Genomic DNA, 71,753 nt, shown 5'->3' with positions numbered 1-71,753 from the left:
GCGGGGAATCAGATATGGGGAATCAGAGGCAGGGAATCAGATATGGGGAATCAGAGGCTGGGAATCAGAGGGGGGGAAACAGAGGCGGGGAATAAGATATGGGGAATCAGAGGTGGGGAATCAGGGGCGGGGAATCAGTGGCAGGGAATCAGAGGCGGGGAATCAGAGGCGGGGAATCAGAGGCAGGGAATCAGACACGGGGAATCAGAGGTGGGGAATCAGAGATGGGGAATCAGAGGCAGGGAATCAGAGGCAGGGAATCAGACGCGGGGAATCAGAGGCGGGGAATCAGAGCTGGGGAATCAGAGGCGGGGAATCAGAGGCAGGGAATAAGACGCGGGGAATCAGAGGCGGGGAATCAGAGCTGGGGAATCAGAGGTGGGGAATCAGAGTCAGGGAATCAGAGGCAGGGAATCGGATGTGCGGAATCAGAAATGGGGAATCAGAAGTGGGGAATCAGAGGCGGTGAATCAGAGATGGGGAATCAGAGGCGGGGAATCTGAGGCAGGAAATCAGACACGGGGATTCAGAGGCTGGGAATCAGACGGGGGGAATCAAAGGCGGGGAATCAGAGCTGGTGAATCAGAGGCAGGGAATCAGAGTTGGGGATTCAGAGGCGGGGAATCATATATGGGGAAACAGAGGCGGGGTATCAGAGGCGGGCAAACAGAGGCGGGGAATTAGATATGGGGAATCAGAGGTGGGGAATCAGAGGTGGTGAATCAGAGATGGGGAATCACAGGCGGGGAATCAGAGGCAGGGAATAGAACGCGGGGAATCAGAGGCAGGGAATCAGAGCTGGGGAATCAGAGGCGGGGAATCAGATATGGGGAAACAGAGGCGGGGAATCAGAGGCGGGGAAACAGAGGCGGGGAATCAGACATGGGGAATCGGATGCGGGGAATCAGAGGCGGGGAATCAGAGCTGGGGAATCAGAGGCGGGGAATCAGAGTTGGGGCATCAGAGGTGGGGAATTAGATATGGGGAAACAGAGGCGGGGAATCAGAGGCGGGGAAACAGAGGCGGGGAATCAGATATGGGGAATCAGAGGTGGGGACTCAGAGGCAGGGAATCAGAGGCGGGGAATCAGAGGCGGGTAAACATAGGCGGGGAATCAGAGGTGGGGAATCAGAGGCGGGGAATCAGAGGCGGGGAATCAGAGGCGGGGAATCAGAGGCGTGGAATCAGATGCGGTGAATCAGTGGCGGAGAATCAGAGGCGGGGTATTAGACGAGGTGAATCGGAGATGGGGAATCAGAGGCAGGGAATCAGAGGCGGGGAATCAGAGGCGGGGAATCAGAGGCCGGGAATCAGATATGGGGAAACAGAGGCGGGGAATCCGAGGCGGGGAAACAGAGGCGGGGAATCAGATATGGGGAATCAGAGGTGGGGAATCAGAGGTTGGGAATCAGAGGCAGGGAATCAGAGGCTTGGAATCAGATGCAGGGAATCAGATGCGGGGAATCAGAGGCGGGGAATCAGAGCTGGGGAATCAGAGGTGGGGAATCAGATTTGGGGAATCAGAGGCGGGGAATTAGATATTGGGAAACAGAGGCGGGGAATCAGAGGCGGGGAAACCCAGGCGGGGAATCAGATATGGGGAATCAGAGGTGGGGAATCAGAGCTAAGGAATCAGATGCGCGGAATCAGAGATGGGGAATCAGAGGCAGGGAATCAGAATCAGAAGCAGGGAATCAGAGGCCGGGAATCAGAGGCCGGAATCAGATGCTGGGAATCAGAGGCCTGGAATCAGAGGCGGGGAATCAGAGGCAGGGAATCAGATGCGGGGAATCAGAGGCGGGGAATCAGAGCTGGGGAATCAGAGGCGGGGTATTAGAGTTGGAGAATCAGAGGCGGGGAATCAGATATGGGGAAACAGAGGTGGGGAATCAGAGGCGGGGAAACAGAGGCAGGGAATCAGATATGGGGAATCAGAGGTGGGGAATCAGAGATGGGGAATCAGAGGCGGTGAATCAGAGATGGGGAATCAGAGGCGGGGAATCAGAGGCAGGAAATCAGACACGGGGATTCAGAGGCTGGGAATCAGATGGGGGGAATCAAAGGCGGGGAATCAGAGCTGGGGAATCAGAGGCAGGGAATCAGAGGCGGGGAATCAGATATGTGGAATCAGAGGCTGGGATTCAGAGGCGGGGAATCAGAGGCAGGGAATCAGACACGGGGAATCAGTGGTGGGGAATCAGAGATGGGGAATCAGAGGCGGGGAATCAGAGGCAGGGAATCAGACGCGGGGAATCTGAGGTGGGGAATCAGAGCTGGGGAATCAGAGGTGGGGAATCAGAGTTGGGGAATCAGAGGCAGGGAATCGGATGTGCGGAATCAGAGATGGGGAATCAGATGTGGGGAAGCAGAGGAACAGGGATGGGGAATCAGAGGCGGGGAATCAGAGGCAGGAAATCAGACACGGGGATTCAGAGGCTGGGAATCAGACGGGGGGAATCAAAGGCGGGGAATCAGAGCTGGGGAATCAGAGGCAGGGAATCAGAGTTGGGGATTCAGAGACAGGGAATCAGATATGGGGAAACAGAGGCGGGGAATCAGAGGCGGGCAAACAGAGGCGGGGTATTAGATATGGGGAATCAGAGGTGGAGAATCAGAGGTGGTGAATCAGTGATGGGGAATCACAGGCTGGGAATCAGAGGCAGGGAATAGAACGCAGGGAATCAGACGCAGGGAATCAGAGCTGGGGAATCAGAGGCGGGGAATCATAGTTGGGAATCAGAGGCGGGGAATCAGATATGGGGAAACAGAGGCGGGGAATCAGAGGCGGGGAAACAGAGGCGGGGAATCAGATATGGGGAATCGGATGCGGGGAATCAGAGGCGGGGAATCAGAGCTGGGGAATCAGAGGCGGGGAATCAGAGTTGGGGCATCAGAGGTGGGGAATTAGATATAGGGAAACAGAGGCGGGGAATCAGAGGCGGGGAAACAGAGGCGGGGAATCAGATATGGGGAATCAGAGGTGGGGAATCAGAGGCAGGGAATCAGATGTGCGGAATCAGAGATGGGGAATCAGAGGCAGGGAATCAGAATCAGAAGCGGGGAATCAGAGGCCGGGAATCAGAGGCCGGGAATCAGATGCTGGGAATAAGAGGCCGGGAATCAGAGGTGGGGAATCAGAGTCCGGGAATCAGAGATGGGGATTCAGAGGCGGGGAATGAGATATGGAGAATCAGAGGCGGGGAATCAGAGGCCGGGAAACAGAGGTGGGGAATCAGATATCGGGAATCAGAGGTGGCGAATCAAAGGCGGTGAATCAAAGATGGGGAATCAGAGGCGGGGAATCAGAGGCAGGGAATCAGATGCGGGGAATCAGAGGCGGGGAATCAGAGCTGGCGAATCAGAGGCGGGGAATCAGAGGTGGGCAATCAGAGGCGGGGAATCAGATATGGGGAATCAGAGGCGGGGAATCAGAGGCGGGGAAACAGAGGCGGGGAATCAAATATAGGGAATCAGAGGTGGGGAATCAGAGGTTGTGAATCAGAGATGGGGAATCAAGGCGGGGAATCAGAGGCAGGGAATCAGACACGGGGAATCAGAGGCGGGGATTCAGAGCTGGGGAATCAGAGGCGGGGAATCAGAGTTGGGGAATCAGAGGCAGGGAATCAGATATGGGGAATCAGAGGCGGGGAATCAGAGGCGGGGAAACAGAGGCGGGGAATCAGATATGGGGAATCAGAGGTGGGGAATCAGGGGCAGGGATTAAGTGTCAGGGAATCAGAGGCGGGGAATCAGAGGCGGGGAATCAGAGGCAGGGAATCAGACACGGGGAATCAGAGGCGGGGAATCAGAGATGGGGAATCAGAGGCGGGGAATCAGAGTTGGGGAATCAGAGGCGGGGATTCAGAGATGGGGAAATAGAGGCGGGGAATCAGATATGGGGAATCAGAGGTGTGGAATCAGAGGTTTGGAATCAGAGGAAGGGAATCAGAGTCGGGGAAACAGAGGCGGGGAATCAGATATGTGGAATCAGAGGTGGCGAATCAAAGGCGGTGAAACAGAGATGGGGAATCAGGGCAGGGAATCAGAGGCAGGGAATCGGATGTGCGGAATCAGAAATGGGGAATCAGAAGTGGGGAATCAGAGGCGGTGAATCAGAGATGGGGAATCAGAGGCGGGGAATCTGAGGCAGGAAATCAGACACGGGGATTCAGAGGCTGGGAATCAGACGGGGGGAATCAAAGGCGGGGAATCAGAGCTGGTGAATCAGAGGCAGGGAATCAGAGTTGGGGATTCAGAGGCGGGGAATCATATATGGGGAAACAGAGGCGGGTTATCAGAGGCGGGCAAACAGAGGCGGGGAATTAGATATGGGGAATCAGAGGTGGGGAATCAGAGGTGGTGAATCAGAGATGGGGAATCACAGGCGGGGAATCAGAGGCAGGGAATAGAACGCGGGGAATCAGAGGCAGGGAATCAGAGCTGGGGAATCAGAGGCGGGGAATCAGATATGGGGAAACAGAGGCGGGGAATCAGAGGCGGGGAAACAGAGGCGGGGAATCAGACATGGGGAATCGGATGCGGGGAATCAGAGGCGGGGAATCAGAGCTGGGGAATCAGAGGCGGGGAATCAGAGTTGGGGCATCAGAGGTGGGGAATTAGATATGGGGAAACAGAGGCGGGGAATCAGAGGCGGGGAAACAGAGGCGGGGAATCAGATATGGGGAATCAGAGGTGGGGACTCAGAGGCAGGGAATCAGAGGCGGGGAATCAGAGGCGGGTAAACATAGGCGGGGAATCAGAGGCGGGGAATCAGAGGCGGGGAATCAGAGGCGGGGAATCAGAGGCGGGGAATCAGAGGCGTGGAATCAGATGCGGTGAATCAGTGGCGGAGAATCAGAGGCGGGGTATTAGACGAGGGGAATCGGAGATGGGGAATCAGAGGCAGGGAATCAGAGGCGGGGAATCAGAGGCGGGGAATCAGAGGCCGGGAATCAGATATGGGGAAACAGAGGCGGGGAATCCGAGGCGGGGAAACAGAGGCGGGGAATCAGATATGGGGAATCAGAGGTGGGGAATCAGAGGTTGGGAATCAGAGGCAGGGAATCAGAGGCTTGGAATCAGATGCAGGGAATCAGATGCGGGGAATCAGAGGCGGGGAATCAGAGCTGGGGAATCAGAGGTGGGGAATCAGATTTGGGGAATCAGAGGCGGGGAATTAGATATTGGGAAACAGAGGCGGGGAATCAGAGGCGGGGAAACCCAGGCGGGGAATCAGATATGGGGAATCAGAGGTGGGGAATCAGAGCTAAGGAATCAGATGCGCGGAATCAGAGATGGGGAATCAGAGGCAGGGAATCAGAATCAGAAGCAGGGAATCAGAGGCCGGGAATCAGAGGCCGGAATCAGATGCTGGGAATCAGAGGCCTGGAATCAGAGGCGGGGAATCAGAGGCAGGGAATCAGATGCGGGGAATCAGAGGCGGGGAATCAGAGCTGGGGAATCAGAGGCGGGGTATTAGAGTTGGGGAATCAGAGGCGGGGAATCAGATATGGGGAAACAGAGGTGGGGAATCAGAGGCGGGGAAACAGAGGCAGGGAATCAGATATGGGGAATCAGAGGTGGGGAATCAGAGATGGGGAATCAGAGGCGGTGAATCAGAGATGGGGAATCAGAGGCGGGGAATCAGAGGCAGGAAATCAGACACGGGGATTCAGAGGCTGGGAATCAGACGGGGGTAATCAAAGGCGGGGAATCAGAGCTGGGGAATCAGAGGCAGGGAATCAGAGGCGGGGAATCAGATATGTGGAATCAGAGGCTGGGATTCAGAGGCGGGGAATCAGAGGCAGGGAATCAGACACGGGGAATCAGTGGTGGGGAATCAGAGATGGGGAATCAGAGGCGGGGAATCAGAGGCAGGGAATCAGACGCGGGGAATCTGAGGCGGGGAATCAGAGCTGGGGAATCAGAGGTGGGGAATCAGAGTTGGGGAATCAGAGGCAGGGAATCGGATGTGCGGAATCAGAGATGGGGAATCAGATGTGGGGAATCAGAGGAACAGGGATGGGGAATCAGAGGCGGGGAATCAGAGGCAGGAAATCAGACACGGGGATTCAGAGGCTGGGAATCAGACGGGGGGAATCAAAGGCGGGGAATCAGAGCTGGGGAATCAGAGGCAGGGAATCAGAGTTGGGGATTCAGAGACAGGGAATCAGATATGGGGAAACAGAGGCGGGGAATCAGAGGTGGGCAAACAGAGGCGGGGTATTAGATATGGGGAATCAGAGGTGGAGAATCAGAGGTGGTGAATCAGTGATGGGGAATCACAGGCTGGGAATCAGAGGCAGGGAATAGAACGCAGGGAATCAGACGCAGGGAATCAGAGCTGGGGAATCAGAGGCGGGGAATCATAGTTGGGAATCAGAGGCGGGGAATCAGATATGGGGAAACAGAGGCGGGGAATCAGAGGCGGGGAAACAGAGGCGGGGAATCAGATATGGGGAATCGGATGCGGGGAATCAGAGGCGGGGAATCAGAGCTGGGGAATCAGAGGCGGGGAATCAGAGTTGGGGCATCAGAGGTGGGGAATTAGATATAGGGAAACAGAGGCGGGGAATCAGAGGCGGGGAAACAGAGGCGGGGAATCAGATATGGGGAATCAGAGGTGGGGAATCAGAGGCAGGGAATCAGATGTGCGGAATCAGAGATGGGGAATCAGAGGCAGGGAATCAGAATCAGAAGCGGGGAATCAGAGGCCGGGAATCAGAGGCCGGGAATCAGATGCTGGGAATAAGAGGCCGGGAATCAGAGGTGGGGAATCAGAGTCCGGGAATCAGAGATGGGGATTCAGAGGCGGGGAATGAGATATGGAGAATCAGAGGCGGGGAATCAGAGGCCGGGAAACAGAGGTGGGGAATCAGATATCGGGAATCAGAGGTGGCGAATCAAAGGCGGTGAATCAAAGATGGGGAATCAGAGGCGGGGAATCAGAGGCAGGGAATCAGATGCGGGGAATCAGAGGCGGGGAATCAGAGCTGGCGAATCAGAGGCGGGGAATCAGAGGTGGGCAATCAGAGGCGGGGAATCAGATATGGGGAATCAGAGGCGGGGAATCAGAGGCGGGGAAACAGAGGCGGGGAATCAAATATAGGGAATCAGAGGTGGGGAATCAGAGGTTGTGAATCAGAGATGGGGAATCAAGGCGGGGAATCAGAGGCAGGGAATCAGACACGGGGAATCAGAGGCGGGGATTCAGAGCTGGGGAATCAGAGGCGGGGAATCAGAGTTGGGGAATCAGAGGCAGGGAATCAGATATGGGGAATCAGAGGCGGGGAATCAGAGGCGGGGAAACAGAGGCGGGGAATCAGATATGGGGAATCAGAGGTGGGGAATCAGGGGCAGGGATTCAGTGTCAGGGAATCAGAGGCGGGGAATCAGAGGCGGGGAATCAGAGGCAGGGAATCAGACACGGGGAATCAGAGGCGGGGAATCAGAGATGGGGAATCAGAGGCGGGGAATCAGAGTTGGGGAATCAGAGGCGGGGATTCAGATATGGGGAAATAGAGGCGGGGAATCAGATATGGGGAATCAGAGGTGTGGAATCAGAGGTTTGGAATCAGAGGAAGGGAATCAGAGTCGGGGAAACAGAGGCGGGGAATCAGATATGTGGAATCAGAGGTGGCGAATCAAAGGCGGTGAAACAGAGATGGGGAATCAGGGCAGGGAATCAGAGGCAGGGAATCAAACACGGGGAATCAGAGCTGGGGAATCAGAGGCGGGGAATCAGAGTTGGGAATCAGAGGCGGGGAATCAGAGGCGGGGAAACAGAGGCGGGGAATCAGATATGGGGAATCAGAGGTGGGGAATCAGAGGTTGGGAATCAGAGGCAGGGAATCGGAGATGGGGAATCAGAGGCAGGGAATCAGAGGCGGGGAATCAGAGGCGGGGAATCAGAGGCCGGGAATCAGATATGGGGAATCAGAGGTGGGGAATCAGAGGTTGGGAATCAGAGGCAGGGAATCAGAGGCTTGGAATCAGATGCAGGGAATCAGATGCGGGGAATCAGAGGCGGGGAATCAGAGCTGGGGAATCAGAGGTGGGGAATCAGATTTGGGGAATCAGAGGTGGGGACTTAGATATTGGGAAACAGAGGCGGGGAATCAGAGGCGGGGAAACAGAGGCGGGGAATCAGATATGGGGAATCAGAGGTGGGGAATCAGAGGCAGGGAATAAGATGTGCGGAATCAGAGATGGGGAATCAGAGGCAGGGAATCAGATGTGGGGAATCAGAGGCGGGGAATCAGAGCTGGGGAATCAGAGGCGGGGTATTAGAGTTGGGGAATCAGAGGCGGGGAATCAGATATGGGGAAACAGAGGTGGGGAATCAGAGGCGGGGAAACAGAGGCAGGGAATCAGATATGGGGAATCAGAGGTGGGGAATCAGAGATGGGGAATCAGAGGCGGTGAATCAGAGATGGGGAATCAGAGGCGGGGAATCAGAGGCAGGAAATCAGACACGGGGATTCAGAGGCTGGGAATCAGACGGGGGGAATCAAAGGCGGGGAATCAGAGCTGGGGAATCAGAGGCAGGGAATCAGAGGCGGGGAATCAGATATGTGGAATCAGAGGCTGGGATTCAGAGGCGGGGAATCAGAGGCAGGGAATCAGACACGGGGAATCAGTGGTGGGGAATCAGAGATGGGGAATCAGAGGCGGGGAATCAGAGGCAGGGAATCAGACGCGGGGAATCTGAGGCGGGGAATCAGAGCTGGGGAATCAGAAGTGGGGAATCAGAGTTGGGGAATCAGAGGCAGGGAATCGGATGTGCGGAATCAGAGATGGGGAATCAGATGTGGGGAATCAGAGGAACAGGGATGGGGAATCAGAGGCGGGGAATCAGAGGCAGGAAATCAGACACGGGGATTCAGAGGCTGGGAATCAGACGGGGGGAATCAAAGGCGGGGAATCAGAGCTGGGGAATCAGAGGCAGGGAATCAGAGTTGGGGATTCAGAGACAGGGAATCAGATATGGGGAAACAGAGGCGGGGAATCAGAGGCGGGCAAACAGAGGCGGGGTATTAGATATGGGGAATCAGAGGTGGAGAATCAGAGGTGGTGAATCAGTGATGGGGAATCACAGGCTGGGAATCAGAGGCAGGGAATAGAACGCAGGGAATCAGACGCAGGGAATCAGAGCTGGGGAATCAGAGGCGGGGAATCATAGTTGGGAATCAGAGGCGGGGAATCAGATATGGGGAAACAGAGGCGGGGAATCAGAGGCGGGGAAACAGAGGCGGGGAATCAGATATGGGGAATCGGATGCGGGGAATCAGAGGCGGGGAATCAGAGCTGGGGAATCAGAGGCGGGGAATCAGAGTTGGGGCATCAGAGGTGGGGAATTAGATATAGGGAAACAGAGGCGGGGAATCAGAGGCGGGGAAACAGAGGCGGGGAATCAGATATGGGGAATCAGAGGTGGGGAATCAGAGGCAGGGAATCAGATGTGCGGAATCAGAGATGGGGAATCAGAGGCAGGGAATCAGAATCAGAAGCGGGGAATCAGAGGCCGGGAATCAGAGGCCGGGAATCAGATGCTGGGAATAAGAGGCCGGGAATCAGAGGTGGGGAATCAGAGTCCGGGAATCAGAGATGGAGATTCAGAGGCGGGTAATGAGATATGGAGAATCAGAGGCGGGGAATCAGAGGCCGGGAAACAGAGGTGGGGAATCAGATATCGGGAATCAGAGGTGGCGAATCAAAGGCGGTGAATCAAAGATGGGGAATCAGAGGCGGGGAATCAGAGGCAGGGAATCAGATGCGGGGAATCAGAGGCGGGGAATCAGAGCTGGCGAATCAGAGGCGGGGAATCAGAGGTGGGCAATCAGAGGTGGGGAATCAGATATGGGGAATCAGAGGCCGGGAATCAGAGGCGGGGAAACAGAGGCGGGGAATCAAATATAGGGAATCAGAGGTGGGGAATCAGAGGTTGTGAATCAGAGATGGGGAATCAAGGCGGGGAATCAGAGGCAGGGAATCAGACACGGGGAATCAGAGGCGGGGATTCAGAGCTGGGGAATCAGAGGCGGGGAATCAGAGTTGGGGAATCAGAGGCAGGGAATCAGATATGGGGAATCAGAGGCGGGGAATCAGAGGCGGGGAAACAGAGGCGGGGAATCAGATATGGGGAATCAGAGGTGGGGAATCAGGGGCAGGGATTCAGTGTCAGGGAATCAGAGGCGGGGAATCAGAGGCGGGGAATCAGAGGCAGGGAATCAGACACGGGGAATCAGAGGCGGGGAATCAGAGATGGGGAATCAGAGGCGGGGAATCAGAGTTGGGGAATCAGAGGCGGGGATTCAGATATGGGGAAATAGAGGCGGGGAATCAGATATGGGGAATCAGAGGTGTGGAATCAGAGGTTTGGAATCAGAGGAAGGGAATCAGAGTCGGGGAAACAGAGGCGGGGAATCAGATATGTGGAATCAGAGGTGGCGAATCAAAGGCGGTGAAACAGAGATGGGGAATCAGGGCAGGGAATCAGAGGCAGGGAATCAAACACGGGGAATCAGAGCTGGGGAATCAGAGGCGGGGAATCAGAGTTGGGAATCAGAGGCGGGGAATCAGAGGCGGGGAAACAGAGGCGGGGAATCAGATATGGGGAATCAGAGGTGGGGAATCAGAGGTTGGGAATCAGAGGCAGGGAATCGGAGATGGGGAATCAGAGGCAGGGAATCAGAGGCGGGGAATCAGAGGTGGGGAATCAGAGGCCGGGAATCAGATATGGGGAAACTGAGGCGGGGAATCCGAGGCGGGGAAACAGAGGCGGGGAATCATATATGGGGAATCAGAGGTGGGGAATCAGAGGTTGGGAATCAGAGGCAGGGAATCAGAGGCTTGGAATCAGATGCAGGGAATCAGATGCGGGGAATCAGAGGCGGGGAATCAGAGCTGGGGAATCAGAGGTGGGGAATCAGATTTGGGGAATCAGAGGTGGGGACTTAGATATTGGGAAACAGAGGCGGGGAATCAGAGGCGGGGAAACAGAGGCGGGGAATCAGATATGGGGAATCAGAGGTGGGGAATCAGAGGCAGGGAATAAGATGTGCGGAATCAGAGATGGGGAATCAGAGGCAGGGAATCAGAATCAGAAGCAGGGAATCAGAGGCCGGGAATCAGAGGCCGGAATCAGATGATGGGAATCAGAGGCCTGGAATCAGAGGCTGGGAATCAAAGGCAGGGAATCAGATTCGGGGAATCAGAGGCGGGGAATCAGAGCTGGGGAATCAGAGGCGGGGTATTAGAGTTGGGGAATCAGAGGCGGGGAATCAGATATGGGGAAACAGAGGTAGGGAATCAGAGGCGGGGAAACAGAGGCAGGGAATCAGATATGGGGAATCAGAGGCGGGGAATCAGAGGTGGGGAATCATAGGCAGGGAATCGGATGTGCGGAATCAGAGATGGGGAATCAGAGGCCGGGAATCAGAGGTGGTGAATCAGAGATGGGGAATCAGAGGCGGGGAATCAGAGGCAGGGTATCAGACGCGGGGAATCAGAGGTGGGCAATCAGAGGCGGGGAATCAGATATGGGGAATCAGAGGCGGGGAATCAGAGGCGGGGAAACAGAGGCGGGGAATCAGATATGGGGAATCAGAGGTGGGGCATCAGAGGTTGTGAATCACAGATGGGGAATCAGAGGCGGGGAATCAGAGGCAGGGAATCAGACGCGGGGAATCAGAGGCGGGGATTCAGAGCTGGGGAATCAGAAGCGGGGAATCAGAGTTGGGGAATCAGATGCGGGGAATCAGATATGGGGAATCAGAGGCAGGGAATCAGAGGCGGGGAATCAGAGGCAGGGAATCAGACGCGGGGAATCTGAGGCGGGAAATCAGAGCTGGGGAATCAGAGGTGGGGAATCAGAGTTGGGGAATCAGAGGCAGGGAATTGGATGTGCGGAATCAGAGATGGGGAATCAGAGGTGGGGAATCAGAGGCGGTGAATCAGAGATGGGGAATCAGAGGCGGGGAATCAGAGGCAGGAAATCAGACACGGGGATTCAGAGGCTGGGAATCAGACGGGGGGAATCAAAGGCGGGGAATCAGAGCTGGGGAATCTGAGGCAGGGAATCAGAGTTGGGGATTCAGAGGCGGGGAATCAGATATGGGGAAACAGAGGCGGGGAATCAGAGGCGGGCAAACAGAGGCGGGGAATTAGATATGGGGAATCAGAGGTAGGGAATCAGAGGTGGTGAATCAGTGATGGGGAATCACAGGCGGGGAATCAGAGGCAGGGAATAGAACGCGGGGAATCAGAGGCAGGGAATCAGAGCTGGGGAATCAGAGGCGGGGAATCATAGTTGGGAATCAGAGGCGGGAATCAGATATGGGGAAACAGATGCGGGGAATCAGAGGCGGGGAAACAGAGGCGGGGAATCAGATATGGGGAATCGGATGCAGGGAATCAGAGGCGGGGAATCAGAGCTGGGGAATCAGAGGCGGGGAATCAGAGTTGGGGCATCAGAGGTGGGGAATTAGATATAGGGAAACAGAGGCGGGGAATCAGAGCTGGGGAATCAGAGGCGGGGAATCAGAGTTGGGGAATCAGAGGCAGGGAATCAGATATGGGGTATCAGAGGCGGGGAATCAGAGGCGGGGAAACAGAGGCGGGGAATCAGATATGGGGAATCAGAGGTGGGGAATCAGGGGCAGGGATTCAGTGTCAGGGAATCAGAGGCGGGGAATCAGAGGCGGGGAATCAGAGGCAGGGAATCAGACACGGGGAATCAGAGGCGGGGAATCAGAGATGGGGAATCAGAGGCGGGGAATCAGAGTTGGGGAAACAGAGGCGGGGATTCAGATATGGGGAAATAGAGGCGGGGAATCAGATATGGGGAATCAGAGGTGTGGAATCAGAGGTTTGGAATCAGAGGAAGGGAATCAGAGTCGGGGAAACAGAGGCGGGGAATCAGATATGTGGAATCAGAGGTGGCGAATCAAAGGCGGTGAAACAGAGATGGGGAATCAGGGCAGGGAATCAGAGGCAGGGAATCAAACACGGGGAATCAGAGCTGGGGAATCAGAGGCGGGGAATCAGAGTTGGGAATCAGAGGCGGGGAATCAGAGGCGGGGAAACAGAGGCGGGGAATCAGATATGGGGAATCAGAGGTGGGGAATCAGAGGTTGGGAATCAGAGGCAGGGAATCGGAGATGGGGAATCAGAGGCAGGGAATCAGAGGCGGGGAATCAGAGGCGGGGAATCAGAGGCCGGGAATCAGATATGGGGAAACTGAGGCGGGGAATCCGAGGTGGGGAAACAGAGGCGGGGAATCAGATATGGGGAATCAGAGGTGGGGAATCAGAGGTTGGGAATCAGAGGCAGGGAATCAGAGGCTTGGAATCAGATGCAGGGAATCAGATGCGGGGAATCAGAGGCGGGGAATCAGAGCTGGGGAATCAGAGGTGGGGAATCAGATTTGGGGAATCAGAGGTGGGGACTTAGATATTGGGAAACAGAGGCGGGGAATCAGAGGCGGGGAAACAGAGGCGGGGAATCAGATATGGGGAATCAGAGGTGGGGAATCAGAGGCAGGGAATAAGATGTGCGGAATCAGAGATGGGGAATCAGAGGCAGGGAATCAGATGCGGGGAATCAGAGGCGGGGAATCAGAGCTGGGGAATCAGAGGCGGGGTATTAGAGTTGGGGAATCAGAGGCGGGGAATCAGATATGGGGAAACAGAGGTGGGGAATCAGAGGCGGGGAAACAGAGGCAGGGAATCAGATATGGGGAATCAGAGGTGGGTAATCAGAGATGGGGAATCAGAGGCGGTGAATCAGAGATGGGGAATCAGAGGCGGGGAATCAGAGGCAGGAAATCAGACACGGGGATTCAGAGGCTGGGAATCAGACGGGGGGAATCAAAGGCGGGGAATCAGAGCTGGGGAATCAGAGGCAGGGAATCAGAGGCGGGGAATCAGATATGTGGAATCAGAGGCTGGGATTCAGAGGCGGGGAATCAGAGGCAGGGAATCAGACACGGGGAATCAGTGGTGGGGAATCAGAGATGGGGAATCAGAGGCGGGGAATCAGAGGCAGGGAATCAGACGCGGGGAATCTGAGGCGGGGAATCAGAGCTGGGGAATCAGAGGTGGGGAATCAGAGTTGGGGAATCAGAGGCAGGGAATCGGATGTGCGGAATCAGAGATGGGGAATCAGATGTGGGGAATCAGAGGAACAGGGATGGGGAATCAGAGGCGGGGAATCAGAGGCAGGAAATCAGACACGGGGATTCAGAGGCTGGGAATCAGACGGGGGGAATCAAAGGCGGGGAATCAGAGCTGGGGAATCAGAGGCAGGGAATCAGAGTTGGGGATTCAGAGACAGGGAATCAGATATGGGGAAACAGAGGCGGGGAATCAGAGGCGGGCAAACAGAGGCGGGGTATTAGATATGGGGAATCAGAGGTGGAGAATCAGAGGTGGTGAATCAGTGATGGGGAATCACAGGCTGGGAATCAGAGGCAGGGAATAGAACGCAGGGAATCAGACGCAGGGAATCAGAGCTGGGGAATCAGAGGCGGGGAATCATAGTTGGGAATCAGAGGCGGGGAATCAGATATGGGGAAACAGAGGCGGGGAATCAGAGGCGGGGAAACAGAGGCGGGGAATCAGATATGGGGAATCGGATGCGGGGAATCAGAGGCGGGGAATCAGAGCTGGGGAATCAGAGGCGGGGAATCAGAGTTGGGGCATCAGAGGTGGGGAATTAGATATAGGGAAACAGAGGCGGGGAATCAGAGGCGGGGAAACAGAGGCGGGGAATCAGATATGGGGAATCAGAGGTGGGGAATCAGAGGCAGGGAATCAGATGTGCGGAATCAGAGATGGGGAATCAGAGGCAGGGAATCAGAATCAGAAGCGGGGAATCAGAGGCCGGGAATCAGAGGCCGGGAATCAGATGCTGGGAATAAGAGGCCGGGAATCAGAGGTGGGGAATCAGAGTCCGGGAATCAGAGATGGGGATTCAGAGGCGGGGAATGAGATATGGAGAATCAGAGGCGGGGAATCAGAGGCCGGGAAACAGAGGTGGGGAATCAGATATCGGGAATCAGAGGTGGCGAATCAAAGGCGGTGAATCAAAGATGGGGAATCAGAGGCAGGGAATCAGATGCGGGGAATCAGAGGCGGGGAATCAGAGCTGGCGAATCAGAGGCGGGGAATCAGAGGTGGGCAATCAGAGGCGGGGAATCAGATATGGGGAATCAGAGGCGGGGAATCAGAGGCGGGGAAACAGAGGCGGGGAATCAAATATAGGGAATCAGAGGTGGGGAATCAGAGGTTGTGAATCAGAGATGGGGAATCAAGGCGGGGAATCAGAGGCAGGGAATCAGACACGGGGAATCAGAGGCGGGGATTCAGAGCTGGGGAATCAGAGGCGGGGAATCAGAGTTGGGGAATCAGAGGCAGGGAATCAGATATGGGGAATCAGAGGCGGGGAATCAGAGGCGGGGAAACAGAGGCGGGGAATCAGATATGGGGAATCAGAGGTGGGGAATCAGGGGCAGGGATTCAGTGTCAGGGAATCAGAGGCGGGGAATCAGAGGCGGGGAATCAGAGGCAGGGAATCAGACACGGGGAATCAGAGGCGGGGAATCAGAGATGGGGAATCAGAGGCGGGGAATCAGAGTTGGGGAATCAGAGGCGGGGATTCAGATATGGGGAAATAGAGGCGGGGAATCAGATATGGGGAATCAGAGGTGTGGAATCAGAGGTTTGGAATCAGAGGAAGGGAATCAGAGTCGGGGAAACAGAGGCGGGGAATCAGATATGTGGAATCAGAGGTGGCGAATCAAAGGCGGTGAAACAGAGATGGGGAATCAGGGCAGGGAATCAGAGGCAGGGAATCAAACACGGGGAATCAGAGCTGGGGAATCAGAGGCGGGGAATCAGAGTTGGGAATCAGAGGCGGGGAATCAGAGGCGGGGAAACAGAGGCGGGGAATCAGATATGGGGAATCAGAGGTGGGGAATCAGAGGTTGGGAATCAGAGGCAGGGAATCGGAGATGGGGAATCAGAGGCAGGGAATCAGAGGCGGGGAATCAGAGGCGGGGAATCAGAGGCCGGGAATCAGATATGGGGAAACTGAGGCGGGGAATCCGAGGCGGGGAAACAGAGGCGGGGAATCAGATATGGGGAATCAGAGGTGGGGAATCAGAGGTTGGGAATCAGAGGCAGGGAATCAGAGGCTTGGAATCAGATGCAGGGAATCAGATGCGGGGAATCAGAGGCGGGGAATCAGAGCTGGGGAATCAGAGGTGGGGAATCAGATTTGGGGAATCAGAGGTGGGGACTTAGATATTGGGAAACAGAGGCAGGGAATCAGAGGCGGGGAAACAGAGGCGGGGAATCAGATATGGGGAATCAGAGGTGGGGAATCAGAGGCAGGGAATAAGATGTGCGGAATCAGAGATGGGGAATCAGAGGCAGGGAATCAGAATCAGAAGCAGGGAATCAGAGGCCGGGAATCAGAGGCCGGAATCAGATGATGGGAATCAGAGGCCTGGAATCAGAGGCGGGGAATCAAAGGCAGGGAATCAGATTCGGGGAATCAGAGGCGGGGAATCAGAGCTGGGGAATCAGAGGCGGGGTATTAGAGTTGGGGAATCAGAGGCGGGGAATCAGATATGGGGAAACAGAGGTAGGGAATCAGAGGCGGGGAAACAGAGGCAGGGAATCAGATATGGGGAATCAGAGGCGGGGAATCAGAGGTGGGGAATCATAGGCAGGGAATCGGATGTGCGGAATCAGAGATGGGGAATCAGAGGCCGGGAATCAGAGGTGGTGAATCAGAGATGGGGAATCAGAGGCGGGGAATCAGAGGCAGGGTATCAGACGCGGGGAATCAGAGGTGGGCAATCAGAGGCGGGGAATCAGATATGGGGAATCAGAGGCGGGGAATCAGAGGCGGGGAAACAGAGGCGGGGAATCAGATATGGGGAATCAGAGGTGGGGCATCAGAGGTTGTGAATCACAGATGGGGAATCAGAGGCGGGGAATCAGAGGCAGGGAATCAGACGCGGGGAATCAGAGGCGGGGATTCAGAGCTGGGGAATCAGAAGCGGGGAATCAGAGTTGGGGAATCAGAGGCGGGGAATCAGATATGGGGAATCAGAGGCAGGGAATCAGAGGCGGGGAATCAGAGGCAGGGAATCAGACGCGGGGAATCTGAGGCGGGAAATCAGAGCTGGGGAATCAGAGGTGGGGAATCAGAGTTGGGGAATCAGAGGCAGGGAATTGGATGTGCGGAATCAGAGATGGGGAATCAGAGGTGGGGAATCAGAGGCGGTGAATCAGAGATGGGGAATCAGAGGCGGGGAATCAGAGGCAGGAAAGCAGACACGGGGATTCAGAGGCTGGGAATCAGACGGGGGGAATCAAAGGCGGGGAATCAGAGCTGGGGAATCTGAGGCAGGGAATCAGAGTTGGGGATTTAGAGGCGGAGAATCAGATATGGGGAAACAGAGGCGGGGAATCAGAGGCGGGCAAACAGAGGCGGGGAATTAGATATGGGGAATCAGAGGAAGGGAATCAGAGGTGGTGAATCAGTGATGGGGAATCACAGGCGGGGAATCAGAGGCAGGGAATAGAACGCGGGGAATCAGAGGCAGGGAATCAGAGCTGGGGAATCAGAGGCGGGGAATCATAGTTGGGAATCAGAGGCGGGAATCAGATATGGGGAAACAGAGGCGGGGAATCAGAGGCGGGGAAACAGAGGCGGGGAATCAGATATGGGGAATCGGATGCAGGGAATCAGAGGCGGGGAATCAGAGCTGGGGAATCAGAGGCGGGGAATCAGAGTTGGGGCATCAGAGGTGGGGAATTAGATATAGGGAAACAGAGGCGGGGAATCAGAGGCGGGGAAACAGAGGCGGGGAATCAGATATGGGGAATAAGAGGTGGGGAATCAGAGGCAGGGAATCAGATGTGCGGAATCAGAGATGGGGAATCAGAGGCAGGGAATCAGAATCAGAAGCAGGGAATCAGAGGCCGGGAATCAGAGGCCGGAATCAGATGATGGGAATCAGAGGCCTGGAATCAGAGGCGGGGAATCAAAGGCAGGGAATCAGATTCGGGGAATCAGAGGCGGGGAATCAGAGCTGGGGAATCAGAGGCGGGGTATTAGAGTTGGGGAATCAGAGGCGGGGAATCAGATATGGGGAAACAGAGGTAGGGAATCAGAGGCGGGGAAACAGAGGCAGGGAATCAGATATGGGGAATCAGAGGCGGGGAATCAGAGGTGGGGAATCATAGGCAGGGAATCGGATGTGCGGAATCAGAGATGGGGAATCAGAGGCCGGGAATCAGAGGTGGTGAATCAGAGATGGGGAATCAGAGGCGGGGAATCAGAGGCAGGGTATCAGACGCGGGGAATCAGAGGTGGGCAATCAGAGGCGGGGAATCAGATATGGGGAATCAGAGGCGGGGAATCAGAGGCGGGGAAACAGAGGCGGGGAATCAGATATGGGGAATCAGAGGTGGGGCATCAGAGGTTGTGAATCACAGATGGGGAATCAGAGGCGGGGAATCAGAGGCAGGGAATCAGACGCGGGGAATCAGAGGCGGGGATTCAGAGCTGGGGAATCAGAAGCGGGGAATCAGAGTTGGGGAATCAGAGGCGGGGAATCAGATATGGGGAATCAGAGGCAGGGAATCAGAGGCGGGGAATCAGAGGCAGGGAATCAGACGCGGGGAATCTGAGGCGGGAAATCAGAGCTGGGGAATCAGAGGTGGGGAATCAGAGTTGGGGAATCAGAGGCAGGGAATTGGATGTGCGGAATCAGAGATGGGGAATCAGAGGTGGGGAATCAGAGGCGGTGAATCAGAGATGGGGAATCAGAGGCGGGGAATCAGAGGCAGGAAATCAGACACGGGGATTCAGAGGCTGGGAATCAGACGGGGGGAATCAAAGGCGGGGAATCAGAGCTGGGGAATCTGAGGCAGGGAATCAGAGTTGGGGATTCAGAGGCGGAGAATCAGATATGGGGAAACAGAGGCGGGGAATCAGAGGCGGGCAAACAGAGGCGGGGAATTAGATATGGGGAATCAGAGGAAGGGAATCAGAGGTGGTGAATCAGTGATGGGGAATCACAGGCGGGGAATCAGAGGCAGGGAATAGAACGCGGGGAATCAGAGGCAGGGAATCAGAGCTGGGGAATCAGAGGCGGGGAATCATAGTTGGGAATCAGAGGCGGGAATCAGATATGGGGAAACAGAGGCGGGGAATCAGAGGCGGGGAAACAGAGGCGGGGAATCAGATATGGGGAATCGGATGCAGGGAATCAGAGGCGGGGAATCAGAGCTGGGGAATCAGAGGCGGGGAATCAGAGTTGGGGCATCAGAGGTGGGGAATTAGATATAGGGAAACAGAGGCGGGGAATCAGAGGCGGGGAAACAGAGGCGGGGAATCAGATATGGGGAATAAGAGGTGGGGAATCAGAGGCAGGGAATCAGATGTGCGGAATCAGAGATGGGGAATCAGAGGCAGGGAATCAGAAGCGGGGAATCAGAGGCCGGGAATCAGAGGCCGGGAATCAGATGCTGGGAATAAGAGGCCGGGAATCAGAGGAGGGGAATCAGAGTCCGGGAATCAGAGATGGGGATTCAGAGGCGGGGAATGAGATATGGAGAATCAGAGGCGGGGAATCAGAGGCGGGGAAACAGAGGTGGGGAATCAGATAAATGGAATCAGAGGTGGCGAATCAAAGGCGGTGAATCAGAGATGGGGAATCAGAGGCGGGGAATCAGAGGCAGGGAATCAGATGCGGGGAATCAGAGGCGGGGATTCAGAGCTGGGGAATCAGAGGCTGGGAATCAGAGTTGGGGAATCAGAGGCAGGGAATCAGATATGGGGAATCAGAGGCGGGGAATCAGAGGCCGGGAATCAGATATGGGGAAACAGAGGCGGGGAATCCGAGGCGGGGAAACAGAGGCGGGGAATCAGATATGGGGAATCAGAGGTGGGGAATCAGAGGTTGGGAATCAGAGGCAGGGAATCAGAGGCGGGGAATCAGATATGGGGAATCAGAGGTGGGGAATCAGAGGCAGGGAATCAGATGTGCGGAATCAGAGATGGGGAATCAGAGGCAGGGAATCAGAATCAGAAGCAGGGAATCAGAGGCCAGGAATCAGAGGCCGGAATCAGATGCTGGGAATCAGAGGCCTGGAATCAGAGGCGGGGAATAAGAGGCAGGGAATCAGATGCGGGGAATCATAGGTGGGGAATCAGAGCTGGGGAATCAGAGGCGGGGTATTAGAGTTGGGGAATCAGAGGCGGGGAATCAGATATGGGGAAACAGAGGTGGGGAAACAGAGGCGGGGAAACAGAGGCAGGGAATCAGATATGGGGAATCAGAGGTGGGGCATCAGAGGTTGTGAATCACAGATGGGGAATCAGAGGCGGGGAATCAGAGGCAGGGAATCAGACGCGGGGAATCAGAGGCGGGGTTTCAGAGCTGGGGAATCAGAAGCGGGGAATCAGAGTTGGGGAATCAGAGGCGGGGAATCAGATATGGGGAATCAGAGGCAGGGAATCAGAGGCGGGGAATCAGAGGCAGGGAATCAGACGCGGGGAATCTGAGGCGGGGAATCAGAGCTGGGGAATCAGAGGTGGGGAATCAGAGTTGGGGAATCAGAGGCAGGGAATTGGATGTGCGGAATCAGAGAGGGGGAATCAGAGGTGGGGAATCAGAGGCGGTGAATCAGAGATGGGGAATCAGAAGCGGGGAATCAGAGGCAGGAAATCAGACACGGGGATTCAGAGGCTGGGAATCAGACGGGGGGAATCAAAGGCGGGGAATCAGAGCTGGGGAATCTGAGGCAGGGATTCAGAGTTGGGGATTCAGAGGCGGGGAATCAGATATGGGGAAACAGAGGCGGGGAATCAGAGGCGGGCAAACAGAGGCGGGGAATTAGATATGGGGAATCAGAGGTAGGGAATCAGAGGTGGTGAATCAGTGATGGGGAATCACAGGCGGGGAATCAGAGGCAGGGAATAGAACGCGGGGAATCAGAGGCAGGGAATCAGAGCTGGGGAATCAGAGGAGGGGATTCATAGTTGGGAATCAGAGGCGGGAATCAGATATGGGGAAACAGAGGCGGGGAATCAGAGGCGGTGAAACAGAGGCGGGGAATCAGATATGGGGAATCGGATGCAGGGAATCAGAGGCGGGGAATCAGAGCTGGGGAATCAGAGGCGGGGAATCAGAGTTGGGGCATCAGAGGTGGGGAATTAGATATAGGGAAACAGAGGCGGGGAATCAGAGGCGGGGAAACAGAGGCGGGGAATCAGATATGGGGAATCAGAGGTGGGGAATCAGAGGCAGGGAATCAGATGTGCGGAATCAGAGATGGGGAATAAGAGGCAGGGAATCAGAATCAGAAGCGGGGAATCAGAGGCCGGGAATCAGAGGCTGGGAATCAGATGCTGGGAATAAGAGGCCGGGAATCAGAGGTGGGGAATCAGATATGGGGAATCAGAGGTGGCGAATCAAAGGCGGTGAATCAGAGATGGGGAATCAGAGGCGGGGAATCAGAGGCAGGGAATCAGATGCGGGGAATCAGAGGAGGGGAATCAGAGCTGGCGAATCAGAGGCTGGGAATCAGAGGTGGGCAATCAGAGGCGGGGAATCAGATATGGGGAATCAGAGGCGGGGAATCAGAGGCGGGGAAACAGAGGCGGGGAATCAAATATAGGGAATCAGAGGTGGGGAATCAGAGGTTGTGAATCAGAGATGGGGAATCAAGGCGGGGAATCAGAGGCAGGGAATCAGACGCGGGGAATCAGAGGCGGGGATTCAGAGCTGGGGAATCAGAGGCGGGGAATCAGAGTTGGGGAATCAGAGGCAGGGAATCAGATATGGGGAATCAGAGGCGGGGAATCAGAGGCGGGGAAACAGAGGCCGGGAATCAGATGTGGGGAATCAGAGGTGGGGAATCAGGGGCAGGGAATCAGTGGCAGGGAATCAGAGGCGGGGAATCAGAGGCGGGGAATCAAAGGCAGGGAATCAGACACGGGGAATCAGAGGCGGGGAATCAGAGATGGGGAATCAGAGGCGGGGAATCAGAGGCAGGGAATCGGATGCCGGGAATCAGAGTCGGGGAATCAGAGCTGGGGAATCAGAGGCGGGGAATCAGAGTTGGGGAATCAGAGGCGGGGAATCAGATATGGGGAAATAGAGGCGGGGAATCAGATATGGGGAATCAGAGGTGTGGAATCAGAGGTTGGGAATCAGAGGCAGGGAATCAGAGTCGGGGAAACAGAGGCGGGGAATCAGATATGGGGAATCAGAGGTGGCGAATCAAAGGCGGTGAAACAGAGATGGGGAATCAGGGCAGGGAATCAGAGGCAGGGAATCAAACACGGGGAATCAGAGCTGGGGAATCAGAGGCGGGGAATCAGAGTTGGGAATCAGAGGCGGGGAATCAGAGGCGGGGAAACAGAGGCGGGGAATCAGATATGGGGAATCAGAGGTGGGGAATCCGAGGTTGGGAATCAGAGGCAGGGAATCAGAGGCGGAAAATCAGAGGCGGGGAATCAGAGGAAGGGAATCAGATGTGCGGAATCGGAGATGGGGAATCAGAGGCAGGGAATCAGAGGCGGGGAATCAGAGGCGGGGAATCAGAGGCCGGGAATCAGATATGGGGAAACAGAGGCGTGGAATCCGAGGCGGGGAAACAGAGGCGGGGAATCAGATATGGGGAATCAGAGGTGGGGAATCAGAGGTTGGGAATCAGAGGCAGGGAATCAGAGGCTTGGAATCAGATGCAGGGAATCAGATGCGGGGAATCAGAGGCGGGGAATCAGAGCTGGGGAATCAGAGGTGGGGAATCAGATTTGGGGAATCAGAGGCGGGGACTTAGATATTGGGAAACAGAGGCGGGGAATCAGAGGCGGGGAAACCCAGGTGGGGAATCAGATATGGGGAATCAGAGGTGGGGAATCAGAGGCAAGGAATCAGATGCGCGGAATCAGAGATGGGGAATCAGAGGCAGGGAATCAGAATCAGAAGCAGGGAATCAGAGGCCGGGAATCAAAGGCCGGAATCAGATGCTGGGAATCAGAGGCCTGGAATCAGAGGCGGGGAATCAGAGGCAGGGAATCAGATGCGGGGAATCAGAGGCGGGGAATCAGAGCTGGGGAATCAGAGGCGGGGATTCAGAGTTGGGGAATCAGAGGCGGGGAATCAGAGGCGGGGAAACAGAGGCGGGGAATCAGATATGGGGAATCAGAGGTGGGGAATCAGAGGTTGGGAATCAGAAGCAGGGAATCAGAGGCGGGGAATCAGAGGCGGGGAATCAGAGGCAGGGAATCCGATGTGCTGAATCAGAAATGGGGAATCAGAGGCAGGGAATCAGAGGCGGGGAATCAGAGGCGGAGAATCAGAGGCCGGGAATCAGATATGGGGAAACAGAGGCGGGGAATCAGAGGCGGGGAAACAGAGGCGGGGAATCAGATATGGGGAATCAGAGGTGGGGAATCAGAGGTTGGGAATCAGAGGCAGGGAATCAGAGGCTGGGAATCAGATGCAGGGAATCAGATGCGGGAAATCAGAGCTGGGGAATCAGAGCTGGGGAATCAGAGGTGGGGAATCAGAGTTGGGGAATCAGAGTCGGGGACTTAGATATGGGGAAACAGAGGCGGGTAATCAGAGGCGGGGAAACAGACGCGGGGAATCAGAGGCGGGGATTCAGAGCTGGGGAATCAGAGGCGGGGAATCAGAGTTGGGGAATCAGAGGCGGGGAATCAGATATGGGGAATCAGAGGCGGGGAATCAGAGGCGGGGAAACAGAGGCAGGGAATCAGATATGGGGAATCAGAGGTGGGGTATCAGGGGCAGGGAATCAGTGGCAGGGAATCAGAGGCGGGGAATCAGAGGCGGGGAATCAGAGGCAGGGAATCAGACACGGGGAATCAGATATGGGGAAACAGAGGCGGGGAATCAGAGGCGGGCAAACAGAGGCGGGGAATTAGATATGGGGAATCAGAGGTGGGGAATCAGAGGTGGTGAATCAGAGATGGGGAATCACAGGCGGGGAATCAGAGGCAGGGAATAGAACGCGGGGAATCAGAGCTGGGGAATCAGAGGCGGGGAATCATAGTTGGGAATCAGAGGCGGGGAATCAGATATGGGGAATCAGAGGCGGGGAATCAAAGGCGGGGAAACAGAGGCGGGGAATCAGATATGGGGAATCGGATGCGGGGAATCAGAGGCGGGGAATCAGAGCTGGGGAATCAGAGGCGGGGTATCAGAGTTGGGGCATCTGAGGTGGGGAATTAGATATGGGGAAACAGAGGCGGGAAATCAGAGACGGGGAAACAGAGGCGAGGAATCAGATATGGGGAATCAGAGGTGGGGAATCAGAGGCAGGGAATCAGATGTGCGGAATCAGAGATGGGGAATCAGAGGCAGGGAATCAGAATCTGAAGCGGGGAATCAGAGGCCGGGAATCAGAGGCCGGGATTCAGATGCCGGGAATAAGAGGCCGGGAATCAGAGGTGGGGAATCAGAGTCCGGGAATCAGAGATTGGGATTCAGAGGCGGGGAATGATATATGGGGAATCAGAGGCGGGGAATCAGAGGCGGGGTAACAGAGGTGGGGAATCAGATATGGGGAATCAGAGGTGGCGAATCAAAGGCGGTGAATCAGAGATGGGGAATCAGAGGCGGGGAATCAGAGGCAGGGAATCAAACACGGGGAATCAGAGGCGGGGAATCAGAGCTGGGGAATCAGAGGCGGGGAATCAGAGTTGGGGAATCTGAGGCGGGGAATCAGATATGGGGAAACAGGGGCGGGGAATCAGAGGCAGGGAAACAGAGGCGGGGAATCAGATATGGGGAATCAGGGGTGGGGAATCAGAGGTTGGGAATCAGAGGCAGGGAATCAGAGGCGTGGAAACAGAGGCGGGGATTCAGATATGGGGAATCAGAGGTGGGGAATCAGGGGCGTGGAATCAGAGGCAGGGAATTAGATGTGGTGAATCAGAGATTGGGAATCAGAGGCAGGGAATCAGAATCAGAAGCGGGGTATCAGTGGCCGGGAATCAGAGGAAGGTAATCAGAGGCAGGGGATCAAACACGGGGAATCAGAGGCTGGGAATCAGAGCTGGGGAATCAGAGGCGGGGAATCAGAGCTGGGGAATCACAGGCGGGGAATCAGAGATGGGGAATCAAGGGGGGAATCAGAGGCAGGGAATCAGATGCGGGGAATCAGAGGCGGGGAATCATAGCTGGCGAATCAGAGGCGGGGAATCAGAGGTGGGCAATCAGAGGATGGGAATCAGATATGGGGAATCAGAGGCAGGGAATCAGAGCTGGGGAATCACAGGCGGGGAATCAGAGTTGGGGAGTCAGAGGCGGGGAATCAGAGGCGGTGAATCAGAGATGGGGAATCAGAGGTGGGGAATCAGAGGCGGTGAATCAGAGATGGGGAATCAGAGGCGGGGAATCTGAGGCAGGAAATCAGACACGGGGATTCAGAGGCTGGGAATCAGACGGGGGGAATCAAAGGCGGGGAATCAGAGCTGGTGAATCAGAGGCAGGGAATCAGAGTTGGGGATTCAGAGGCGGGGAATAAGATATGGGGAAACAGAGGCGGGGAATCAGACGCGGGCAAACAGAGGCGGGGAATTAGATATGGGGAATCAGAGGTGGGGAATCAGAGGTGGTGAATCAGAGATGGGGAATCACAGGCGGGGAATCAGAGGCAGGGAATAGAACGCGGGGAATCAGAGGCAGGGAATCAGAGCTGGGGAATCAGAGGCGGGGCATCAGATATGGGGAAACAGAGGCGGGGAAACAGAGGCGGGGAATCAGACATGGGGAATCGGATGCGGGGAATCAGAGGCGGGGAATCAGAGCTGGGGAATCAGAGGCGGGGAATCAGAGTTGGGGCATCAGAGGTGGGGAATTAGATATGGGGAAACAGAGGCGGGGAATCAGATGTGCGGAATCAGAGATGGGGAATCAGAGGCAGGGAATCAGAGTTGGGGAATCAGAGGCGGGGAATCAGATATGGGGAATCAGAGACAGGGAATCAGAGGCAGGAAAACAGGCGGGGAATCAGATATGGGGAATCAGAGGTGGGCAATCAGGGGCAGGGAATCAGTGGCAGGGAATCAGGCGCGGGGAATCAGAGTCGGGGAATCAGAGGCAGGGAATCAGACACGGGGAATCAGAGGCGGGGAATCAGAGATGGGGAATCAGAGGTGGGGAATCAGAGGCAGGGAATCGGATGCCGGGAATCAGAGGCGGGAAATCAGAGCTGGGGAATCAGAGGCGGGGAATCAGAGTTGGGGAATCAGAGGCGGCGAAGCAGATATGGGATAATAGAGGCGGGGAATCAGATATGGGGAATCAGAGGTGGGGAATCAGGGGCGAGGAATCAGTGGCAGGGAATCAGAGGCGGGTAATCAGAGGCGGGGAATCAGAGGCAGGGAATCAGAAACGGGGAATCAGAGGTGGGGAATCAGAGATGGGGAATCAGAGGCGGGGAATCAGAGGCGGTGAATCAGAGATGGGGAATCAGAGGCGGGGAATCAGAGGCAGGAAATCAGACACGGGGATTCAGAGGCTGGGAATCAGACGGGGGGAATCAAAGGCGGGGAATCAGAGCTGGTGAATCAGAGGCAGGGAATCAGAGTTGGGGATTCAGAGGCGGGCAATCAGATATGTGGAAACAGAGGAGGGTAATCAGAGGCGGGCAAACAGAGGCGGGGAATTAGATATGGGGAATCAGAGGTGGGGAATCAGAGGTGGTGAATCAGAGATGGGGAATCACAGGCGGGGAATCAGAGGCAGGGAATGGAACGCGGGGAATCAGAGGCAGGGAATCAGAGCTGGGGAATCAGAGGCGGGGAATCAGATATGGGGAAACAGCGGTGAAACAGAGGCGGGGAAACAGAGGCGGGGAATCAGACATGGGGAATCGGATGCAGGGAATCAGAGGTGGGGAATCAGAGCTGGGGAATCAGAGGCGGGGAATCAGAGTTGGGGCATCAGAGGTGGGGAATTAGATATGGGGAAACAGAGGCGGGGAATCAGAGGCGGGGAAACAGAGGCGGGGATTCAGATATGGGGAATCAGAGGTGGGGAATCAGAGGCAGGGAATCAGATGTGCGGAATCAGAGATGGGGAATCAGAGGCAGGGAATCAGAATCAGAAGCGGGGAATTAGAGGCCGGGAATCAGAGGCCGGGAATCGGATGCTGGGAATAAGAGGCCGGGAATCAGAGGTGGGGAATCAGAGTCCGGGAATCAGAGATTGGGATTCAGAGGCGGGGAATGAGATATGGAGAATCAGAGGCGGGGAATCAGAGGCGGGGAAACAGAGGTGTGGAATCAGATATGGGGAATCAGAGGTGGCGAATCAAAGGCGGTGATTTAGAGATGGGGAATCAGAGGCGGGGAATCAGAGGCAGGGAATCAGATGCGGGGAATCAGAGGCGGGGAATCAGAGCTGGCGAATCAGAGGCGGGGAATCAGAGGTGGGCAATCAGAGCCGGGGAATCAGATATGGGGAATCAGAGGCGGGGAATCAGAGGCGGGGAAACAGAGGCGGGGAATCAGATATGGGGAATCAGAGGTGGGGAATCAGAGGTTGTAAATCAGAGATGGGGAATCAAGGCGGGGAATCAGAGGCAGGGAATCAGACGCGGGGAATAAGAGGCGGGGATTCAGAGCTGGGGAATCAGAGGCGGGGAATCAGAGTTGGGGAATCAGAGGCAGGGAATCAGATATGGGGAACCAGAGGCGGGGAATCAGAGGCGGGGAAACAGAGGCGGGGAATCAGATATGGGGAATCAGAAGTGGGGAATCAGCGGCAGGGAATCAGTGGCAGGGAATCAGAGGCGGGGAATCAGAGGCGGGGAATCAGAGGCAGGGAATCAGACACGGGGAATCAGAGGCGGGGAATCAGAGATGGGGAATCAGAGGCGGGGAATCAGAGGCAGGGAATCGGACGCCGGGAATCAGAGGCGGGGAATCAGAGCTGGGGAATCAGAGGCGGGGAATCAGAGTTGGGGAATCAGAGGCGGGGAATCAGATATGGGGAAATAGAGGAGGGGAATCAGATATGGGGAATGAGAGGTGTGGAATCAGAGGTTGGGAATCAGAGGCAGGGAATCAGAGGCGGGGAAACAGAGGCGGGGAATCAGATATGGGGAATCAGAGGTGGCGAATCAAAGGCGGTGAAACAGAGATGGGGAATCAGGGCAGGGAATCAGAGGCAGGGAATCAGAGCTGGGGAAACAGAGGCGGGGAATCAGATATGGGGAATCAGAGGTGGGGAATCAGGGGCGGGGAATCAGTGGCAGGGAATCAGAGCTGGGGGATCAGAGGTGGGGAATCAGATATGGGGAATCAGAGGTGGGGAATCAGGGGCGGGGAATCAGTGGCAGGGAATCAGAGGCCGGGAATAAAAGGCGGGGAATCAGAGCTGGGGAATCAGAGGCCGGGAATCAGAGGCAGGGAAACAGAGGCGGGGAATCAGATATGGGGAATCAGAGGTGGGGAATTAGAGGTTGCGAATAAGAGGCAGGGAATCAGAGGCGGGGAATCAGAGGCGGGGAATCAGAGGCAGGGTATCGGATGTGCGGAATCAGAGATGGGGAATCAGAGGTGGGGATTCAGAGGTGGTGAATCAGAGAAGGGGAATCAGAGGCAGGGAATCAGACGCAGGGAATCAGAGGCGTGGAATCATAGCTGGCGAATTAGAGGAGGGGAATTAAAGTTGGGGAATCAGAGGCGGGGAATCAGATATGGGGAAACAGAGGCGGGGATTCAGAGGCGGGGAAACAGAGGCGGGGAATCATAGGCGGGGAATCAGAGATGGGGAATCAGAGGCGGGGAATCAGAGGCAGGGAATCGGATGCCGGAAATCAGAGGCGGGAAATCAGAGCTGGGGAATCAGAGGCGGGGAATCAGAGCTGGGGAATCAGAGGCGGCGAAGCAGATATGGGGAAAATGAGGCGGGGAATCAGATATGGGGAATCAGAGGCGGGGAATCAGATATGGGGAATCAGAGGCTGGGAATCAGAGCGGGGGAAACAGAGGCGAGGAATAAGATATGGGGAATCAGAGGTGGGGAATCAGTGGTGGGGAATCAGTGGCAGGGAATCAGAGGCGGGGAATCAGAGGCGGGGATTCAGAGGCAGGGAATCAGACACGGGGAATCAGAGGTGGGGAATCAGAGATGGGGAATCAGAGGCGGGGAATCAGAGGCAGGGAATCAGACGCGGGGAATCAGAGGCGGGGAATCAGAGCTGGGGAATCAGAGGTGGGGAATCAGAGTCGGGGAATCAGAGGCAGGGAATCGGATGTGCGGAATCAGAGATGGGGAATCAGAGGTGGGGAATCAGAGGCGGGGAATCAGAGGCAGGAAATCAGACAAGGGGATTCAGAGGCTGGGAATCAGACGGGGGGAATCAAAGGCGGGGAATCAGAGCTGGTGAATAAGAGGCAGGGAATAAGAGTTGGGGATTCAGAGGCGGGGAATCAGATATGGGGAAACAGAGGCGGGGAATCAGAGGCGGGCAAACAGAGGCGGGGAATTAGATATGGGGAATCAGAGGTGGGGAATCAGAGGTGGTGAATCAGAGATGGGGAATCACAGGCGGGGAATCAGAGGCAGGGAATAGAACGCGGGGAATCAGAGGCAGGGAATCAGAGCTGGGGAATCAGAGGCGGGGAAGCAGATATGGGGAAACAGAGGCGGGGAATGAGAGGCGGGGAAACAGAGGCAGGGAATCAGACATGTGGAATCGGATGCGGGGAATCAGAGGTGGGGAATCAGAGCTGGGGAATCAGAGGCGGGGAATCAGAGTTGGGGCATCAGAGGTGGGGAATTAGATATGGGGAAACAGAGGCGGGGAATCAGAGGCGGGGAAACAGAGGCGGGGAATCAGATATGGGGAATCAGAGGTGGGGAATCAGAGGCAGGGAATCAGATGTGCGGAATCAGAGATGGGGAATCAGAGGCAGGGAATCAGAATCAGATGCGGGGAATTTGAGGCCGGGAATCAGAGGCCGGGAATCAGATGCTGGGAATAAGAGGCCGGGAATCAGAGGTGGGGAATCAGAGTCCGGGAATCAGAGATGGGGATTCATAGGCGGGGAATGAGATATGGAGAATCAGAGGCGGGGAATCAGAGGCGGGGAAACAGAGGTGGGGAATCAGATATGGGGAATCAGAGGTGGCGAATCAAAGGCGGTGAATCAGAGATGGGGATTCAGAGGCGGGGAATGAGATATGGAGAATCAGAGGCGGGGAATCCGAGGCGGGGAAACAGAGGCAGGGAATCAGATATGGGGAATCAGAGGCGAGGAATCAGAGGTGGGGAATCATAGGCAGGGAATCGGATGTGCGGAATCAGAGATGGGAGAATCAGAGGCCGGGAATCAGAGGTGGTGAACCAGAGATGGGGAATCAGAGGCGGTGAATCAGAGGCAGGGAATCAGACGCGGGGAATCAGAGGTGGGCAATCAGAGGCGGGGAATCAGATATGGGGAATCAGAGGCGGGGAATCAGAGGCGGGGAAACAGAGGCGGGGAATCAGATATGGGGAATCAGAGGTGGGGCATCAGAGGTTGTGAATCACAGATGGGGAATCAGAGGCGGGGAATCAGAGGCAGGGAATCAGACGCGGGGAATCAGAGGCGGGGATTCAGAGCTGGGGAATCAGAGGCGGGGAATCAGAGTTGGGGAATCAGAGGCGGGGAATCAGATATGGGGAATCAGAGGCAGGGAATCAGAGGCAGGAAAACAGAGGCGGGGAATCAGATATGGGGAATCAGAGGTGGGGAATCAGGGGCAGGGAATCAGTGGCAGGGAATCAGACGCGGGGAATCAGAGTCGGGGAATCAGAGGCAGGGAATCAGACACGGGGAATCAGAGGCGGGGAATCAGAGATGGGGAATCAGAGGCGGGGAATCAGAGGCAGGGAATCGGATTCCGGGAATCAGAGGCGGGAAATCAGAGCTGGGGAATCAGAGGCGGGGAATCAGAGTTGGGGAATCAGAGGCGGCGAAGCAGATATGGGGAAATAGAGGCGGGGAATCAGATATGGGGAATCAGAGGCAGGGAATCAGATATGGGGAATCAGAGGCTGGGAATCAGAGGGGGGGAAACAGAGGCGGGGAATAAGATATGGGGAATCAGAGGTGGGGAATCAGGGGCGGGGAATCAGTGGCAGGGAATCGGAGGCGGGGAATCAGAGGCGGGGAATCAGAGGCAGGGAATCAGACACGGGGAATCAGAGGTGGGGAACCAGAGATGGTGAATCAGAGGCAGGGAATCAGAGGCAGGGAATCAGACGCGGGGAATCAGAGGCGGGGAATCAGAGCTGGGGAATCAGAGGCAGGGAATCAGAGGCAGGGAATCAGATGCGGGGAATCAGAGGCGGGGAATCAGAGCTAGGGAATCAGAGGTGGGGAATCAGAGTCAGGGAATCAGAGGCAGGGAATCGGATGTGCGGAATCAGAAATGGGGAATCAGAGGTGGGGAATCAGGGGCGGGGAATCAGTGGCAGGGAATCAGAGGCCGGGAATAAAAGGCGGGGAATCAGAGCTGGGGAATCAGAGGCCGGGAATCAGAGGCAGGGAAACAGAGGCGGGGAATCAGATATGGGGAATCAGAGGTGGGGAATTAGAGGTGGGGAATCAGATATGGGGAATCAGAGGTGGGGAATCAGGGGCGGGGAATCAGTGGCAGGGAATCAGAGTCCGGGAATAAAAGGCGGGGAATCAAAGCTGGGGAATCAGAGGCCGGGAATCAGAGGCAGGGAAACAGAGGCGGGGAATCAGATATGGGGAATCAGAGGTGGGGAATTAGAGGTTGCGAATAAGAGGCAGGGAATCAGAGGCGGGGAATCAGAGGCGGGGAATCAGAGGCAGGGAATCGGATGTGCGGAATCAGAGATGGGGAATCAGAGGTGGGGAATCATAGCTGGCGAATTAGAGCAGGGGAATTAAAGTTGGGGAATCAGAGGCGGGGAATCAGATATGGGGAAACAGAGGCGGGGAATCAGAGGCGGGGAAACAGAGGCGGGGAATCATAGGCGGGGAATCAGAGATGGGGAATCAGAGGCGGGGAATCAGAGGCGGGCAAACAGAGGCGGGGAATTAGATATGGGGAATCAGAGGTGGGGAATCAGAGGTGGTGAATCAGAGATGGGGAATCACAGGCGGGGAATCAGAGGCAGGGAATAGAACGCGAGGAATCAGAGGCAGGGAATCAGAGCTGGGAATCAGAGGCGGGGAATCAGATATGGGGAAACAGAGGCGGGGAATCAGAGGCGGGGAAACAGAGGCAGGGAATCAGACATGGGGAATCGGATGCGGGGAAACCAGAGGTGGGGAATCAGAGCTGGGGAATCAGAGGCGGGGAATCAGAGTTGGGGAATCAGAGGCGGCGAAGCAGATATGGGGAAAATGAGGCGGGGAATCAGATATGGGGAATCAGAGGCGGGGAATCAGATATGGGGAATCAGTGGTGGGGAATCAGTGGCAGGGAATCAGAGGCGGGGAATCAGAGGCGGGGAATCAGAGGCGGGGATTCAGAGGCAGGGAATCAGACACGGGGAATCAGAGGTGGGGAATCAGAGATGGGGAATCAGAGGCGGGGAATCAGAGGCAGGGAATCAGATGCGGGGAATCAGAGGCGGGGAATCAGAGCTGGGGAATCAGAGGTGGGGAATCAGAGTCGGGGAATCAGAGGCAGGGAATCGGATGTGCGGAATCAGAGATGGGGAATCAGAGGTGGGGAATCAGAGGCGGTGAATCAGAGATGGGGAATCAGAGGCGGGGAATCAGAGGCAGGAAATCAGACACGGGGATTCAGAGGCTGGGAATCAGACGGGGGGAATCAAAGGCGGGGAATCAGAGCTGGTGAATCAGAGGCAGGGAATAAGAGTTGGGGATTCAGAGGCGGGGAATCAGATATGGGGAAACAGAGGCGGGGAATCAGAGGCGGGCAAACAGAGGCGGGGAATTAGATATGGGGAATCAGAGGTGGAGAATCAGAGGTGGTGAATCAGAGATGGGGAATCACAGGCGGGGAATCAGAGGCAGGGAATAGAACGCGAGGAATCAGAGGCAGGGAATCAGAGCTGGGGAATCAGAGGCGGGGAATCAGATATGGGGAAACAGAGGCGGGGAATCAGAGGCGGGGAAACAGAGGCAGGGAATCAGACATGGGGAATCGGATGCGGGGAATCAGATGTGCGGAATCAGAGATGGGGAATCAGAGGCAGGGAATCAGAATCAGAAGCGGGGAATTAGAGGCCGGGAATCAGAGGCCGGGAATCAGATGCTGGGAATAAGAGGCCGGGAATCAGAGGTGGGGAATCAGAGTCCGGGAATCAGAGATGGGGATTCAGAGGCGGGGAATGAGATATGGAGAATCAGAGGCGGGGAATCAGAGGCGGGGAAACAGAGGTGGGGAATCAGATATGGGGAATCAGAGGTGGCGAATCAAAGGCGGTGAATCAGAGATGGGGAAACAGAGGCGGGGAATCAGAGGCGTGGAAACAGAGGTGGGGAATCACATATGGGGAATCAGAGGCGGGGAAACAGAGGCAGGGAAGCAGATATGGGGAATCAGAGGCGAGGAATCAGAGGTGGGGAATCATAGGCAGGGAATCGGATGTGCGGAATCAGAGATGGGGAATCAGAGGCCGGGAATCAGAGGTGGTGAACCAGAGATGGGGAATCAGAGGCGGTGAATCAGAGGCAGGGAATCAGACGCGGGGAATCAGAGGTGGGCAATCAGAGGCGGGGAATCAGATATGGGGAATCAGAGGCGGGGAATCAGAGGCGGGGAAACAGAGGCGGGGAATCAGATATGGGGAATCAGAGGTGGGGCATCAGAGGTTGTGAATCACAGATGGGGAATCAGAGGCGGGGAATCAGAGGCAGGGAATCAGACGCGGGGAATCAGAGGCGGGGATTCAGAGCTGGGGAATCAGAGGTGGGGAATCAGAGTTGGGGAATCAGAGGCGGGGAATCAGATATGGGGAATCAGAGGCAGGGAATCAGAGGCAGGAAAACAGAGGCGGGGAATCAGATATTGGGAATCAGAGGTGGGGAATCAGGGGCAGGGAATCAGTGGCAGGGAATCAGACGCGGGGAATCAGAGTCGGGGAATCAGAGGCAGGGAATCAGACACGGGGAATCAGAGGCGGGGAATCAGAGATGGGGAATCAGAGGCGGGGAATCAGAGGCAGGGAATCGGATTCCGGGAATCAGAGGCGGGAAATCAGAGCTGGGGAATCAGAGGCGGGGAATCAGAGTTGGGGAATCAGAGGCGGCGAAGCAGATATGGGGAAATAGAGGCGGGGAATCAGATATGGGGAATCAGAGGCAGGGAATCAGATATGGGGAATCAGAGGCTGGGAATCAGAGGGGGGGAAACAGAGGCGGGGAATAAGATTTGGGGAATCAGAGGTGGGGAATCAGGGGCGGGGAATCAGTGGCAGGGAATCAGAGGCGGGGAATCAGAGGCGGGGAATCAGAGGCAGGGAATCAGACACGGGGAATCAGAGGTGGGGAATCAGAGATGGGGAATCAGAGGCAGGGAATCAGAGGCAGGGAATCAGACGCAGGGAATCAGAGGCGGGGAATCAGAGCTGGGGAATCAGAGGCGGGGAATCAGAGGCAGGGAATCAGACGCGGGGAATCAGAGGCGGGGAATCAGAGCTGGGGAATCAGAGGTGGGGAATCAGAGTCAGGGAATCAGAGGCAGGGAATCGGATGTGCGGAATCAGAAATGGGGAATCAGAGGTGGGGAATCATAGGCAGGGAATCGGATGTGCGGAATCAGAGATGGGGAATCAGAGGCCGGGAATCAGAGGTGGTGAACCAGAGATGGGGAATCAGAGGCGGTGAATCAGAGGCAGGGAATCAGACGCGGGGAATCAGAGGTGGGCAATCAGAGGCGGGGAATCAGATATGGGGAATCAGAGGCGGGGAATCAGAGGCGGGGAAACAGAGGCGGGGAATCAGATATGGGGAATCAGAGGTGGGGCATCAGAGGTTGTGAATCACAGATGGGGAATCAGAGGCGGGGAATCAGAGGCAGGGAATCAGACGCGGGGAATCAGAGGCGGGGATTCAGAGCTGGGGAATCAGAGGCGGGGAATCAGAGTTGGGGAATCAGAGGCGGGGAATCAGATATGGGGAATCAGAGGCAGGGAATCAGAGGCAGGAAAACAGAGGCGGGGAATCAGATATTGGGAATCAGAGGTGGGGAATCAGGGGCAGGGAATCAGTGGCAGGGAATCAGACGCGGGGAATCAGAGTCGGGGAATCAGAGGCAGGGAATCAGACACGGGGAATCAGAGGCGGGGAATCAGAGATGGGGAATCAGAGGCGGGGAATCAGAGGCAGGGAATCGGATTCCGGGAATCAGAGGCGGGAAATCAGAGCTGGGGAATCAGAGGCGGGGAATCAGAGTTGGGGAATCAGAGGCGGCGAAGCAGATATGGGGAAATAGAGGCGGGGAATCAGATATGGGGAATCAGAGGCAGGGAATCAGATATGGGGAATCAGAGGCTGGGAATCAGAGGGGGGGAAACAGAGGCGGGGAATAAGATATGGGGAATCAGAGGTGGGGAATCAGGGGCGGGGAATCAGTGGCAGGGAATCAGAGGCGGGGAATCAGAGGCGGGGAATCAGAGGCAGGGAATCAGACACGGGGAATCAGAGGTGGGGAATCAGAGATGGGGAATCAGAGGCAGGGAATCAGAGGCAGGGAATCAGACGCGGGGAATCAGAGGCGGGGAATCAGAGCTGGGGAATCAGAGGCGAGGAATCAGAGGCAGGGAATCAGACGCGGGGAATCAGAGGCGGGGAATCAGAGCTGGGGAATCAGAGGTGGGGAATCAGAGTCAGGGAATCAGAGGCAGGGAATCGGATGTGCGGAATCAGAAATGGGGAATCAGAGGTGGGGAATCAGAGGCGGTGAATCAGAGATGGGGAATCAGAGGCGGGGAATCTGAGGCAGGAAATCAGACACGGGGATTCAGAGGCTGGGAATCAGACGGGGGGAATCAAAGGCGGGGAATCAGAGCTGGTGAATCAGAGGCAGGGAATCAGAGTTGGGGATTCAGAGGCGGGGAATCATATATGGGGAAACTAAGGCGGGGAATCAGAGGCGGGCAAACAGAGGCGGGGAATTAGATATGGGGAATCAGAGGTGGGGAATCAGAGGTGGTGAATCAGAGAAGGGGAATCACAGGCGGGGAATCAGAGGCAGGGAATAGAACGCGGGGAATCAGAGGCAGGGAATCAGAGCTGGGGAATCAGAGGCGGGGAATCAGATATGGTGAAACAGAGGCGGGGAATCAGAGGCGGGGAAACAGAGGCGGGGAATCAGACATGGGGAATCGGATGCGGGGAATCAGAGGCGGGTAATCAGAGCTGGGGAATCAGAGACGGGGAATCAGAGTTGGGGCATCAGAGGTGGGGAATTAGATATGGGGAAACAGAGGCGGGGAATCAGAGGCGGGGAAACAGAGGCGGGGAATCAGATATGGGGAATCAGAGGTGGGGACTCAGAGGCAGGGAATCAGATGTGCGGAATCAGAGATGGGGAATCAGAGGCAGGGTATCAGAATCAGAAGCGGGGAATCAGAGGCCGGGAATCAGAGGCCGGGAATCAGATGCTGGGAATAAGAGGCCGGGAATCAGAGGTGGGGAATCAGAGTCCGGGAATCAGAGATGGGGATTCAGAGGCGGGGAATGAGATATGGAGAATCAGAGGCGGGGAATCAGAGGCGGGGAAACAGAGGTGGGGATTCAGATATGGGGAATCAGAGGTGGCGAATCAAAGGCGGTGAATCAGACGCGGGGAATCAGAGGCGGGAAATCAGAGCTGGGGAATCAGAGGCGGGGAATCAGAGTTGGGGAATCAGAGGCGGCGAAGCAGATATGGGGAAATAGAGGCGGGGAATCAGATATGGGGAATCAGAGGTGGGGAATCAGGGGCGGGAAATCAGTGGCAGGGAATCAGAGGCGGGGAATCAGAGGCGGGGAATCAGAGGCAGGGAATCAGACACGGGGAATCAGAGGTGGGGAATCAGAGATGGGGAATCAGAGGCGGGGAATCAGAGGCAGGGAATCAGACGCGGGGAATCAGAGGCGGGGAATCAGAGCTGGGGAATCAGAGGCGGGGAATCAGAGGCAGGGAATCAGACGCGGGGTATCAGAGGCGGGGAGTCAGAGCTGGGGAATCAGAGGTGGGGAATCAGAGTCGGGGAATCAGAGGCAGGGAATCGGATGTGCGGAATCAGAAATGGGGAATCAGAGGTGGGGAATCAGAGGCGGTGAATCAGAGATGGGGAATCAGAGGCGGGGAATCTGAGGCAGGAAATCAGACACGGGGATTCAGAGGCTGGGAATCAGACGGGGGGAATCAAAGGCGGGGAATCAGAGCTGGTGAATCAGAGGCAGGGAATCAGAGTTGGGGATTCAGAGGCTGGGAATAAGATATGGGGAAACAGAGGCGGGGAATCAGACGCGGGCAAACAGAGGCGGGGAATTAGATATGGGGAATCAGAGGTGGGGAATCAGAGGTGGTGAATCAGAGATGGGGAATCACAGGCGGGGAATCAGAGGCAGGGAATAGAACGCGGGGAATCAGAGGCAGGGAATCAGAGCTGGGGAATCAGAGGCGGGGAATCAGATATGGGGAAACAGAGGCGGGGAATCAGAGGCGGGGAAACAGAGGCGGGGAATCAGACATGGGGAATCGGATGCGGGGAATCAGAGGCGGGGAATCAGAGCTGGGGAATCAGAGGCTGGGAATTAGAGTTGGGGCATCAGAGGTGGGGAATTAGATATGGGGAAACAGAGGCGGGGAATCAGAGGCGAGGAAACAGAGGCGGGGAATCAGATGTGCGGAATCAGAGATGGGGAATCAGAGGCAGGGAATCAGATGTGCGGAATCAGAGATGGGGAATCAGAGGCAGGGTATCAGAATCAGAAGCGGGGAATCAGAGGCCGGGAATCAGAGGCCGGGAATCAGATGCTGGGAATAAGAGGCCGGGAATCAGAGGTGGGGAATCAGAGTCCGGGAATCAGAGATGGGGATTCAGAGGCGGGGAATGAGATATGGAGAATCAGAGGCGGGGAATCAGAGGCGGGGAAACAGAGGTGGGGATTCAGATATGGGGAATCAGATATGGGGAATCAGAGGCAGGGAATCAGATATGGGGAATCAGAGGCTGGGAATCAGAGGGGGGGAAACAGAGGCGGGGAATAAGATATGGGGAATCAGAGGTGGGGAATCAGGGGCGGGGAATCAGTTGCAGGGAATCAGAGGCGGGGAATCAGAGGCGGGGAATCAGAGGCAGGGAATCAGACACGGGGAATCAGAGGTGGGGAATCAGAGATGGGGAAGCAGAGGCGGGGAATCAGAGGCGGGAATCAGACGCGGGGAATCAGAGGCGGGGAATAAGAGCTGGGGAATCAGAGGTGGGGAATCAGAGTCGTGGAATCAGAGGCAGGGAATCGGATGTGCGGAATCAGAAATGGGGAGTCAGAGGTGCGGAATCAGAGGCGGTTAATCAGAGGCGGTGAATCAGAGATGGGGAATCAGAGGCTGGGAATCAGAGGCAGGAAATCAGACACGGGGATTCAGAGGCTGGGAATCAGACGGGGGGAATCAAAGGCGGGGAATCAGAGCTGGTGAATCAGAGGCAGGGAATCAGAGTTGGGGATTCAGAGGCGGGCAATCAGATATGTGGAAACAGAGGAGGGGAATCAGAGGCGGGCAAACAGAGGCGGGGAATTAGATATGGGGAATCAGAGGTGGGGAATCAGAGGTGGTGAATCAGAGATGGGGAATCACAGGCGGGGAATCAGAAGCAGGGAATGGAACGCGGGGAATCAGAGGCAGGGAATCAGAGCTGGGGAATCAGAGGCGGGGAATCAGATATGGGGAAACAGCTGTGAATCAGAGGCGGGGAAACAGAGGCGGGGAATCAGACATGGGGAATCGGATGCAGGGAATCAGAGGTGGGGAATCAGAGCTGGGGAATCAGAGGCGGGGAATCAGAGTTGGGGCATCAGAGGTGGGGAATTAGATATGGGGAAACAGAGGCGGGGAATCAGAGGCGGGGAAACAGAGGCGGGGAATCAGATATGGGGAATCAGAGGTGGGGACTCAGAGGCCGGGAATCAGATGTGCAGAATCAGAGATGGGGAATCAGAGGCAGGGAATCAGAATCAGAAGCGGGGAATCAGAGGCTGGGAATCGGAGGCCGGGAATCAAATGCTGGGAATAAGAGGCCGGGAATCAGAGGTGGGGAATCAGAGTCCGGGAATCAGAGATGAGGATTCAGAGGCGGGGAATGAGATATGGATAATCAGAGGCGGGGAATCAGAGGCGGGGAAACAGAGGTGTGGAATCAGGTATGGGGAATCAGAGGTGGCGAATCAAAGGCGGTGATTTAGAGATGGGGAATCAGAGGCGGGGAATCAGAGGCAGGGAATCAGATGCGGGGAATCAGAGGCGGGGAATCAGAGCTGGCGAATCAGAGGCGGGGAATCAGAGGTGGGCAATCAGAGCCGGGGAATCAGATATGGGGAATCAGAGGCGGGGAATCAGAGGCGGGGAAACAGAGGCGGGGAATCAGATATGGGGAATCAGAGGTGGGGAATCAGAGGTTGTAAATCAGAGATGGGGAATCAAGGCGGGGAATCAGAGGCAGGGAATCAGACGCGGGGAATCAGAGGCGGGGATTCAGAGCTGGGGAATCAGAGGCGGGGAATCAGAGTTGGGGAATCAGAGGCAGGGAATCAGATATCGGGAACCAGAGGCGGGGAATCAGAGGCGGGGAAACAGAGGCGGGGAATCAGATATGGGGAATCAGAAGTGGGGAATCAGGGGCAAGGAATCAGTGGCAGGGAATCAGAGGCGGGGAATCAGAGGCGGGGAATCAGAGGCAGGGAATCAGACACGGGGAATCAGAGGCGGGGAATCAGAGATAAGGAATCAGAGGTGGGGAATCAGAGGCAGGGAATCGGACGCCGGGAATCAGAGGCGGGGAATCAGAGCTGGGGAGTCAGAGGCGGGGAATCAGAGTTGGGGAATCAGAGGCGGGGAATCAGATATGGGGAAATAGAGGCGGGGAATCAGATGTGGGGAATGAGAGGTGTGGAATCAGAGGTTGGGAATCAGAGGCCGGGAATCAGAGATGGGGATTCAGAGGCGGGGAATGAGATATGGAGAATCAGAGGCGGGGAATCAGAGGCGGGGAAACAGAGGTGGGGAATCAGATATGGGGAATCAGAGGTGGCGAATCAAAGGCGGTGAATCAGAGATGGGGAAACAGAGGCGGGGAATCAGAGGCGTGGAAACAGAGGTGGGGAATCACATATGGGGAATCAGAGGCGGGGAAACAGAGACAGGGAATCAGATATGGGGAATCAGAGGCGGGGAATCAGAGGTGGGGAATCATAGGCAGGGAATCGGATGTGCGGATTCAGAGATGGGGAATCAGAGGCCGGGAATCAGAGGTGGTGAACCAGAGATGGGGAATCAGAGGCGGTGAATCAGAGGCAGGGAATCAGACGCGGGGAATCAGAGGTGGGCAATCAGAGGCGGGGAATCAGATATGGGGAATCAGAGGCGGGGAATCAGAGGCGGGGAAACAGAGGCGGGGAATCAGATATGGGGAATCAGAGGTGGGGCATCAGAGGTTGTGAATCACAGATGGGGAATCAGAGGCGGGGAATTAGAGGCAGGGAATCAGACGCGAGGAGTCAGAGGCGGGGATTCAGAGCTGGGGAATCAGAGGCGGGGAATCAGAGTTGGGGAATCAGAGGCGGGGAATCAGATATGGGGAATCAGAGGCAGGGAATCAGAGGCAGGAAAACAGAGGCGGGGAATCAGATATGGGGAATCAGAGGTGGGGAATCAGGGGCAGGGAATCAGTGGCAGGGAATCAGGCGCGGGGAATCAGAGTCGGGGAATCAGAGGCAGGGAATCAGACACGGGGAATCAGAGGCGGGGAATCAGAGATGGGGAATCAGAGGTGGGGAATCAGAGGCAGGGAATCGGATGCCGGGAATCAGAGGCGGGAAATCAGAGCTGGGGAATCAGAGGCGGGGAATCAGAGTTGGGGAATCAGAGGCGGCGAAGCAGATATGGGGAAATAGAGGCGGGGAATCAGATATGGGGAATCAGAGGTGGGGAATCAGGGGCGGGGAATCAGTGGCAGGGAATCAGAGGCGGGGAATCAGACACGGGGAATCAGAGGTGGGGAATCAGAGATGGGGAATCAGAGGCGGGGAATCAGAGGCAGGGAATCAGACGCGGGGAATCAGAGGCGGGGAATCAGAGCTGGGGAATCAGAGGCGGGGAATCAGAGGCAGGGAATCAAACGCGGGGAATCAGAGGCGGGGAATCAGAGCTGGGGAATCAGAGGTGGGGAATCAGAGTCGGGGAATCAGAGGCAGGGAATCGGATGTGCGGAATCAGAAATGGGGAATCAGAGGTGGGGAATCAGAGGCGGTGAATCAGAGATGGGGAATCAGAGGCGGGGAATCTGAGGCAGGAAATCAGACACGGGGATTCAGAGGCTGGGAATCAGACGGGGGGAATCAAAGGCGGGGAATCAGAGCTGGTGAATCAGAGGCAGGGAATCAGAGTTGGGGATTCAGAGGCGGGGAATAAGATATGGGGAAACAGAGGCGGGGAATCAGACGCGGGCAAACAGAGGCGGGGAATTAGATATGGGGAATATGAGGTGGGGAATCAGAGGTGGTGAATCAGAGATGGGGAATCACAGGCGGGGAATCAGAGGCAGGGAATAGAACGCGGGGAATCAGAGGCAGGGAATCAGAGGCGGGGAAACAGAGGCGGGGAATCAGATGTGCGGAATCAGGGATGGGGAATCAGAGGCAGGGAATCGGATGCCGGGAATCAGAGGCGGGAAATCAGAGCTGGGGAATCAGAGGCAGGGAATCAGAGTTGGGGAATCAGAGGCGGGGAATCAGATATGGGGAATCAGAGACAGGGAATCAGAGGCAGGAAAACAGAGGCGGGGAATCAGATATGGGGAATCAGAGGTGGGCAATCAGGGGCAGGGAATCAGTGGCAGGGAATCAGGCGCGGGGAATCAGAGTCGGGGAATCAGAGGCAGGGAATCAGACACGGGGAATCAGAGGCGGGGAATCAGAGATGGGGAATCAGAGGTGGGGAATCAGAGGCAGGGAATCGGATGCCGGGAATCAGAGGCGGGAAATCAGAGCTGGGGAATCAGAGGCGGGGAATCAGAGTTGGGGAATCAGAGGCGGCGAAGCAGATATGGGATAATAGAGGCGGGGAATCAGATATGGGGAATCAGAGGTGGGGAATCAGGGGCGGGGAATCAGTGGCAGGGAATCAGAGGCGGGTAATCAGAGGCGGGGAATCAGAGGCAGGGAATCAGAAACGGGGAATCAGAGGTGGGGAATCAGAGATGGGGAATCAGAGGCGGGGAATCAGAGGCAGGGAATCAGACGCGGGGAATCAGAGGCGGGGAATCAGAGCTGGGGAATCAGAGGCGGGGAATCAGAGGCAGGGAATCAGACGCGGGGAATCAGAGGCGGGGAATCAGAGCTGGGGAATCAGAGGTGGGGAATCAGAGTCGGGGAATCAGAGGCAGGGAATCGGATGTGCGGAATCAGAAATGGGGAATCAGAGGTGGGGAATCAGAGGCGGTGAATCAGAGATGGGGAATCAGAGGCGGGGAATCTGAGGCAGGAAATCAGACACGGGGATTCAGAGGCTGGGAATCAGACGGGGGGAATCAAAGGCGGGGAATCAGAGCTGGTGAATCAGAGGCAGGGAATCAGAGTTGGGGATTCAGAGGCGGGGAATAAGATATGGGGAAACAGAGGCGGGGAATCAGACGCGGGCAAACAGAGGCGGGGAATTAGATATGGGGAATCAGAGGTGGGGAATCAGAGGTGGTGAATCAGAGATGGGGAATCACAGGTGGGGAATCAGAGGCAGGGAATAGAACGCGGGGAATCAGAGGCAGGGAATCAGAGCTGGGGAATCAGAGGCGGGGAATCAGATATGGGGAAACAGAGGCGGGGAATCAGAGGCGGGGAAACAGAGGCGGGGAATCAGACATGGGGAATCGGATGCGGGGAATCAGAGGCGGGGAATCAGAGCTGGGGAATCAGAGGCGGGGAATCAGAGTTGGGGCATCAGAGGTGGGGAATTAGATATGGGGAAACAGAGGCGGGGAATCAGAGGCGGGGAAACAGAGGCGGGGAATCAGATGTGCGGAATCAGGGATGGGGAATCAGAGGCAGGGAATCAGATGTGCGGAATCAGAGATGGGGAATCAGAGGCAGGGTATCAGAATCAGAAGCGGGGAATCAGAGGCCGGGAATCAGAGGCCGGGAATCAGATGCTGGGAATAAGAGGCCGGGAATCAGAGGTGGGGAATCAGAGTCCGGGAATCAGAGATGGGGATTCAGAGGCGGGGAATGAGATATGGAGAATCAGAGGCGGGGAATCAGAGGCGGGGAAACAGAGGTGGGGATTCAGATACTGGGAATCAGAGGTGGCGAATCAGAGGCAGGGAATCAGATGCGGGGATTCAGAGGCGGGGAATCAGAGCTGGCGAATCAGAGGCGGGGAATCAGAGGTGGGCAATCAGAGCCGGGGAATCAGATATGGGGAATCAGAGGCGGGGAATCAGAGGCGGGGAAATAGAGGCGGGGAATCAGATATGGGGAATCAGAGGCAGGGAATCAGATATGGGGAATCAGAGGCTGGGAATCAGAGGGGGGGAAACCGAGGCGGGGAATAAGATATGGGGAATCAGAGGTGGGGAATCAGGGGCGGGGAATCAGTTGCAGGGAATCAGAGGCGGGGAATCAGAGGCGGGGAATCAGAGGCAGGGAATCAGACACGGGGAATCAGAGGTGGGGAATCAGAGATGGGGAATCAGAGGCGGGGAATCAGAGGCAGGGAATCAGACGCGGGGAATCAGAGGCGGGGAATAAGAGCTGGGGAATCAGAGGTGGGGAATCAGAGTCGTGGAATCAGAGGCAGGGAATCGGATGTGCGGAATCAGAAATGGGGAGTCAGAGGTGGGGAATCAGAGGCGGTGAATCAGAGATGGGGAATCAGAGGCGGGGAATCAGAGGCAGGAAATCAGACACGGGGATTCAGAGGCTGGGAATCAGACGGGGGGAATCAAAGGCGGGGAATCAGAGCTGGTGAATCAGAGGCAGGGAATCAGAGTTGGGGATTCAGAGGCGGGCAATCAGATATGTGGAAACAGAGGAGGGGAATCAGAGGCGGGCAAACAGAGGCGGGGAATTAGATATGGGGAATCAGAGGTGGGGAATCAGAGGTGGTGAATCAGAGATGGGGAATCACAGGCGGGGAATCAGAGGCAGGGAATGGAACGCGGGGAATCAGAGGCAGGGAATCAGAGCTGGGGAATCAGAGGCGGGGAATCAGATATGGGGAAACAGCGGTGAATCAAAGGCGGGGAAACAGAGGCGGGGAATCAGACATGGGGAATCGGATGCAGGGAATCAGAGGTGGGGAATCAGAGCTGGGGAATCAGAGGCGGGGAATCAGAGTTGGGGCATCAGAGGTGGGGAATTAGATATGGGGAAACAGAGGCGGGGAATCAGAGGCGGGGAAACAGAGGCGGGGATTCAGATATGGGGAATCAGAGGTGGGGAATCAGAGGCAGGGAATCAGATGTGCGGAATCAGAGATGGGGAATCAGAGGCAGGGAATCAGAATCAGAAGCGGGGAATTAGAGGCCGGGAATCAGAGGCCGGGAATCGGATGCTGGGAATAAGAGGCCGGGAATCAGAGGTGGGGAATCAGAGTCCGGGAATCAGAGATGGGGATTCAGAGGCGGGGAATGAGATATGGAGAATCAGAGGCGGGGAATCAGAGGCGGGGAAACAGAGGTGTGGAATCAGATATGGGGAATCAGAGGTGGCGAATCAAAGGCGGTGATTTAGAGATGGGGAATCAGAGGCGGGGAATCAGAGGCAGGGAATCAGATGCGGGGAATCAGAGGCGGGGAATCAGAGCTGGCGAATCAGAGGCGGGGAATCAGAGGTGGGCAATCAGAGCCGGGGAATCAGATATGGGGAATCAGAGGCGGGGAATCAGAGGCGGGGAAACAGAGGCGGGGAATCAGATATGGGGAATCAGAGGTGGGGAATCAGAGGTTGTAAATCAGAGATGGGGAATCAAGGCGGGGAATCAGAGGCAGGGAATCAGACGCGGGGAATAAGAGGCGGGGATTCAGAGCTGGGGAATCAGAGGCGGGGAATCAGAGTTGGGGAATCAGAGGCAGGGAATCAGATATGGGGAACCAGAGGCGGGGAATCAGAGGCGGGGAAACAGAGGCGGGGAATCAGATATGGGGAATCAGAAGTGGGGAATCAGGGGCAGGGAATCAGTGGCAGGGAATCAGAGGCGGGGAATCTGAGGCGGGGAATCAGAGGCAGGGAATCAGACACGGGGAATCAGAGGCGGGGAATCAGAGATGGGGAATCAGAGGCGGGGAATCAGAGGCAGGGAATCGGACGCCGGGAATCAGAGGCGGGGAATCAGAGCTGGGGAATCAGAGGCGGGGAATCAGAGTTGGGGAATCAGAGGCGGGGAATCAGATATGGGGAAATAGAGGAGGGGAATCAGATATGGGGAATGAGAGGTGTGGAATCAGAGGTTGGGAATCAGAGGCAGGGAATCAGAGGCGGGGAAACAGAGGCGGGGAATCAGATATGGGGAATCAGAGGTGGCGAATCAAAGGCGGTGAAACAGAGATGGGGAATCAGGGCAGGGAATCAGAGGCAGGGAATCAGAGCTGGGGAAACAGAGGCGGGGAATCAGATATGGGGAATCAGAGGTGGGGAATCAGGGGCGGGGAATCAGTGGCAGGGAATCAGAGCTGGGGGATCAGAGGTGGGGAATCAGATATGGGGAATCAGAGGTGGGGAATCAGGGGCGGGGAATCAGTGGCAGGGAATCAGAGGCCGGGAATAAAAGGCGGGGAATCAGAGCTGGGGAATCAGAGGCCGGGAATCAGAGGCAGGGAAACAGAGGCGGGGAATCAGATATGGGGAATCAGAGGTGGGGAATTAGAGGTTGCGAATAAGAGGCAGGGAATCAGAGGCGGGGAATCAGAGGCGGGGAATCAGAGGCAGGGTATCGGATGTGCGGAATCAGAGATGGGGAATCAGAGGTGGGGATTCAGAGGTGGTGAATCAGAGAAGGGGAATCAGAGGCAGGGAATCAGACGCAGGGAATCAGAGGCGTGGAATCATAGCTGGCGAATTAGAGGAGGGGAATTAAAGTTGGGGAATCAGAGGCGGGGAATCAGATATGGGGAAACAGAGGCGGGGAATCAGAGGCGGGGAAACAGAGGTGGGGAATCATAGGCGGGGAATCAGAGATGGGGAATCAGAGGCGGGGAATCAGAGGCAGGGAATCGGATGCCGGAAATCAGAGGCGGGAAATCAGAGCTGGGGAATCAGAGGCGGGGAATCAGAGCTGGGGAATCAGAGGCGGCGAAGCAGATATGGGGAAAATGAGGCGGGGAATCAGATATGGGGAATCAGAGGCGGGGAATCAGATATGGGGAATCAGAGGCTGGGAATCAGAGCGGGGGAAACAGAGGCGGGGAATAAGATATGGGGAATCAGAGGTTGGGAATCAGTGGTGGGGAATCAGTGGCAGGGAATCAGAGGCGGGGAATCAGAGGCGGGGATTCAGAGGCAGGAAATCAGACACGGGGAATCAGAGGTGGGGAATCAGAGATGGGGAATCAGAGGCGGGGAATCAGAGGCAGGGAATCAGACGCGGGGAATCAGAGGCGGGGAATCAGAGCTGGGGAATCAGAGGTGGGGAATCAGAGTCGGGGAATCAGAGGCAGGGAATCGGATGTGCGGAATCAGAGATGGGGAATCAGAGGTGGGGAATCAGAGGCGGGGAATCAGAGGCAGGAAATCAGACACGGGGATTCAGAGGCTGGGAATCAGACGGGGGGAATCAAAGGCGGGGAATCAGAGCTGGTGAATAAGAGGCAGGGAATAAGAGTTGGGGATTCAGAGGCGGGGAATCAGATATGGGGAAACAGAGGCGGGGAATCAGAGGCGGGCAAACAGAGGCAGGGAATCGGATGTGCGGAATCAGAGATGGGGAATCAGAGGTGGGGAATCAGAGGCGGTGAATCAGAGATGGGGAATCAGAGGCGGGGAATCAGAGGCAGGAAATCAGACACGGGGATTCAGAGGCTGGGAATCAGACGGGGGGAATCAAAGGCGGGGAATCAGAGCTGGTGAATCAGAGGCAGGGAATCAGAGTTGGGGATTCAGAGGCGGGGAATCAGATATGGGGAAACAGAGGCGGGGAATCAGAGGCGGGCAAACAGAGGCGGGGAATTAGATATGGGGAATCAGAGGTGGAGAATCAGAGGTGGTGAATCAGAGATGGGGAATCACAGGCGGGGAATCAGAGGCAGGGAATAGAACGCGAGGAATCAGAGGCAGGGAATCAGAGCTGGGGAATCAGAGGCGGGGAATCAGAAATGGGGAAACAGAGGCGGGGAATCAGAGGCGGGGAAACAGAGGCAGGGAATCAGACATGGGGAATCGGATGCGGGGAATCAGATGTGCGGAATCAGAGATGGGGAATCAGAGGCAGGGAATCAGAATCAGAAGCGGGGAATTAGAGGCCGGGAATCAGAGGCCGGGAATCAGATGCTGGGAATAAGAGGCCGGGAATCAGAGGTGGGGAATCAGAGTCCGGGAATCAGAGATGGGGATTCAGAGGCGGGGAATGAGATATGGAGAATCAGAGGCGGGGAATCAGAGGCGGGGAAACAGAGGTGGGGAATCAGATATGGGGAATCAGAGGTGGCGAATCAAAGGCGGTGAATCAGAGATGGGGAAACAGAGGCGGGGAATCAGAGGCGTGGAAACAGAGGTGGGGAATCACATATGGGGAATCAGAGGCGGGGAAACAGAGGCAGGGAAGCAGATATGGGGAATCAGAGGCGAGGAATAAGAGGTGGGGAATCATAGGCAGGGAATCGGATGTGCGGAATCAGAGATGGGGAATCAGAGGCCGGGAATCAGAGGCGGTGAATCAGAGGCAGGGAATCAGACGCGGGGAATCAGAGGTGGGCAATCAGAGGCGGGGAATCAGATATGGGGAATCAGAGGCGGGGAATCAGAGGCGGGGAAACAGAGGCGGGGAATCAGATATGGGGAATCAGAGGTGGGGCATCAGAGGTTGTGAATCACAGATGGCGAATCAGAGGCGGGGAATCAGAGGCAGGGAATCAGACGCGGGGAATCAGAGGCGGGGATTCAGAGCTGGGGAATCAGAGGCGGGGAATCAGAGTTGGGGAATCAGAGGCGGGGAATCAGATATGGGGAATCAGAGGCAGGGAATCAGAGGCAGGAAAACAGAGGCGGGGAATCAGATATTGGGAATCAGAGGTGGGGAATCAGGGGCAGGGAATCAGTGGCAGGGAATCAGACGCGGGGAATCAGAGTCGGGGAATCAGAGGCAGGGAATCAGACACGGGGAATCAGAGGCGGGGAATCAGAGATGGGGAATCAGAGGCGGGGAATCAGAGGCAGGGAATCGGATTCCGGGAATCAGAGGCGGGAAATCAGAGCTGGGGAATCAGAGGCGGGGAATCAGAGTTGGGGAATCAGAGGCGGCGAAGCAGATATGGGGAAATAGAGGCGGGGAATCAGATATGGGGAATCAGAGGCAGGGAATCAGATATGTGGAATCAGAGGCTGGGAATCAGAGGGGGGGAAACAGAGGCGGGGAATAAGATATGGGGAATCAGAGGTGGGGAATCAGGGGCGGGGAATCAGTGGCAGGGAATCAGAGGCGGGGAATCAGAGGCGGGGAATCAGAGGCAGGGAATCAGACACGGGGAATCAGAGGTGGGGAATCAGAGATGGGGAATCAGAGGCAGGGAATCAGAGGCAGGGAATCAGACGCAGGGAATCAGAGGCGGGGAATCAGAGCTGGGGAATCAGAGGCGGGGAATCAGAGGCAGGGAATCAGACGCGGGGAATCAGAGGCGGGGAATCAGAGCTGGGGAATCAGAGGTGGGGAATCAGAGTCAGGGAATCAGAGGCAGGGAATCGGATGTGCGGAATCAGAAATGGGGAATCAGAGGTGGGGAATCATAGGCAGGGAATCGGATGTGCGGAATCAGAGATGGGGAATCAGAGGCCGGGAATCAGAGGTGGTGAACCAGAGATGGGGAATCAGAGGCGGTGAATCAGAGGCAGGGAATCAGACGCGGGGAATCAGAGGTGGGCAATCAGAGGCGGGGAATCAGATATGGGGAATCAGAGGCGGGGAATCAGAGGCGGGGAAACAGAGGCGGGGAATCAGATATGGGGAATCAGAGGTGGGGCATCAGAGGTTGTGAATCACAGATGGGGAATCAGAGGCGGGGAATCAGAGGCAGGGAATCAGACGCGGGGAATCAGAGGCGGGGATTCAGAGCTGGGGAATCAGAGGCGGGGAATCAGAGTTGGGGAATCAGAGGCGGGGAATCAGATATGGGGAATCAGAGGCAGGGAATCAGAGGCAGGAAAACAGAGGCGGGGAATCAGATATTGGGAATGAGAGGTGGGGAATCAGGGGTAGGGAATCAGCGGCAGGGAATCAGACGCGGGGAATCAGAGTCGGGGAATCAGAGGCAGGGAATCAGACACGGGGAATCAGAGGCGGGGAATCAGAGATGGGGAATCAGAGGCGGGGAATCAGAGCTGGGGAATCAGAGGCGGGGAATCAGTGTTGGGGAATCAGAGGCGGCGAAGCAGATATGGGGAAATAGAGGCGGGGAATCAGATATGGGGAATCAGAGGCAGGGAATCAGATATGGGGAATCAGAGGCTGGGAATCAGAGGGGGGGAAACAGAGGCGGGGAATAAGATATGGGGAATCAGAGGTGGGGAATCAGGGGCGGGGAATCAGTGGCAGGGAATCAGAGGCGGGGAATCAGAGGCGGGGAATCAGAGGCAGGGAATCAGACACGGGGAATCAGAGGTGGGGAATCAGAGATGGGGAATCAGAGGCAGGGAATCAGAGGCAGGGAATCAGACGCGGGGAATCAGAGGCGGGGAATCAGAGCTGGGGAATCAGAGGCGGGGAATCAGAGGCAGGGAATAAGACGCGGGGAATCAGAGGCGGGGAATCAGAGCTGGGGAATCAGAGGTGGGGAATCAGAGTCAGGGAATCAGAGGCAGGGAATCGGATGTGCGGAATCAGAAATGGGGAATCAGAAGTGGGGAATCAGAGGCGGTGAATCAGAGATGGGGAATCAGAGGCGGGGAATCTGAGGCAGGAAATCAGACACGGGGATTCAGAGGCTGGGAATCAGACGGGGGGAATCAAAGGCGGGGAATCAGAGCTGGTGAATCAGAGGCAGGGAATCAGAGTTGGGGATTCAGAGGCGGGGAATCATATATGGGGAAACAGAGGCGGGGTATCAGAGGCGGGCAAACAGAGGCGGGGAATTAGATATGGGGAATCAGAGGTGGGGAATCAGAGGTGGTGAATCAGAGATGGGGAATCACAGGCGGGGAATCAGAGGCAGGGAATAGAACGCGGGGAATCAGAGGCAGGGAATCAGAGGCAGGAAAACAGAGGCGGGGAATCAGATATTGGGAATCAGAGGTGGGGAATCAGGGGCAGGGAATCAGTGGCAGGGAATCAGACGCGGGGAATCAGAGTCGGGGAATCAGAGGCAGGGAATCAGACACGGGGAATCAGAGGCGGGGAATCAGAGATGGGGAATCAGAGGCGGGGAATCAGAGGCAGGGAATCGGATTCCGGGAATCAGAGGCGGGAAATCAGAGCTGGGGAATCAGAGGCGGGGAATCAGAGTTGGGGAATCAGAGGCGGCGAAGCAGATATGGGGAAATAGAGGCGGGGAATCAGATATGGGGAATCAGAGGCAGGGAATCAGATATGGGGAATCAGAGGCTGGGAATCAGAGGGGGGGAAACAGAGGCGGGGAATAAGATATGGGGAATCAGAGGTGGGGAATCAGGGGCGGGGAATCAGTGGCAGGGAATCAGAGGCGGGGAATCAGAGGCGGGGAATCAGAGGCAGGGAATCAGACACGGGGAATCAGAGGTGGGGAATCAGAGATGGGGAATCAGAGGCAGGGAATCAGAGGCAGGGAATCAGACGCAGGGAATCAGAGGCGGGGAATCAGAGCTGGGGAATCAGAGGCGGGGAATCAGAGGCAGGGAATCAGACGCGGGGAATCAGAGGCGGGGAATCAGAGCTGGGGAATCAGAGGTGGGGAATCAGAGTCAGGGAATCAGAGGCAGGGAATCGGATGTGCGGAATCAGAAATGGGGAATCAGAGGTGGGGAATCATAGGCAGGGAATCGGATGTGCGGAATCAGAGATGGGGAATCAGAGGCCGGGAATCAGAGGTGGTGAACCAGAGATGGGGAATCAGAGGCGGTGAATCAGAGGCAGGGAATCAGACGCGGGGAATCAGAGGTGGGCAATCAGAGGCGGGGAATCAGATATGGGGAATCAGAGGCGGGGAATCAGAGGCGGGGAAACATAGGCGGGGAATCAGATATGGGGAATCAGAGGTGGGGCATCAGAGGTTGTGAATCACAGATGGGGAATCAGAGGCGGGGAATCAGAGGCAGGGAATCAGACGCGGGGAATCAGAGGCGGGGATTCAGAGCTGGGGAATCAGAGGCGGGGAATCAGAGTTGGGGAATCAGAGGCGGGGAATCAGATATGGGGAATCAGAGGCAGGGAATCAGAGGCAGGAAAACAGAGGCGGGGAATCAGATATTGGGAATCAGAGGTGGGGAATCAGGGGCAGGGAATCAGTGGCAGGGAATCAGACGCGGGGAATCAGAGTCGGGGAATCAGAGGCAGGGAATCAGACACGGGGAATCAGAGGCGGGGAATCAGAGATGGGGAATCAGAGGCGGGGAATCAGAGGCAGGGAATCGGATTCCGGGAATCAGAGGCGGGAAATCAGAGCTGGGGAATCAGAGGCGGGGAATCAGAGTTGGGGAATCAGAGGCGGCGAAGCAGATATGGGGAAATAGAGGCGGGGAATCAGATATGGGGAATCAGAGGCAGGGAATCAGATATGGGGAATCAGAGGCTGGGAATCAGAGGGGGGGAAACAGAGGCGGGGAATAAGATATGGGGAATCAGAGGTGGGGAATCAGGGGCGGGGAATCAGTGGCAGGGAATCAGAGGCGGGGAATCAGAGGCGGGGAATCAGAGGCAGGGAATCAGACACGGGGAATCAGAGGTGGGGAATCAGAGATGGGGAATCAGAGGCAGGGAATCAGAGGCAGGGAATCAGACGCGGGGAATCAGAGGCGGGGAATCAGAGCTGGGGAATCAGAGGCGGGGAATCAGAGGCAGGGAATCAGACGCGGGGAATCAGAGGCGGGGAATCAGAGCTGGGGAATCAGAGGTGGGGAATCAGAGTCAGGGAATCAGAGGCAGGGAATCGGATGTGCGGAATCAGAAATGGGGAATCAGAGGTGGGGAATCAGAGGCGGTGAATCAGAGATGGGGAATCAGAGGAGGGGAATCTGAGGCAGGAAATCAGACACGGGGATTCAGAGGCTGGGAATCAGACGGGGGGAATCAAAGGCGGGGAATCAGAGCTGGTGAATCAGAGGCAGGGAATCAGAGTTGGGGATTCAGAGGCGGGGAATCATATATGGGGAAACTAAGGCGGGGAATCAGAGGCGGGCAAACAGAGGCGGGGAATTAGATATGGGGAATCAGAGGTGGGGAATCAGAGGTGGTGAATCAGAGATGGGGAATCACAGGCGGGGAATCAGAGGCAGGGAATAGAACGCGGGGAATCAGAGGCAGGGAATCAGAGCTGGGGAATCAGAGGCGGGGAATCAGATATGGTGAAACAGAGGCGGGGAATCAGAGGCGGGGAAACAGAGGCGGGGAATCAGACATGGGGAATCGGATGCGGGGAATCAGAGGCGGGTAATCAGAGCTGGGGAATCAGAGGCGGGGAATCAGAGTTGGGGCATCAGAGGTGGGGAATTAGATATGGGGAAACAGAGGCGGGGAATCAGAGGCGGGGAAACAGAGGCGGGGAATCAGATATGGGGAATCAGAGATGGGGAATCAGAGGCAGGGAATCAGACGCGGGGTATCAGAGGCGGGGAATCAGAGCTGGGGAATCAGAGGTGGGGAATCAGAGTCGGGGAATCAGAGGCAGGGAATCGGATGTGCGGAATCAGAAATGGGGAATCAGAGGTGGGGAATCAGAGTCGGTGAATCAGAGATGGGGAATCAGAGGCGGGGAATCTGAGGCAGGAAATCAGACACGGGGATTCAGAGGCTGGGAATCAGACGGGGGGAATCAAAGGCGGGGAATCAGAGCTGGTGAATCAGAGGCAGGGAATCAGAGTTGGGGATTCAGAGGCTGGGAATAAGATATGGGGAAACAGAGGCGGGGAATCAGACGCGGGCAAACAGAGGCGGGGAATTAGATATGGGGAATCAGAGGTGGGGAATCAGAGGTGGTGAATCAGAGATGGGGAATCACAGGCGGGGAATCAGAGGCAGGGAATAGAACGCGGGGAATCAGAGGCAGGGAATCAGAGCTGGGGAATCAGAGGCGGGGAATCAGATATGGGGAAACAGAGGCGGGGAATCAGAGGCGGGGAAACAGAGGCGGGGAATCAGACATGGGGAATCGGATGCGGGGAATCAGAGGCGGGGAATCAGAGCTGGGGAATCAGAGGCTGGGAATTAGAGTTGGGGCATCAGAGGTGGGGAATTAGATATGGGGAAACAGAGGCGGGGAATCAGAGGCGAGGAAACAGAGGCGGGGAATCAGATGTGCGGAATCAGAGATGGGGAATCAGAGGCAGGGAATCAGATGTGCGGAATCAGAGATGGGGAATCAGAGGCAGGGTATCAGAATCAGAAGCGGGGAATCAGAGGCCGGGAATCAGAGGCCGGGAATCAGATGCTGGGAATAAGAGGCCGGGAATCAGAGGTGGGGAATCAGAGTCCGGGAATCAGAGATGGGGATTCAGAGGCGGGGAATGAGATATGGAGAATCAGAGGCGGGGAATCAGAGGCGGGGAAACAGAGGTGGGGATTCAGATATGGGGAATCAGACATGGGGAATCAGAGGCAGGGAATCAGATATGGGGAATCAGAGGCTGGGAATCAGAGGGGGGGAAACAGAGGCGGGGAATAAGATATGGGGAATCAGAGGTGGGGAATCAGGGGCGGGGAATCAGTTGCAGGGAATCAGAGGCGGGGAATCAGAGGCGGGGAATCAGAGGCAGGGAATCAGACACGGGGAATCAGAGGTGGGGAATCAGAGATGGGGAAGCAGAGGCGGGGAATCAGAGGCAGGGAATCAGACGCGGGGAATCAGAGGCGGGGAATAAGAGCTGGGGAATCAGAGGTGGGGAATCAGAGTCGTGGAATCAGAGGCAGGGAATCGGATGTGCGGAATCAGAAATGGGGAGTCAGAGGTGGGGAATCAGAGGCGGTGAATCAGAGGCGGTGAATCAGAGATGGGGAATCAGAGGCTGGGAATCAGAGGCAGGAAATCAGACACGGGGATTCAGAGGCTGGGAATCAGACGGGGGGAATCAAAGGCGGGGAATCAGAGCTGGTGAATCAGAGGCAGGGAATCAGAGTTGGGGATTCAGAGGCGGGCAATCAGATATGTGGAAACAGAGGAGGGGAATCAGAGGCGGGCAAACAGAGGCGGGGAATTAGATATGGGGAATCAGAGGTGGGGAATCAGAGGTGGTGAATCAGAGATGGGGAATCACAGGCGGGGAATCAGAGGCAGGGAATGGAACGCGGGGAATCAGAGGCAGGGAATCAGAGCTGGGGAATCAGAGGCGGGGAATCAGATATGGGGAAACAGCTGTGAATCAGAGGCGGGGAAACAGAGGCGGGGAATCAGACATGGGGAATCGGATGCAGGGAATCAGAGGTGGGGAATCAGAGCTGGGGAATCAGAGGCGGGGAATCAGAGTTGGGGCATCAGAGGTGGGGAATTAGATATGGGGAAACAGAGGCGGGGAATCAGAGGCGGGGAAACAGAGGCGGGGAATCAGATATGGGGAATCAGAGGTGGGGACTCAGAGGCCGGGAATCAGATGTGCAGAATCAGAGATGGGGAATCAGAGGCAGTGAATCAGAATCAGAAGCGGGGAATCAGAGGCTGGGAATCGGAGGCCGGGAATAAAATGCTGGGAATAAGAGGCCGGGAATCAGAGGTGGGGAATCAGAGTCCGGGAATCAGAGATGAGGATTCAGAGGCGGGGAATGAGATATGGAGAATCAGAGGCGGGGAATCAGAGGCGGGGAAACAGAGGTGTGGAATCAGATATGGGGAATCAGAGGTGGCGAATCAAAGGCGGTGATTTAGAGATGGGGAATCAGAGGCGGGGAATCAGAGGCAGGGAATCAGATGCGGGGAATCAGAGGCGGGGAATCAGAGCTGGCGAATCAGAGGCGGGGAATCAGAGGTGGGCAATCAGAGCCGGGGAATCAGATATGGGGAATCAGAGGCGGGGAATCAGAGGCGGGGAAACAGAGGCGGGGAATCAGATATGGGGAATCAGAGGTGGGGAATCAGAGGTTGTAAATCAGAGATGGGGAATCAAGGCGGGGAATCAGAGGCAGGGAATCAGACGCGGGGAATCAGAGGCGGGGATTCAGAGCTGGGGAATCAGAGGCGGGGAATCAGAGTTGGGGAATCAGAGGCAGGGAATCAGATATCGGGAGCCAGAGGCGGGGAATCAGAGGCGGGGAAACAGAGGCGGGGAATCAGATATGGGGAATCAGAAGTGGGGAATCAGGGGCAGGGAATCAGTGGCAGGGAATCAGAGGCGGGGAATCAGAGGCGGGGAATCAGAGGCAGGGAATCAGACACGGGGAATCAGAGGCGGGGAATCAGAGATAAGGAATCAGAGGTGGGGAATCAGAGGCAGGGAATCGGACGCCGGGAATCAGAGGCGGGGAATCAGAGCTGGGGAATCAGAGGCGGGGAATCAGAGTTGGGGAATCAGAGGCGGGGAATCAGATATGGGGAAATAGAGGCGGGGAATCAGATGTGGGGAATGAGAGGTGTGGAATCAGAGGTTGGGAATCAGAGGCCGGGAATCAGAGATGGGGATTCAGAGGCGGGGAATGAGATATGGAGAATCAGAGGCGGGGAATCAGAGGCGGGGAAACAGAGGTGGGGAATCAGATATGGGGAATCAGAGGTGGCGAATCAAAGGCGGTGAATCAGAGATGGGGAAACAGAGGCGGGGAATCAGAGGCGTGGAAACAGAGGTGGGGAATCACATATGGGGAATCAGAGGCGGGGAAACAGAGACAGGGAATCAGATATGGGGAATCAGAGGCGGGGAATCAGAGGTGGGGAATCATAGGCAGGGAATCGGATGTGCGGATTCAGAGATGGGGAATCAGAGGCCGGGAATCAGAGGTGGTGAACCAGAGATGGGGAATCAGAGGCGGTGAATCAGAGGCAGGGAATCAGACGCGGGGAATCAGAGGTGGGCAATCAGAGGCGGGGAATCAGATATGGGGAATCAGAGGCGGGGAATCAGAGGCGGGGAAACAGAGGCGGGGAATCAGATATGGGGAATCAGAGGTGGGGCATCAGAGGTTGTGAATCACAGATGGGGAATCAGAGGCGGGGAATTAGAGGCAGGGAATCAGACGCGAGGAGTCAGAGGCGGGGATTCAGAGCTGGGGAATCAGAGGCGGGGAATCAGAGTTGGGGAATCAGAGGCGGGGAATCAGATATGGGGAATCAGAGGCAGGGAATCAGAGGCAGGAAAACAGAGGCGGGGAATCAGATATGGGGAATCAGAGGTGGGGAATCAGGGGCAGGGAATCAGTGGCAGGGAATCAGGCGCGGGGAATCAGAGTCGGGGAATCAGAGGCAGGGAATCAGACACGGGGAATCAGAGGCGGGGAATCAGAGATGGGGAATCAGAGGTGGGGAATCAGAGGCAGGGAATCGGATGCCGGGAATCAGAGGCGGGAAATCAGAGCTGGGGAATCAGAGGCGGGGAATCAGAGTTGGGGAATCAGAGGCGGCGAAGCAGATATGGGGAATTAGAGGCGGGGAATCAGATATGGGGAATCAGAGGTGGGGAATCAGGGGCGGGGAATCAGTGGCAGGGAATCAGAGGCGGGGAATCAGACACGGGGAATCAGAGGTGGGGAATCAGAGATGGGGAATCAGAGGCGGGGAATCAGAGGCAGGGAATCAGACGCGGGGAATCAGAGGCGGGGAATCAGAGCTGGGGAATCAGAGGCGGGGAATCAGAGGCAGGGAATCAAACGCGGGGAATCAGAGGCGGGGAATCAGAGCTGGGGAATCAGAGGTGGGGAATCAGAGTCGGGGAATCAGAGGCAGGGAATCGGATGTGCGGAATCAGAAATGGGGAATCAGAGGTGGGGAATCAGAGGCGGTGAATCAGAGATGGGGAATCAGAGGCGGGGAATCTGAGGCAGGAAATCAGACACGGGGATTCAGAGGCTGGGAATCAGACGGGGGGAATCAAAGGCGGGGAATCAGAGCTGGTGAATCAGAGGCAGGGAATCAGAGTTGGGGATTCAGAGGCGGAGAATAAGATATGGGGAAACAGAGGCGGGGAATCAGACGCGGGCAAACAGAGGCGGGGAATTAGATATGGGGAATATGAGGTGGGGAATCAGAGGTGGTGAATCAGAGATGGGGAATCACAGGCGGGGAATCAGAGGCAGGGAATAGAACGCGGGGAATCAGAGGCAGGGAATCAGAGCTGGGGAATCAGAGGCGGGGAATCAGATATGGGGAAACAGAGGCGGGGAATCAGAGGCGGGGAAACAGAGGCGGGGAATCAGACATGGGGAATCGGATGCGGGGAATCAGAGGCGGGGAATCAGAGCTGGGGAATCAGAGGCGGGGAATCAGAGTTGGGGCATCAGAGGTGGGGAATTAGATATGGGGAAACAGAGGCGGGGAATCAGAGGCGGGGAAACAGAGGCGGGGAATAAGATGTGCGGAATCAGAGATGGGGAATCAGAGGCAGGGAATCAGAGTTGGGGAATCAGAGGCGGGGAATCAGATATGGGGAATCAGAGACAGGGAATCAGAGGCAGGAAAACAGAGGCGGGGAATCAGATATGGGGAATCAGAGGTGGGCAATCAGGGGCAGGGAATCAGTGGCAGGGAATCAGGCGCGGGGAATCAGAGTCGGGGAATCAGAGGCAGGGAATCAGACACGGGGAATCAGAGGCGGGGAATCAGAGATGGGGAATCAGAGGTGGGGAATCAGAGGCAGGGAATCGGATGCCGGGAATCAGAGGCGGGAAATCAGAGCTGGGGAATCAGAGGCGGGGAATCAGAGTTGGGGAATCAGAGGCGGCGAAGCAGATATGGGATAATAGAGGCGGGGAATCAGATATGGGGAATCAGAGGTGGGGAATCAGGGGCGGGGAATCAGTGGCAGGGAATCAGAGGCGGGTAATCAGAGGCGGGGAATCAGAGGCAGGGAATCAGAAACGGGGAATCAGAGGTGGGGAATCAGAGATGGGGAATCAGAGGCGGGGAATCAGAGGCAGGGAATCAGACGCGGGGAATCAGAGGCGGGGAATCAGAGCTGGGGAATCAGAGGCGGGGAATCAGAGGCAGGGAATCAGACGCGGGGAATCAGAGGCGGGGAATCAGAGCTGGGGAATCAGAGGTGGGGAATCAGAGTCGGGGAATCAGAGGCAGGGAATCGGATGTGCAGAATCAGAAATGGGGAATCAGAGGTGGGGAATCAGAGGCGGTGAATCAGAGATGGGGAATCAGAGGCGGGGAATCTGAGGCAGGAAATCAGACACGGGGATTCAGAGGCTGGGAATCAGACGGGGGGAATCAAAGGTGGGGAATCAGAGCTGGTGAATCAGAGGCAGGGAATCAGAGTTGGGGATTCAGAGGCGGGGAATAAGATATGGGGAAACAGAGGCGGGGAATCAGACGCGGGCAAACAGAGGCGGGGAATTAGATATGGGGAATCAGAGGTGGGGAATCAGAGGTGGTGAATCAGAGATGGGGAATCACAGGCGGGGAATCAGAGGCAGGGAATAGAACGCGGGGAATCAGAGGCAGGGAATCAGAGCTGGGGAATCAGAGGCGGGGAATCAGATATGGGGAAACAGAGGCGGGGAATCAGAGGCGGGGAAACAGAGGCGGGGAATCAGACATGGGGAATCGGATGCGGGGAATCAGAGGCGGGGAATCAGAGCTGGGGAATCAGAGGCGGGGAATCAGAGTTGGGGCATCAGAGGTGGGGAATTAGATATGGGGAAACAGAGGCGGGGAATCAGAGGCGGGGAAACAGAGGCGGGGAATCAGATGTGCGGAATCAGGGATGGGGAATCAGAGGCAGGGAATCAGATGTGCGGAATCAGAGATGGGGAATCAGAGGCAGGGTATCAGAATCAGAAGCGGGGAATCAGAGGCCGGGAATCAGAGGCCGGGAATCAGATGCTGGGAATAAGAGGCCGGGAATCAGAGGTGGGGAATCAGAGTCCGGGAATCAGAGATGGGGATTCAGAGGCGGGGAATGAGATATGGAGAATCAGAGGCGGGGAATCAGAGGCGGGGAAACAGAGGTGGGGATTCAGATATGGGGAATCAGAGGTGGCGAATCAGAGGCAGGGAATCAGATGCGGGGATTCAGAGGCGGGGAATCAGAGCTGGCGAATCAGAGGCGGGGAATCAGAGGTGGGCAATCAGAGCCGGGGAATCAGATATGGGGAATCAGAGGCGGGGAATCAGAGGCGGGGAAATAGAGGCGGGGAATCAGATATGGGGAATCAGAGGCAGGGAATCAGATATGGGGAATCAGAGGCTGGGAATCAGAGGGGGGGAAACCGAGGCGGGGAATAAGATATGGGGAATCAGAGGTGGGGAATCAGGGGCGGGGAATCAGTTGCAGGGAATCAGAGGCGGGGAATCAGAGGCGGGGAATCAGAGGCAGGGAATCAGACACGGGGAATCAGAGGTGGGGAATCAGAGATGGGGAATCAGAGGCGGGGAATCAGAGGCAGGGAATCAGACGCGGGGAATCAGAGGCGGGGAATAAGAGCTGGGGAATCAGAGGTGGGGAATCAGAGTCGTGGAATCAGAGGCAGGGAATCGGATGTGCGGAATCAGAAATGGGGAGTCAGAGGTGGGGAATCAGAGGCGGTGAATCAGAGATGGGGAATCAGAGGCGGGGAATCAGAGGCAGGAAATCAGACACGGGGATTCAGAGGCTGGGAATCAGACGGGGGGAATCAAAGGCGGGGAATCAGAGCTGGTGAATCAGAGGCAGGGAATCAGAGTTGGGGATTCAGAGGCGGGCAATCAGATATGTGGAAACAGAGGAGGGGAATCAGAGGCGGGCAAACAGAGGCGGGGAATTAGATATGGGGAATCAGAGGTGGGGAATCAGAGGTGGTGAATCAGAGATGGGGAATCACAGGCGGGGAATCAGAGGCAGGGAATGGAACGCGGGGAATCAGAGGCAGGGAATCAGAGCTGGGGAATCAGAGGCGGGGAATCAGATATGGGGAAACAGCGGTGAATCAAAGGCGGGGAAACAGAGGCGGGGAATCAGACATGGGGAATCGGATGCAGGGAATCAGAGGTGGGGAATCAGAGCTGGGGAATCAGAGGCGGGGAATCAGAGTTGGGGCATCAGAGGTGGGGAATTAGATATGGGGAAACAGAGGCGGGGAATCAGAGGCGGGGAAACAGAGGCGGGGATTCAGATATTGGGAATCAGAGGTGGGGAATCAGAGGCAGGGAATCAGATGTGCGGAATCAGAGATGGGGAATCAGAGGCAGGGAATCAGAATCAGAAGCGGGGAATTAGAGGCCGGGAATCAGAGGCCGGGAATCGGATGCTGGGAATAAGAGGCCGGGAATCAGAGGTGGGGAATCAGAGTCCGGGAATCAGAGATGGGGATTCAGAGGCAGGGAATGAGATATGGAGAATCAGAGGCGGGGAATCAGAGGCGGGGAAACAGAGGTGTGGAATCAGATATGGGGAATCAGAGGTGGCGAATCAAAGGCGGGGAATCAGAGGTGGGCAATCAGAGCCGGGGAATCAGATATGGGGAATCAGAGGCGTGGAATCAGAGGCGGGGAAACAGAGGCGGGGAATCAGATATGGGGAATCAGAGGTGGGGAATCAGAGGTTGTAAATCAGAGATGGGGAATCAAGGCGGGGAATCAGAGGCAGGGAATAAGACGCGGGGAATAAGAGGCGGGGATTCAGAGCTGGGGAATCAGAGGCGGGGAATCAGAGTTGGGGAATCAGAGGCAGGGAATCAGATATGGGGAACCAGAGGCGGGGAATCAGAGGCGGGGAAACAGAGGCGGGGAATCAGATATGGGGAATCAGAAGTGGGGAATCAGGGGCAGGGAATCAGTGGCAGGGAATCAGAGGCGGGGAATCAGAGGCGGGGAATCAGAGGCAGGGAATCAGACACGGGGAATCAGAGGCGGGGAATCAGAGATGGGGAATCAGAGGCGGGGAATCAGAGGCAGGGAATCGGACGCCGGGAATCAGAGGCGGGGAATCAGAGCTGGGGAATCAGAGGCGGGGAATCAGAGTTGGGGAATCAGAGGCGGGGAATCAGATATGGGGAAATAGAGGAGGGGAATCAGATATGGGGAATGAGAGGTGTGGAATCAGAGGTTGGGAATCAGAGGCAGGGAATCAGAGGCGGGGAAACAGAGGCGGGGAATCAGATATGGGGAATCAGAGGTGGCGAATCAAAGGCGGTGAAACAGAGATGGGGAATCAGGGCAGGGAATCAGAGGCAGGGAATCAGAGCTGGGGAAACAGAGGCGGGGAATCAGATATGGGGAATCAGAGGTGGGGAATCAGGGGCGGGGAATCAGTGGCAGGGAATCAGAGCTGGGGGATCAGAGGTGGGGAATCAGATATGGGGAATCAGAGGTGGGGAATCAGGGGCGGGGAATCAGTGGCAGGGAATCAGAGGCCGGGAATAAAAGGCGGGGAATCAGAGCTGGGGAATCAGAGGCCGGGAATCAGAGGCAGGGAAACAGAGGCGGGGAATCAGATATGGGGAATCAGAGGTGGGGAATTAGAGGTTGCGAATAAGAGGCAGGGAATCAGAGGCGGGGAATCAGAGGCGGGGAATCAGAGGCAGGGTATCGGATGTGCTGAATCAGAGATGGGGAATCAGAGGTGGGGATTCAGAGGTGGTGAATCAGAGAAGGGGAATCAGAGGCAGGGAATCAGACGCAGGGAATCAGAGGCGTGGAATCATAGCTGGCGAATTAGAGGAGGGGAATTAAAGTTGGGGAATCAGAGGCGGGGAATCAGATATGGGGAAACAGAGGCGGGGAATCAGAGGCGGGGAAACAGAGGCGGGGAATCATAGGCGGGGAATCAGAGATGGGGAATCAGAGGCGGGGAATCAGAGGCAGGGAATCGGATGCCGGAAATCAGAGGCGGGAAATCAGAGCTGGGGAATCAGAGGCGGGGAATCAGAGCTGGGGAATCAGAGGCGGCGAAGCAGATATGGGGAAAATGAGGCGGGGAATCTGATATGGGGAATCAGAGGCGGGGAATCAGATATGGGGAATCAGAGGCTGGGAATCAGAGCGGGGGAAACAGAGGCGGGGAATAAGATATGGGGAATCAGAGGTGGGGAATCAGTGGTGGGGAATCAGTGGCAGGGAATCAGAGGCGGGGAATCAGAGGCGGGGATTCAGAGGCAGGAAATCAGACACGGGGAATCAGAGGTGGGGAATCAGAGATGGGGAATCAGAGGCGGGGAATCAGAGGCAGGGAATCAGACGCGGGGAATCAGAGGCGGGGAATCAGAGCTGGGGAATCAGAGGTGGGGAATCAGAGTCGGGGAATCAGAGGCAGGGAATCGGATGTGCGGAATCAGAGATGGGGAATCAGAGGTGGGGAATCAGAGGCGGGGAATCAGAGGCAGGAAATCAGACACGGGGATTCAGAGGCTGGGAATCAGACGGGGGGAATCAAAGGCGGGGAATCAGAGCTGGTGAATAAGAGGCAGGGAATAAGAGTTGGGGATTCAGAGGCGGGGAATCAGATATGGGGAAACAGAGGCGGGGAATCAGAGGCGGGCAAACAGAGGCAGGGAATCGGATGTGCGGAATCAGAGATGGGGAATCAGAGGTGGGGAATCAGAGGCGGTGAATCAGAGATGGGGAATCAGAGGCGGGGAATCAGAGGCAGGAAATCAGACACGGGGATTCAGAGGCTGGGAATCAGACGGGGGGAATCAAAGGCGGGGAATCAGAGCTGGTGAATCAGAGGCAGGGAATCAGAGTTGGGGATTCAGAGGCGGGGAATCAGATATGGGGAAACAGAGGCGGGGAATCAGAGGCGGGCAAACAGAGGCGGGGAATTAGATATGGGGAATCAGAGGTGGAGAATCAGAGGTGGTGAATCAGAGATGGGGAATCACAGGCGGGGAATCAGAGGCAGGGAATAGAACGCGAGGAATCAGAGGCAGGGAATCAGAGCTGGGGAATCAGAGGCGGGGAATCAGATATGGGGAAACAGAGGCGGGGAATCAGAGGCGGGGAAACAGAGGCAGGGAATCAGACATGGGGAATCGGATGCGGGGAATCAGATGTGCGGAATCAGAGATGGGGAATCAGAGGCAGGGAATCAGAATCAGAAGCGGGGAATTAGAGGCCGGGAATCAGAGGCCGGGAATCAGATGCTGGGAATAAGAGGCCGGGAATCAGAGGTGGGGAATCAGAGTCCGGGAATCAGAGATGGGGATTCAGAGGCGGGGAATGAGATATGGAGAATCAGAGGCGGGGAATCAGAGGCGGGGAAACAGAGGTGGGGAATCAGATATGGGGAATCAGAGGTGGCGAATCAAAGGCGGTGAATCAGAGATGGGGAAACAGAGGCGGGGAATCAGAGGCGTGGAAACAGAGGTGGGGAATCACATATGGGGAATCAGAGGCGGGGAAACAGAGGCAGGGAAGCAGATATGGGGAATCAGAGGCGAGGAATCAGAGGTGGGGAATCATAGGCAGGGAATCGGATGTGCGGAATCAGAGATGGGGAATCAGAGGCCGGGAATCAGAGGCGGTGAATCAGAGGCAGGGAATCAGACGCGGGGAATCAGAGGTGGGCAATCAGAGGCGGGGAATCAGATATGGGGAATCAGAGGCGGGGAATCAGAGGCGGGGAAACAGAGGCGGGGAATCAGATATGGGGAATCAGAGGTGGGGCATCAGAGGTTGTGAATCACAGATGGGGAATCAGAGGCGGGGAATCAGAGGCAGGGAATCAGACGCGGGGAATCAGAGGCGGGGATTCAGAGCTGGGGAATCAGAGGCGGGGAATCAGAGTTGGGGAATCAGAGGCGGGGAATCAGATATGGGGAATCAGAGGCAGGGAATCAGAGGCAGGAAAACAGAGGCGGGGAATCAGATATTGGGAATCAGAGGTGGGGAATCAGGGGCAGGGAATCAGTGGCAGGGAATCAGACGCGGGGAATCAGAGTCGGGGAATCAGAGGCAGGGAATCAGACACGGGGAATCAGAGGCGGGGAATCAGAGATGGGGAATCAGAGGCGGGGAATCAGAGGCAGGGAATCGGATTCCGGGAATCAGAGGCGGGAAATCAGAGCTGGGGAATCAGAGGCGGGGAATCAGAGTTGGGGAATCAGAGGCGGCGAAGCAGATATGGGGAAATAGAGGCGGGGAATCAGATATGGGGAATCAGAGGCAGGGAATCAGATATGGGGAATCAGAGGCTGGGAATCAGAGGGGGGGAAACAGAGGCGGGGAATAAGATATGGGGAATCAGAGGTGGGGAATCAGGGGCGGGGAATCAGTGGCAGGGAATCAGAGGCGGGGAATCAGAGGCGGGGAATCAGAGGCAGGGAATCAGACACGGGGAATCAGAGGTGGGGAATCAGAGATGGGGAATCAGAGGCAGGGAATCAGAGGCAGGGAATCAGACGCAGGGAATCAGAGGCGGGGAATCAGAGCTGGGGAATCAGAGGCGGGGAATCAGAGGCAGGGAATCAGACGCGGGGAATCAGAGGCGGGGAATCAGAGCTGGGGAATCAGAGGTGGGGAATCAGAGTCAGGGAATCAGAGGCAGGGAATCGGATGTGCGGAATCAGAAATGGGGAATCAGAGGTGGGGAATCATAGGCAGGGAATCGGATGTGCGGAATCAGAGATGGGGAATCAGAGGCCGGGAATCAGAGGTGGTGAACCAGAGATGGGGAATCAGAGGCGGTGAATCAGAGGCAGGGAATCAGACGCGGGGAATCAGAGGTGGGCAATCAGAGGCGGGGAATCAGATATGGGGAATCAGAGGCGGGGAATCAGAGGCGGGGAAACAGAGGCGGGGAATCAGATATGGGGAATCAGAGGTGGGGCATCAGAGGTTGTGAATCACAGATGGGGAATCAGAGGCGGGGAATCAGAGGCAGGGAATCAGACGCGGGGAATCAGAGGCGGGGATTCAGAGCTGGGGAATCAGAGGCGGGGAATCAGAGTTGGGGAATCAGAGGCGGGGAATCAGATATGGGGAATCAGAGGCAGGGAATCAGAGGCAGGAAAACAGAGGCGGGGAATCATATATTGGGAATCAGAGGTGGGGAATCAGGGGCAGGGAATCAGTGGCAGGGAATCAGACGCGGGGAATCAGAGTCGGGGAATCAGAGGCAGGGAATCAGACACGGGGAATCAGAGGCGGGGAATCAGAGATGGGGAATCAGAGGCGGGGAATCAGAGGCAGGGAATCGGATTCCGGGAATCAGAGGCGGGAAATCAGAGCTGGGGAATCAGAGGCGGGGAATCAGTGTTGGGGAATCAGAGGCGGCGAAGCAGATATGGGGAAATAGAGGCGGGGAATCAGATATGGGGAATCAGAGGCAGGGAATCAGATATGGGGAATCAGAGGCTGGGAATCAGAGGGGGGGAAACAGAGGCGGGGAATAAGATATGGGGAATCAGAGGTGGGGAATCAGGGGCGGGGAATCAGTGGCAGGGAATCAGAGGCGGGGAATCAGAGGCGGGGAATCAGAGGCAGGGAATCAGACACGGGGAATCAGAGGTGGGGAATCAGAGATGGGGAATCAGAGGCAGGGAATCAGAGGCAGGGAATCAGATGCGGGGAATCAGAGGCGGGGAATCAGAGCTGGGGAATCAGAGGCGGGGAATCAGAGGCAGGGAATAAGACGCGGGGAATCAGAGGCGGGGAATCAGAGCTGGGGAATCAGAGGTGGGGAATCAGAGGCGGGGAATCAGAGTTGGGGAATCAGAGGCAGGGAATCAGATATCGGGAACCAGAGGCGGGGAATCAGAGGCGGGGAAACAGAGGCGGGGAATCAGATATGGGGAATCAGAAGTGGGGAATCAGGGGCAGGGAATCAGTGGCAGGGAATCAGAGGCGGGGAATCAGAGGCGGGGAATCAGAGGCAGGGAATCAGACACGGGGAATCAGAGGCGGGGAATCAGAGATAAGGAATCAGAGGTGGGGAATCAGAGGCAGGGAATCGGACGCCGGGAATCAGAGGCGGGGAATCAGAGCTGGGGAATCAGAGGCGGGGAATCAGAGTTGGGGAATCAGAGGCGGGGAATCAGATATGGGGAAATAGAGGCGGGGAATCAGATGTGGGGAATGAGAGGTGTGGAATCAGAGGTTGGGAATCAGAGGCCGGGAATCAGAGATGGGGATTCAGAGGCGGGGAATGAGATATGGAGAATCAGAGGCGGGGAATCAGAGGCGGGGAAACAGAGGTGGGGAATCAGATATGGGGAATCAGAGGTGGCGAATCAAAGGCGGTGAATCAGAGATGGGGAAACAGAGGCGGGGAATCAGAGGCGTGGAAACAGAGGTGGGGAATCACATATGGGGAATCAGAGGCGGGGAAACAGAGACAGGGAATCAGATATGGGGAATCAGAGGCGGGGAATCAGAGGTGGGGAATCATAGGCAGGGAATCGGATGTGCGGATTCAGAGATGGGGAATCAGAGGCCGGGAATCAGAGGTGGTGAACCAGAGATGGGGAATCAGAGGCGGTGAATCATAGGCAGGGAATCAGACGCGGGGAATCAGAGGTGGGCAATCAGAGGCGGGGAATCAGATATGGGGAATCAGAGGCGGGGAATCAGAGGCGGGGAAACAGAGGCGGGGAATCAGATATGGGGAATCAGAGGTGGGGCATCAGAGGTTGTGAATCACAGATGGGGAATCAGAGGCGGGGAATTAGAGGCAGGGAATCAGACGCGAGGAGTCAGAGGCGGGGATTCAGAGCTGGGGAATCAGAGGCGGGGAATCAGAGTTGGGGAATCAGAGGCGGGGAATCAGATATGGGGAATCAGAGGCAGGGAATCAGAGGCAGGAAAACAGAGGCGGGGAATCAGATATGGGGAATCAGAGGTGGGGAATCAGGGGCAGGGAATCAGTGGCAGGGAATCAGGCGCGGGGAATCAGAGTCGGGGAATCAGAGGCAGGGAATCAGACACGGGGAATCAGAGGCGGGGAATCAGAGATGGGGAATCAGAGGTGGGGAATCAGAGGCAGGGAATCGGATGCCGGGAATCAGAGGCGGGAAATCAGAGCTGGGGAATCAGAGGCGGGGAATCAGAGTTGGGGAATCAGAGGCGGCGAAGCAGATATGGGGAAATAGAGGCGGGGAATCAGATATGGGGAATCAGAGGTGGGGAATCAGGGGCGGGGAATCAGTGGCAGGGAATCAGAGGCGGGGAATCAGACACGGGGAATCAGAGGTGGGGAATCAGAGATGGGGAATCAGAGGCGGGGAATCAGAGGCAGGGAATCAGACGCGGGGAATCAGAGGCGGGGAATCAGAGCTGGGGAATCAGAGGCGGGGAATCAGAGGCAGGGAATCAAACGCGGGGAATCAGAGGCGGGGTATCAGAGCTGGGGAATCAGAGGTGGGGAATCAGAGTCGGGGAATCAGAGGCAGGGAATCGGATGTGCGGAATCAGAAATGGGGAATCAGAGGTGGGGAATCAGAGGCGGTGAATCAGAGATGGGGAATCAGAGGCGGGGAATCTGAGGCAGGAAATCAGACACGGGGATTCAGAGGCTGGGAATCAGACGGGGGGAATCAAAGGCGGGGAATCAGAGCTGGTGAATCAGAGGCAGGGAATCAGAGTTGGGGATTCAGAGGCGGAGAATAAGATATGGGGAAACAGAGGCGGGGAATCAGACGCGGGCAAACAGAGGCGGGGAATTAGATATGGGGAATATGAGGTGGGGAATCAGAGGTGGTGAATCAGAGATGGGGAATCACAGGCGGGGAATCAGAGGCAGGGAATAGAACGCGGGGAATCAGAGGCAGGGAATCAGAGCTGGGGAATCAGAGGCGGGGAATCAGATATGGGGAAACAGAGGCGGGGAATCAGAGGCGGGGAAACAGAGGCGGGGAATCAGACATGGGGAATCGGATGCGGGGAATCAGAGGCGGGGAATCAGAGCTGGGGAATCAGAGGCGGGGAATCAGAGTTGGGGCATCAGAGGTTGGGAATTAGATATGGGGAAACAGAGGCGGGGAATCAGAGGCGGGGAAACAGAGGCGGGGAATAAGATGTGCGGAATCAGAGATGGGGAATCAGAGGCAGGGAATCAGAGTTGGGGAATCAGAGGCGGGGAATCAGATATGGGGAATCAGAGACAGGGAATCAGAGGCAGGAAAACAGAGGCGGGGAATCAGATATGGGGAATCAGAGGTGGGCAATCAGGGGCAGGGAATCAGTGGCAGGGAATCAGGCGCGGGGAATCAGAGTCGGGGAATCAGAGGCAGGGAATCAGACACGGGGAATCAGAGGCGGGGAATCAGAGATGGGGAATCAGAGGTGGGGAATCAGAGGCAGGGAATCGGATGCCGGGAATCAGAGGAGGGAAATCAGAGCTGGGGAATCAGAGGCGGGGAATCAGAGTTGGGGAATCAGAGGCGGCGAAGCAGATATGGGATAATAGAGGCGGGGAATCAGATATGGGGAATCAGAGGTGGGGAATCAGGGGCGGGGAATCAGTGGAAGGGAATCAGAGGCGGGTAATCAGAGGCGGGGAATCAGAGGCAGGGAATCAGAAACGGGGAATCAGAGGTGGGGAATCAGAGATGGGGAATCAGAGGCGGGGAATCAGAGGCAGGGAATCAGACGCGGGGAATCAGAGGCGGGGAATCAGAGCTGGGGAATCAGAGGCGGGGAATCAGAGGCAGGGAATCAGACGCGGGGAATCAGAGGCGGGGAATCAGAGCTGGGGAATCAGAGGTGGGGAATCAGAGTCGGGGAATCAGAGGCAGGGAATCGGATGTGCGGAATCAGAAATGGGGAATCAGAGGTGGGGAATCAGAGGCGGTGAATCAGAGATGGGGAATCAGAGGCGGGGAATCTGAGGCAGGAAATCAGACACGGGGATTCAGAGGCTGGGAATCAGACGGGGGGAATCAAAGGCGGGGAATCAGAGCTGGTGAATCAGAGGCAGGGAATCAGAGTTGGGGATTCAGAGGCGGGGAATAAGATATGGGGAAACAGAGGCGGGGAATCAGACGCGGGCAAACAGAGGCGGGGAATTAGATATGGGGAATCAGAGGTGGGGAATCAGAGGTGGTGAATCAGAGATGGGGAATCACAGGCGGGGAATCAGAGGCAGGGAATAGAACGCGGGGAATCAGAGGCAGGGAATCAGAGCTGGGGAATCAGAGGCGGGGAATCAGATATGGGGAAACAGAGGCGGGGAATCAGAGGCGGGGAAACAGAGGCGGGGAATCAGACATGGGGAATCGGATGCGGGGAATCAGAGGCGGGGAATCAGAGCTGGGGAATCAGAGGCGGGGAATCAGAGTTGGGGCATCAGAGGTGGGGAATTAGATATGGGGAATCAGAGGCAGGGTATCAGATGTGCGGAATCAGAGATGGGGAATCAGAGGCAGGGTATCAGAATCAGAAGCGGGGAATCAGAGGCCGGGAATCAGAGGCCGGGAATCAGATGCTGGGAATAAGAGGCCGGGAATCAGAGGTGGGGAATCAGAGTCCGGGAATCGGAGATGGGGATTCAGAGGCGGGGAATGAGATATGGAGAATCAGAGGCGGGGAATCAGAGGCGGGGAAACAGAGGTGGGGATTCAGATATGGGGAATCAGAGGTGGCGAATCAGAGGCAGGGAATCAGATGCGGGGATTCAGAGGCGGGGAATCAGAGCTGGCGAATCAGAGGCGGGGAATCAGAGGTGGGCAATCAGAGCCGGGGAATCAGATATGGGGAATCAGAGGCGGGGAATCAGAGGCGGGGAAATAGAGGCGGGGAATCAGATATGGGGAATCAGAGGCAGGGAATCAGATATGGGGAATCAGAGGCTGGGAATCAGAGGGGGGGAAACCGAGGCGGGGAATAAGATATGGGGAATCAGAGGTGGGGAATCAGGGGCGGGGAATCAGTTGCAGGGAATCAGAGGCGGGGAATCAGAGGCGGGGAATCAGAGGCAGGGAATCAGACACGGGGAATCAGAGGTGGGGAATCAGAGATGGGGAATCAGAGGCGGGGAATCAGAGGCAGGGAATCAGACGCGGGGAATCAGAGGCGGGGAATAAGAGCTGGGGAATCAGAGGTGGGGAATCAGAGTCGTGGAATCAGAGGCAGGGAATCGGATGTGCGGAATCAGAAATGGGGAGTCAGAGGTGGGGAATCAGAGGCGGTGAATCAGAGATGGGGAATCAGAGGCGGGGAATCAGAGGCAGGAAATCAGACACGGGGATTCAGAGGCTGGGAATCAGACGGGGGGAATCAAAGGCGGGGAATCAGAGCTGGTGAATCAGAGGCAGGGAATCAGAGTTGGGGATTCAGAGGCGGGCAATCAGATATGTGGAAACAGAGGAGGGGAATCAGAGGCGGGCAAACAGAGGCGGGGAATTAGATATGGGGAATCAGAGGTGGGGAATCAGAGGTGGTGAATCAGAGATGGGGAATCACAGGCGGGGAATCAGAGGCAGGGAATGGAACGCGGGGAATCAGAGGCAGGGAATCAGAGCTGGGGAATCAGAGGCGGGGAATCAGATATGGGGAAACAGCGGTGAATCAAAGGCGGGGAAACAGAGGCGGGGAATCAGACATGGGGAATCGGATGCAGGGAATCAGAGGTGGGGAATCAGAGCTGGGGAATCAGAGGCGGGGAATCAGAGTTGGGGCATCAGAGGTGGGGAATTAGATATGGGGAAACAGAGGCGGGGAATCAGAGGCGGGGAAACAGAGGCGGGGATTCAGATATGGGGAATCAGAGGTGGGGAATCAGAGGCAGGGAATCAGATGTGCGGAATCAGAGATGGGGAATCAGAGGCAGGGAATCAGAATCAGAAGCGGGGAATTAGAGGCCGGGAATCAGAGGCCGGGAATCGGATGCTGGGAATAAGAGGCCGGGAATCAGAGGTGGGGAATCAGAGTCCGGGAATCAGAGATGGGGATTCAGAGGCGGGGAATGAGATATGGAGAATCAGAGGCGGGGAATCAGAGGCGGGGAAACAGAGGTGTGGAATCAGATATGGGGAATCAGAGGTGGCGAATCAAAGGCGGTGATTTAGAGATGGGGAATCAGAGGCGGGGAATCAGAGGCAGGGAATCAGATGCGGGGAATCAGAGGCGGGGAATCAGAGCTGGCGAATCAGAGGCGGGGAATCA

Source organism: Narcine bancroftii, chromosome 4, assembly GCF_036971445.1.
Source record: "Narcine bancroftii isolate sNarBan1 chromosome 4, sNarBan1.hap1, whole genome shotgun sequence".
NCBI classification, from domain to species: Eukaryota; Metazoa; Chordata; class Chondrichthyes; order Torpediniformes; family Narcinidae; genus Narcine; species Narcine bancroftii.
Note: the sequence above shows the minus strand (reverse complement) of the source record.